This window comes from Heterodontus francisci, chromosome 22 (genome assembly GCF_036365525.1).
Source record: "Heterodontus francisci isolate sHetFra1 chromosome 22, sHetFra1.hap1, whole genome shotgun sequence".
In the NCBI taxonomy this organism is placed as follows: domain Eukaryota; kingdom Metazoa; phylum Chordata; class Chondrichthyes; order Heterodontiformes; family Heterodontidae; genus Heterodontus; species Heterodontus francisci.
Window position 1 is genome coordinate 82,949,257 of NC_090392.1, and position 72,089 is coordinate 83,021,345.

General features: G+C 42.7%; 2 protein-coding genes across 3 annotated transcripts in view; both read left to right on the forward strand.

Annotated features, from left to right (window-relative positions):
• The window catches only part of pou2f3 (POU class 2 homeobox 3), a 53,025-nt gene extending 48,722 nt beyond the window's left edge, over positions 1-4,303 (forward strand). Inside the window, exons 11-13 of one of the 2 annotated variants that reach the window (XM_068054404.1) lie at positions 563-629; positions 996-1,110; positions 1,955-4,303. In XM_068054404.1, the coding sequence (XP_067910505.1) occupies positions 563-629; positions 996-1,110; positions 1,955-1,994 (222 nt within the window). In that variant the 3' untranslated portion in view covers positions 1,995-4,303. The remainder of the gene's footprint in view (positions 1-562; positions 630-995; positions 1,111-1,954) is intronic. The other variant, XM_068054405.1, reaches the window with a different exon arrangement.
• Positions 4,304-7,532: 3,229 nt separating this feature from the next.
• On the forward strand, positions 7,533-38,657 carry tlcd5b (TLC domain containing 5b). Its single transcript, XM_068054406.1, has 3 exons — positions 7,533-7,581; positions 17,178-17,377; positions 34,842-38,657. Exons 1-3 carry the CDS (start codon positions 7,541-7,543, stop codon positions 35,381-35,383), a joined length of 783 nt encoding a protein of 260 aa, XP_067910507.1. The 5' UTR covers positions 7,533-7,540; the 3' UTR covers positions 35,384-38,657.
• The last annotated feature ends 33,432 nt before the right edge of the window (positions 38,658-72,089 follow it).

The following is a 72,089-nucleotide window of genomic DNA, read 5'->3' on the forward strand; positions in this document are numbered from 1 at the left end:
ACTGATCAAAGGACAGTGCCGACCGTGAGTTAGTTTGCTCTTGCCTGGTTAATCTGAGATTTTGTCTAGCAAGTTGCTGCAAGTGGGAGTTGGGAACTGCACAATGCCCTCTACATGGCAAGCAACTGTATCTCCTTAATCAATCAGATTGAAGGATTGTAAAATTAACAGTGCAAGCCCTGAACAAGAATGTTAAACTAAGTGAATTCAGTGGGAATGAGATTGGATTAAGATAAAGAAATCTCCCAATAATTGAAACCTGAAGGAATGAGACTCCACATTTGTAATGGTTAATTTTCAATGCTGGAGAGGCTGACTGGCAACAATTAACACATCACACCATAATTCCTATGACCCTACATGACATGTGACTCTGATCTGGTAAAATAGGAAATTTGGCTCCATGTTGCTCGTTCTGATACATTGAATGGGGCATTGTATATGCCAGGAACTCTATCCAATCCACTGTTGAATCAGTCTAATAAACCTGGCCACTCTTGTTACTTTTAGTGCACAAGACATTTAACCTGAGACCTAATTCATCTGGAACTTACTGTTGTAGGTTTCTGCATCGGGATCCCTCGACCCTCTGATTGTGACACAAGTGCACAGCAGTCTGAGTGCGACAGGTAAGAGCTGCCCCAATATCATCAGTTTATCAAATCTCAGGTCAGGAATTCACTGTGGAGGCATTGCAGATTTATATAGAAGAAAACGGAACTACATAAAATCAGAGTGAAGCATTTTATGTTGCAGTTGGATGAAGATTATGTGAAGGTGATAAGTATTTCTGGGTCAGCTGAGTGATGTACGTCATCAAAGTTTGGTTAACCAATTCACTTGTTGGCCTCCCTCCTGGGCAGATGAGTTACTTTTATTGTCTGGGGGTACAGATGCTGTGGGGTAACTATGGGGACTTTGCTCCCCCAGATTTGAGTGCTTAAATCAAGGGTGATTCTAAATGTTTTATTCCTTCTTTCCCTCCTTCCCTCCAGCAGTGTCTTCCTCCAGTATGTCCAGCAGCTCCAGGCCATCATCACCAATCACAACATCTGCTGGGAATGTCCACACCTCTCTGAGCAGCCAGTCTGGGCTCAGCACCACCCCAGGGTAAGGAGCACAGCAGAGGGAACAGTTAATTCTGACACAAAAACATAAATAAGAGCTGAAGTAGGGCATTTTGCCCTTTGAGCTTACTCTGCCATTCGATATGTTCATGGCTGATTTTCCACCTCAACTCTACCTTCCCACACTATCCTCATATCCCTTAATTCTCAAAAAATCTATTGACCTCTATCTTGAATATACTCAACATATGAACATCCACAACTCTGAGGTAGAGAATTTTAAAGATGCACAACCCTTTGAGTGAAGAAATTTCTCATCTCAGTCCTATATGGCTGACCACTTATTCTAAGATTGTAACACCTTGTTCTAGATTCCCCAGCTAGGAGAAACATCATTTCAGCATTTACCAGGTCAAACCCCTTAAGCATGTTATATGTTTCAATTACATCCCCCCTCATTCTTTTTAACTCCAGGCAATATAGGCCTAGTCTACTCAATATCTCCTCATAGAATTTTAATTCCAAAGAGGATTTGTGGGTGTACGTGCACAAGATGAACAGGAGTCGGAAGCAATGGTTTTAGAGATTTGTGCCAATTTTGTCAAGACATTCAGTGTGTGGTTTTTTAACACTGGGTTAGAAGCCCTGACACTTGGTGCTGTCACTCTAACCACACACAGACATGGTGTCTTCTAAGCTTTGTAGAGGTGTCAACCTTTGGCTGTCCCACCCATTCCAACACCTCAATTACACAAGACTATGGCAAGAGGAACAACTCCAACACAAATTTGTGGGTGACCTCTGCAGATACCTCCTTGCCTTCTGAATCTATAGCAATATGCACCAGAGTGCTGAGTCAGAAACAGGTTGTTTACTTTGTTTTGCAGCTCACGGTTCTGGTGGAATGGACCCTCGTTCCTGCACTGAGAATTTGATGTTCTGATGACTCCATTCTATGATCTTTATCTTCAGCCTTTCACACTCCTCAGTGTCCAAACATGTGATGAGGATGGACCATGCCAAACCTGCACACAACAATCAATGTTTTATACCAGAGTTTTATAATGAGTTTTGTAGAGAGAAGACAAACAAAATGATCAGCAACAATGCTCCAATGGTTTGATCAATGTGCTGTCTCTATTGCTAATCAAAGTTTAATGGATCATTAAAACCTCCACCTTCTGCTAGCATCTTTTAGATTATACCCAATGGATTGTCTGCTATGCCCTCTGTGTGTGAGATACAATAACGTTCCCACAAATCTTTCACTACGTTTGGGCCCTGATTTGCAGAACTGGTGTAATGTTAGGAAGTATTTTAAGGCACGTTACAGTTCATCTTATCTGAACATATTTTTACTCATTTACAATTGGAATTTGATATTGAACACATCACAGACTTTTTGAATTTGACTTCGTGTGATTGGTATAAACCCCACACTGGTAATGAAGGGCTAGTATTAGCAGTGAGGAGAGTGGTCACAAGACAAATGGATTAACAGTTGTGCCTAGGGATTTTGTGTGTTCTTCCGAATATTTGGCTCTTGATTCGACATAAAACCAATTCAATTAAAGGAGTCAATGCTAGGGTCATTGGGTCGGCACAGACTCGGTGGGCCAAAGGGCCTGTTTCAGTGCCGTATCACTAAACTAAACTATTTGGCCCATCCTTAATCAACCCTCGACCTTTCCGTTATCATGGCAAGAGCTGCAGCTCGCCCTCTGAAGCTGTAAACACAGCAGCAAATGTCCCGTCCCTGCTGTGTATGGCTCTGTCTCTCCTGCCCAGACAGCAATCTTGGAATTATCGCATGCCTGCTGCTCCCGATCCTCTAGATCAGTGTAAACAAATCTAGTAGCACCATAAGGATGGGTGACAATCCAAATCCTTTCAACAGTTTCTCTATCCTTACAAAATAAACCTCCACAGCATTTATCCTCACTTTGCTGACTTAGAAGATCCACTTTCTGAATCTATTCACCTTGTCCCAACATCATGTTCCCTTGAATATCCACTTTGCCTTTATTTCCACCAATTTCAATTTATATCCTCCAGTTCTAACTTCTCTGCTTTCTTTGGAGTAAATGCTAGATTTACCTGATCTATATCATAATATATTTCATAGAGATCCTCCAATATTCGTGCTGGAAGTGCATCCCAACATTCAGATTTTAAAAAACTGTATTGCTATGTTGCCCAACCAGTGAAAGTGATGACCATGATTACTGCTAAGCCTTTTTCTAAGGATTCAATTGATGCAGAGAAACTATTTTTCAACTAATCTGGAAAATTTTGCATTTAATTTGTAATTTCACTGAAAATTGAAGTTCAGTTGCTTTTAGGAAGAGAATAATTAAAGAATGGAATATGGCATTGTATCATGTACAAACAATAACCACTTCATTGCTATTTTTATGTTCTGTAGTTGAGGATAAGATGATTGAAAATAGACTAACTTGCTTAGGGAATTAATTATGCAGGCATCAGATCCTATACTAGTTGCGTACCATACCATCAGGAAGTACAATGTCCAAAACAGTTTGTTTCCTCAATCATTGGTTACTTCAGGGCACGTTTTCAGCTTTGGCTCTGTTACCACTGATCCCAGAGCTGCAACAGACTGTTCCTTGCTAGCCATAAAATGGCTGGAATGTTTAAAGCAGTGACAAGAATTTGTTTCTTCCAGTAAGTCTTACTCTGGCCTGTTCAGTCATGGCATTGCCACCAGTTCCAATTCACCCCCCACTAAGATGCTATGAACTGTTGGAAGAATGTGGAAATTAGGCCAGGGACCAGATTGGTTCTTTCAACAAAAGCAAACTGAAATGGTCTGGAACCATGACATGGAATTCAGTTGAATAAGCTGAAGGTTCAAAGAGATAAAACCTGACCCTGGTGCCTGACCATGTCCTTAAAGATAAATAGTTAATTTTAAAACTTCAAAGAGTGAAATAATCTGAGATTAGTGATTTGAGGTGAAGGAATCTGGGGCTAATAGAAATAGAGTGCAAGCTCTGTGATGGGGTAAAGCAGACTTGTTTTACATTTGTTTCTCTGATTGTGGTCAGTCATCAGGCAAGGGAGTGTTTGAGAACTTGCTGCAAGTAATCATGTACAGTTACAACAAATGATTGTTAATGGTTTCAAATGTTTTCTAATTCCTTCAATAATTTAATTTATTCTGTTAGGTGGGGTTTTGTGAATATTTATGAGACTCTGTCCCTGCCATTGGGACTCCTGCCTTCAATTTTGTATATTACAAAAATAAACTTTTTACTAAATCTGCCTAAATCCAGTTTGTAGCCTTGACTCTGGTTACTTGCAGCATTTCACTGCAAACAGTGCAGAGACTGGAATCCACGCATCTGCTACAGCCCAATGGCTGGGAGTCGGGGGCAGCCACCAACAGACCCCCGGCCCTCCGCCCCAACACCCACCTTCCCCCCCCCCCCCCCCCAAAACCCCCTCCTCCTCCTCCCCAACCCCCACCTCCCCTCCTCCCCCCACCCCAACCCCTCCTCCTCCTCCTCCTCCCCAACCCCTCCTCCTCCTCCTCCCCAACCCCTCCTCCTCCTCCTCCCCAACCCCTCCCCCTCCCCCTCCCCTCCGCCTCCTCCTCCTCCCCAACCCCTCCCCCTCCTCCTCCTCCCCAACCCCTCCGCCTCCTCCTCCTCCCCAACCCCTCCCCCTCCTCCTCCTCCCCAACCCCTCCCCCTCCTCCTCCTCCCCAACCCCTCCTCCTCCTCCTCCTCCCCAACCCCTCCTCCTCCTCCTCCTCCCCAACCCCTCCCCCTCCTCCCCAACCCCTCCCCCTCCTCCTCCTCCCCAACCCCTCCCCCTCCTCCTCCTCCCCAACCCCTCCCCCTCCTCCTCCTCCCCAACCCCTCCTCCTCCTCCTCCTCCCCAACCCCTCCTCCTCCTCCTCCTCCCAACCCCTCCTCCTCCTCCTCCTCCCCAACCCCCCCTCCTCCCCAACCCCCCCTCCTCCTCCTCCTCCTCCCCAACCCCCCCTCCTCCTCCTCCCCAACCCCCCCTCCTCCTCCTCCTCCTCCCCAACCCCCCCTCCTCCTCCTCCTCCTCCCCAACCCCCCCTCCTCCTCCTCCTCCTCCCCAACCCCCCCTCCTCCTCCTCCTCCTCCCCAACCCCCCCTCCTCCTCCTCCTCCTCCCCAACCCCCCCTCCTCCTCCTCCTCCTCCCCAACCCATCCTCCTCCTCCTCCCCAACCCCCCCTCCTCCTCCTCCTCCTCCCCAACCCATCCTCCTCCTCCTCCCCAACCAAACCCCTCCTCCTCCTCCTCCCCAACCCCTCCTCCTCCTCCCCAACCCCTCCTCCTCCTCCCCAACCCCCCCTCCTCCTCCTCCCCAACCCCCACCTCCCCTCCTCCCCTCCTCCCCCCAACCCCTCCTCCCCCCACCCCAACACCTCCTCCTCCTCCCCAACCCCTCCTCCTCCTCCCCAACCCCTCCTCCTCCTCCCCAACCCCTCCTCCTCCTCCCCAACCCCTCCTCCTCCTCACCAACCCCTCCTCCTCCTCCTCACCAACCCCTCCTCCTCCTCCTCCCCAACCCCTCCTCCTCCTCCTCCCCAACCCCTCCTCCTCCTCCTCCCCAACCCCCCCTCCTCCTCCTCCCCAACCCCCCCTCCTCCTCCTCCCCAACCCCCCCTCCTCCTCCTCCCCAACCCCCCCTCCTCCTCCTCCCCAACCCCCCCCCCTCCTCTCCCCAACCCCCCCCCCCCTCCTCCCCAACCCCCCCTCCTCCTCCTCCCCAACTCCTCCTCCTCCTCCTCCTCCCCAACTCCTCCTCCTCCTCCTCCTCCTCCCCAACTCCTCCTCCTCCTCCTCCTCCTCCCCAACTCCTCCTCCTCCTCCTCCTCCTCCCCAACTCCTCCTCCTCCTCCTCCTCCTCCCCAACTCCTCCTCCTCCCCAACTCCTCCTCCTCCTCCTCCTCCTCCCCAACTCCTCCTCCTCCTCCTCCTCCTCCCCAACTCCTCCTCCTCCCCAACTCCTCCTCCTCCTCCTCCTCCTCCCCAACTCCTCCTCCTCCTCCTCCTCCTCCCCAACTCCTCCTCCTCCTCCTCCTCCTCCCCAACTCCTCCTCCTCCTCCTCCTCCTCCCCAACTCCTCCTCCTCCTCCTCCTCCTCCCCAACTCCTCCTCCTCCTCCTCCCCAACTCCTCCTCCTCCTCCTCCTCCTCCCTAACTCCTCCTCCTCCTCCTCCCTAACTCCTCCTCCTCCTCCTCCCCAACTCCTCCTCCTCCTCCCCAACTCCTCCTCCTCCTCCTCCTCCTCCCCAACCCCTCCTCCTCCTCCTCCCCAACCCCTCCTCCTCCTCCTCCCCAACCCCTCCTCCTCCTCCTCCCCAACCCCTCCTCCTCCTCCTCCTCCCCAACCCCTCCTCCTCCTCCCCAACCCCTCCTCCTCCTCCTCCTCCCCAACCCCTCCTCCTCCTCCTCCTCCCCAACCCCTCCTCCTCCTCCTCCCCAACCCCTCCTCCTCGTCCTCCTCAACCCCTCCTCCTCCTCGTCCTCCTCAACCCCTCCTCCTCCTCCTCCTCCCCAACCCCTCCTCCTCCTCAACCCCTCCTCCTCCTCCTCCTCCCCAACCCCTCCTCCTCCTCCCCAACCCCTCCTCCTCCTCCTCCTCCCCAACCCCTCCTCCTCCTCCTCCTCCCCAACCCCTCCTCCTCCTCCTCCTCCCCAACCCCTCCTCCTCCTCCTCCTCCCCAACCCCTCCTCCTCCTCCTCCTCCCCAACCCCTCCTCCTCCCCAACCCCCCCTCCTCCTCCTCCTCCCCAACCCCTCCTCCTCCTCCCCAACCCCTCCTCCTCCTCCTCCTCCTCCCCAACCCCTCCTCCTCCTCCTCCTCCTCCCCAACCCCTCCTCCTCCTCCTCCTCCTCCCCAACCCCTCCTCCTCCTCCTCCCCCCCAACCCCTCCTTCCCCCCCCCCCCCCCCAACCCCCACCTCCCCCCCCCCAACCCCCACCTCCCCCCCCCCAACCCCCACCTCCCCCCCCCCCCCAACCCCACCTCCCCCCCCCCCCCCAACCCCCACCTCCCCCCCCCCAACCCCCCACCTCCCCCCCCCCCCCAACCCCCACCTCCCCCCCCCCCCCAACCCCCCACCTCCCCCCCCCCCCCAACCCCCCACCTCCCCCCCCCCCCAACCCCCCACCTCCCCCCCCCCCCAACCCCCACCTCCCCCCCCCCAACCCCCACCTCCCCCCCCCCCCCAACCCCCCACCTCCCCCCCCCCCCAACCCCCCACCTCCCCCCCCCCCCCAACCCCCACCTCCCCCCCCCCAACCCCCACCTCTCCCCTCCCTCCCTCCCTCCCTCCCTCCCCAAACCCCCACCCTTTCTCCCTTCTCCCCAAACCCCGCCCCTCTTTTCTCTCTCCCCTTCCCGCGGCGGCCTGCACTCGTTGCCGCTGCCCATTGATGGCGCTGCCGCCGGAGGTCGTGACCGCAAGATGTGGGCAGCAGGTCCCGGGAGCAGCGGCGGCGGTGGCGGGTGAGTCCGGACCGGGGGAGGAGATGCTGGGGGCGGGGCCTGGGCAAAGGGGCGGAGTCGGATGTATGTCAATCATTGGAAACGGGGCCTAATCTCAGTCTCTGTCCCTGCTCGAGTTACCCTGATCTTGGGGCCGGGTGTTGGTGCGCCGCGTCCGGCCTCTGACCCGCTGACATACCGAGTGAGGTTTCCTGAGCTGCTGGAAATTGACACCCCGGCCTCTCAGCTGCCCTGCTTTATCCCCGGGAAATAGCCCCGATCAGGCGGGATTGGAGTCAGGGAGGCGGGGCTTGAAAAGGGCGGGCGGGGCTAGAATAGGGGCGGGGCTAGAGACAGGGTGGGGGGCTAGAATGGGGGCGGGATTAGAGTCAGGGTGGGGGGCTAGAATGGGGGCGGGATTAGAGTCAGGGAGGTGGGGCTAGAATAGGGGCGGGATTAGAGTCAGGGTGGGGGGCTAGAATGGGGGCGGGATTAGAGTCAGGGAGGTGGGGCTAGAATAGGGGCGGGATTAGAGTCAGGGAGGTGGGGCTAGAATAGGGGCGGGGCTAGAGACAGGGTGGGGGGCTAGAATGGGGGCGGGATTAGAGTCAGGGTGGGGGGCTAGAATGGGGGCGGGATTAGAGTCAGGGAGGTGGGGCTAGAATAGGGGCGGGATTAGAGTCAGGGAGGTGGGGCTAGAATAGGGGCGGGGCTAGAGACAGGGTGGGGGGCTAGAATGGGGGCGGGATTAGAGTCAGGGTGGGGGGGATTAGGGACAGCGTTAGGATGGAGGTGGGGACCTCCACCACCTGCAAATTCCCCTCCAAGTCACACACCATCCTGTCTTGGAACTATATCGCCGTTCCTTCACTGTCACTGGGTTAAAATCCTGGAACTCCTTCCTAACAGCACTGTGGGTGTACCGACCCCACATGGTTCAAGAAAGCAGCTCACCGCCACCTTCTCAAGGGAAATTAGGGATGGGTAATAAATGCTGGCCTGGCCAGTGACGCCTAGAACAAAGAACAGTACAGCACAGGAACAGGCCATTCGGCCCTCCAAGCCTGCGCCGATCTTGATGCCTGCCTAAACTAACACCTTCTGCACTTCTGGGGACCGTATCCCTCTATTCCCATCCTATTCATGTATTTGTCAAGATGCCTCTTAAACGTCATTATCGTACCTGCTTCCACCGACTCCCCTGGCAGCAAGTTCCAGGCACTCACCACTCTCTGTGTAAAGAACTTAGCTCGCACATCCCCTCTAAACTTTGCCCCTCTCACCTTAAACCTATGTCCCCTAGTAACTGACTCTTCCACCCTGGGAAAAAGCTTCTGACTATCCACTCTGTCCATGCCGCTCATATCTTTGTAAACCTCTATCATGTCTCCCCTCCACTTCCGTCGTTCCAGTGAAAACAATCTGAGTTTTTCCAACCTCTCCTCATAGCTAATGCCCTCCAGACCAGGCAACATCCTGATAAACCTCTTCTGTACCCTCTCCAAAGCCTCCACGTCCTTCTGGTACTGTGGCGACCAGAATTGCACGCAATATTCTAAGTGTGGCCTAACTAAAGTTCTGTACAGCTGCAGCATGATTTGCCAATTTTTATACTCTATGCCCCGACCGATGAAGGCAAGCATGCCGTATGCCTTCTTGACTACCTTATCCACCTGCGTTGCCACTTTCAGTGACCTGTGGACCTGTACGCCCAGATCTCTCTGCCTGTAAATACTCCTAAGGGTTCTGCCATTTACTGTATACTTCCCACCTGCATTAGATCTTCCAAAATGCATTACTTCACATTTGTCCGGATTAAACTCCATCGCCATTTCTCCGCCCAAGTCTCCAACCGATCTCTATCCTGCTGTATCCTTTGACAATCATCATCATTATCCGCAACTCCACCAACCTTTGTGTCGTCCGCAAACTTACTAATCAGACCAGCTACATTTTCCTCCAAATCATTTATATGTACTACAAACAGCAAAGGTCCCAGCACTGATCCCTGCGGAACACCACTAGTCACATCCCTCCATTCAGAAAAGCGCCCTTCCGCTGCTACCCTCTGTCTTCTAAGACAAGCCAGTTCTCTATCAATCTTGACAGTTCACATCTGATCCTGTGTGACTTCACCTTTTGTACCAGTCTGCCATGAGGGACCTTGTCAATGGCTTTACTGAAGTCCATATAGATAACATCCACTGCCCTTCCTTCATCAATCATCTTTGTCACTTCCTCAAAAAACTCAATCAAATTAGTGAGACACGACCTCTCCTTTACACAACCATGCTGCCTCTCGCTAATAAGTTTGTTTGTTTCCAAATGGGAGTAAATCCTGTCCCAAAGAATCCTCTCTAATAATTTCCCTACCACTGATGTAAGACTCACCAGCCTATAATTTCCTGGATTATCCTTACTACCCTTCTTAAACAAAGGAAAAGCATTGGCTATTTTGCAGTCCTCTGGGACCTCACCTGTAGCCAATGAGGATGCAAAGATTTGTGTCAAGGCCCCAGCAATTTCTTCCCTTGCCTCCCTTAGTATTCTGGGGTAGATCCCATCAGGCCCTGGGGACTTATCTACCTTAATGCTTTGCAAGACACCAACACCACCTCCTTTTTGATAAAGAGATGACTGAGACTATCTACACTCCCTTCCCTAGGCTCATCATCCACCAAGTCCTTCTTTTTGGTGAATACTGATGCAAAGTACTCATTTAGTACCTCGCCCATTTCCTCTGGCTCCACACATAGATTCCCTTCTCTATCCTTGAGTGGGCCAACCCTTTCCCTGGTTACCCTCTTGCTCTTTATATATGTATAAAAAGCCTTGGGATTTTCCTTAATCCCGTTTGCCAATGACTTTTCATGACGCCTACATCCCATGAATGAATAAAGAAACACAGGGAGTTCGAACAAAGCTGGGGAATGATAGAGCAGCTAGCCTAATGTCAGTGATAGCATGATACTAGAATCTGACCTAAAGGAAGTCAGAGAAGAGCACCTAGAGACAGAAAACATAAAAAAAAGTCAGCATAGATACCAAAAGGCGAAGTCAAAGAACAAAGAACAAAGATAATTACAGCACAGGAACAGGCCCTTCGGCCCTCCAAGCCTGCGCCGATCCAGATCCTCTCTCTAAACATGTCGCCTATTTTCTAAGGTTCTGTATCTCTTTTCTTCCTGCCCATTCATGTATCTGTCTAGATACATCTTAAAAGACTCCATCGTGCCCGCATCTACCACCTCCGCTGGCAATGCGTTCCAGGTGCCCACCACCCTCTGCGTAAAGAACTTTCCACGCATATCCCCCCTAAACTTTTCCCCTTTCACTTTGAACTCGTGTCCTCTAGTAATTGAAACCCCCACTCTGGGAAAAAGCCTCTTGCTATCCACCCTGTCTATACCTCTCATGATTTTGTACACCTCAATCAGGTCCCCCCTCAACCTCCGTCTTTCTAATGAAAATAATCCTAATCTGCTCAACCTCTCTTCATAGCTAGCGCCCTCCATACCAGGCAACATCCTGGTGAACCTCCTCTGCACCCTCTCCAAAGCATCCACATCCTTTTGATAATGTGGCGACCAGAACTGTACGCAGTATTCCAAATGTGGCCGAACCAAAGTCCTATACAACTGTAACATGACCTGCCAACTCTTGTACTCAATGCCCCGTCCGATGAAGGAAAGCATGCCGTATGCCTTCTTGACCACTCTATTTACCTGCGTCGCCACCTTCAGGGAACAGTGGACCTGAACACCCAAATCTCTCTGGACATCAATTTTCCCCAGGACTTTTCCATTTACTGTATAGTTCACTCTTGAATTGGATCTTCCAAAATGCATCACCTCGCATTTGCCCTGATTGAACTCCATCTGCCATTTCTCTGCCCAACTCTCCAATCTATCTATATTCTGCTGTATTCTCTGACAGTCCCCTTCACTATCTGCTACTCCACCAATCTTAGTGTCGTCTGCAAATTTGCTAATCAGTCCACCTATACTTTCCTCCAAATCATTAATGTATATCACAAACAACAGTGGTCCCAGCACGGATCCCTGTGGAACACCACTGGTCACACGTCTCCATTTTGAGAAACTCCCTTCTACTGCTACTCTCTGTCTCCTGTTGCCCAGCCAGTTCTTTATCCATCTAGCTAGTACACCTTGGACCCCAAGCGCCTTCACTTTCTCCATCAGCCTGCCATGGGGAACCTTATCAAACGCCTTACTGAAGTCCATGTATATGACATCGACAGCCCTTCCCTCATCAATCAACTTTGTCACTTCCTCAAAGAATTCTATTAAGTTGGTAAGACATGACCTTCCCTGCACAAAACCATGTTGCCTATCACTGATGAGCCCATTTTCTTCCAAATGGGAATAGATCCTATCCCTCAGTATCTTCTCCAGCAGCTTCCCTACCACTGACGTCAGGCTCACCGGTCTATAATTACCTGGATTATCCCTGCTACCCTTCTTAAACAAGGGGACAACATTAGCAATTCTCCAGTCCTCCGGGACCTCACCCGTGTTTAAGGATGCTGCAAAGATATCTGTTAAGGCCCCAGCTATTTCCTCTCTCGCTTCCCTCAGTAACCTGGGATAGATCCCATCCGGACCTGGGGACTTGTCCACCTTAATGCCCTTTAGAATACCCAACACTTCCTCCCTCCTTATGCCGACTTGACCTAGAGTAATCAAACATCTGTTCCTAACCTCAACATCCGTCATGTCCCTCTCCTCGGTGAATACCGATGCAAAGTACTCGTTTAGAATCTCACCCATTTTCTCTGAGTCCAAGCATAACATTCCTCCTTTGTCCTTTAGTGGGCCAATCCTTTCTCTAGTTACCCTCTTTCTCCTTATATATGAATAAAAGGCTTTGGGATTTTCCTTAACCCTGTTTGCTAAAGATATTTCATGACCCCTTTTAGCCCTCTTAATTCCTCGTTTCAGATTGGTCCTACATTCCCGATATTCTTTCAAAGCTTCGTCTTTCATCAGCCGCCTAGACCTTATGTATGCTTCCTTTTTCCTCTTAGCTAGTCTCACAATTTCACCTGTCATCCATGGTTCCCTAATCTTGCCATTTCTATCCCTCATTTTCACAGGAACATGTCTCTCCTGCACGCTAATCAACCTCTCTTTAAAAGCCTCCCACATATCACATGTGGATTTACCTTCAAACAGCTGCTCCCAATCTACATTTCCCAGCTCCTGCCGAATTTTGGTGTAGTTGGCCTTCCCCCAATTTAGCACTCTCCCTTTTGGACCACTCTCGTCTTTGTCCATGAGTATTTTAAAGCTTACGGAATTGTGATCACTATTCCCAAAGTAGTCCCCTACTGAAACTTCAACAACCTGGCCGGGCTCATTCCCCAACACCAGGTCCAGTATGGCCCCTTCCCGAGTTGGACTATTTACATACTGCTCTAGAAAACCCTCCTGGATGCTCCTTACAAATTCTGCTCCATCTGGACCTCTAACACTAAGTGAATCCCAGTCAATGTTGGGAAAATTAAAATCTCCTATCACCACCACCCTGTTGCTCCTACATCTTTCCATAATCTGTTTACATATTTGTACCTCTATCTCACGCTCGCTGTTGGGAGGCCTGTAGTACAGCCCCAACATTGTTACCGCACCCTTCCTATTTCTGAGTTCTGTCCATATTGCCTCACTGCTCGAGTCCTCCATAGTGCCCTCCTTCAGCACAGCTGTGATATCCTCTTTGACCAGTAATGCAACTCCTCCACCCCTTTTACCTCCCTCTCTATCCCGCCTGAAGCATCGATATCCTGGGATATTTAGTTGCCAATCATGCCCTTCCCTCAACCAAGTCTCAGTAATAGCAATAACATCATACTCCCAGGTACTAATCCAAGCCCTAAGTTCATCTGCCTTACCTACTACACTTCTTGCATTAAAACAAATGCACCTCAGACCACCAGTCCCTTTATATTCATCATCTGCTCCCTGCCTGCTCTTCCCCTTAGTCACACTGACTTCATTATCTAGTTCCTTACAGGCTTGTCATGCTTAACTAATCTGAATGAAAAGGAACAGTAAGAGTAGACAAGGTTAATGTAGTAGATGTCATATACTTGGATTTTCAAAAGGCCTTTGATAAAGTACCACACAGTCAGTTTGTGACGAAGGCTAGGGCATGTGGAGTCAGGGCAAATTGCTGATTGGAAGAAAATTGGCTAAAAAAAAAGAAAGCAGAGAGTAGGGATAAGGGGTAGTTATTCAGATTGAAGTAAGGTAGTAATCAGTGTTTCAGAATGATCAGTGCTGGGGCCACTGTAATTCATAAGAATGTACATTTAGAATTTGGATTTAGGAATAAATAGTTCAATAAAATTTGTAGATGATACCAACTGAGAGATATAGCTAACACTGAGGAAAAATGCAGTGTGATACAAGAAGAGATTAGAAAACTTGCAGATTGAGCAGTTAAGTGGCATTTTGATAGGAAAACAGAAACATCACCTACACCTTAGAAAATAAGAAATTGAATAGGATCAAAGAGAAAAGGCACTGAGGGATACAGGTGAATAAATCATTGAAAGCAGCATTGCAGGGCAGCAAAGCAATTACAATGCTAACAAAACATGAGGAATTATTTCTAGGGGTGCAGTATTTTAAAAGGGCCCTGGTCAAGCCGCACTTAAAGTACTGTGCACGGTTCTAGGCTCCATACTATAAAAAGGACGCAGAAACACCAGAGAAAGAGCAAAAAACATTTATAAGGATGGTACAAGAACTAAGAGATTATAGCTATTCGGAAAGAGTCAACAGGTTTGGGTTTTTTTCCTTTAGAAAAGAGACTTAGAGGTGATCTGATAGAGATCTTTACAATGATGAAGGGGTTGGACAGGGTAGATGTGGAATTTTTCCACTTGTGAGAGAATCTAAAACTAGGGGCCATATATACAATAAAAACAGAAAGTGCTGGAAATACTCAGCAGGTCTGTCAGAATCTGTGGAGAGAGAAACAAAGTTAACGTTTCAGGTCTGTGACCTTTCATCAGATATCTTCCCTCAGTGGAATCGCCTGCTTCCCTCACCACCCTTAGGGTCCTGGACTCAGGGACAGAGACAGAGGCAGAGGTAGGTACTGAGGCAGGGACAAATGCCCTTCTAGCTTTCGTAAATCTGCTGCTGCTGATAAGCAGGATTGACCCAGTAATGTGTGTGAGCTACGAGCTTCTAATCTCAGCTGCAGAGACAGTGATTGCTAAAGTACTGAGTGCAGCAGATAAACAGGATTAACCCAAAGACCTAATTCACACCAAGCTGCAATTGGGCACTGGGCACAATGTCACCTCTTCAGTTACAGGATCACAGGACGCATGCACGATAGGTTGTATAGAATTCATTGTGTGCAGACAATGTATTAACAATAATATAGAAATGGGAGTTACTGGGGCAGACTACAGCCTCTCGTCTAATCGAGGGTTTCAACATCTCCGCTCAGTCCGCAAGCAGGACCCTGAGCTTCCGGTTGCTTGCCATTTCAACACTCCCCCCTGCTCTCATGCTCACATCTCTGTCCTGGGATTGCTGCAGTGTTCCAGTGAACATCAACGCAAGCTCGAGGAACAGCACCTCATCTACCGATTAGGCACACTACAGCCTGCCGGACTGAACATTGAGTTCAATAATTTCAGAGCATGACAGCCCCCATTTTACTTTCATTTTTAGTTATTTTTTCTTTTTTTCTTCTTTTTTACATTTTTTACAATCTTTTTTTTGCATTTATTTCATTTCATCTTAGTTTGTTCAGTTTGCTTACCCACTGTTTTTCTTCAGGTTTGCACTTGCTGATGTTCAATATTCAGTATATTCACACCTATTCTGTACTAATGCTTTGTCTTTCAACACACCATTAACATATTGTTTGCCTTTGCTCTGTGACCTTTTGGTCAGCTATGTGGCCTGGTCCAATCTGCACCTTCTCCTTTGTTATCTCTTGCCCCACCCCCACCTCACTTGTTTATAATCTGTGACTTTTCTAATATTTGTCAGTTCCGAAGAAGGGTCACTGACCCGAAACGTTAACTCTGCTTCTCTTTCCACAGATGCTGCCAGACCTGCTGAGTGGTTCCAGCATTTCTTGTTTTTATTTCAGATTTCCAGCATCCGCAGTATTTTGCTTTTATTTGAGGGTTTCAAGGTGTTTTCCTTCTCCCCAGATGTGCACAGAAACAGCAAAGAAAGCAAGACTCTGGAGCGAGTTGTTTTACAGACTTCTTGACAGCAGTGAGGCATAAATACAGATATAGAGATGATTATAGCAAAGGAAAAGCAGATATAATGGGAGATTTTAATTTTCGTATCGATGGAAAGATGCAGGCAAGTCAAGAGATAAAGGATATGAATTTCCAGAGTGTATCCAGGACAGTTTTAGAAAATGTTTCAGAACTGACAAGGGAACAGGGATTTAGTAACAATAATCTTAAAACTAGAGCTCGACCATTTAGGAGTGAAATCAGGAAGGACTTTTTCCACGGGTGGTAGTAGAAAATGGAGCTCTCTCCCACAAAGGCTGTGGATGCTGAGGGACAATTTAGTCTTTCAGGATTTAGATTGAAAGACTTTTGTTCGGTAAGGGTATAAGGGAACTAAATGGAGTTGAGGTGTAGATCAGCCATAATCTCACTGATTGGTGTAACAGACTGGAGGAGCTGAATGGCCTCCTCTTATCCCTCATGATCCGATATCACTCGGTACCCCAACTACCACAAGATGCACTGCAGCAACTTAGCGAGGCTCCTTCGACAGCACCTTCCAAACCTATGACCCCTACCACCTAGAAGAACAAGGGCAGCAGACGCTGGCAATATCACCACCGCAAGTTCTTCACTCCTGGAACTCCCTTCCTAACAGCACTGTGGGTGTACCTACACCACATGGACTGCGGCGGTTCAAGAAGGCAGCTCACCACCACCTTCTCAAGGGCACTTAGGGATGGGCAATAAATACTGGCCTGGCCAGCGACGCCCACATCCTGTGAATAAATATTAAAAAAAGAATAACAGATATCTGTGAGTGAGTTATAGGCTGGAGTCTAATTGAGGTGTTCGAATGCCAAAGCTAAAGTGTCTCTGTCTGTAATGGCCTGAGGGTTCCATTCACCCAGCACCAGGAGTTGGAGGATGCCAAGCAAACGTTTTGTTGTACTGTTACTGGAGCAGGTTTCTCTGACCTGAGGAAGAATGAGTTTTGAATCCTAATCTGAGAGGTTTGGCATCAATCTTCTCAGTAGCTGCTATACTGGGAACTGACTTCATGGTATTTGTGAATCTCTTCATGATTTATTGTCCAATCTGTTTGTACCCGGTGAGACAGGCAGTTTCTTATATTTCTCTGCCCTGTATGTCTTAGCCGACCCCTCACCCCTGACCCCTACCCTGGCATCAGGTCATTGCTGTGCTATAACTGGCTGCTGGAAGCTGTGGGTGACTCTTGCTGATGTGTTTATTGGTTTGATGTGTATGTCTTGTGAAGACATCTCTTTCTTCACAATCCTGCTGTGCCCCCACCCTGGATACTGGAGTATCTGATCATATCTATGTACATGTGTTTTAATGTTTTTATTCTTTCTAGTGGGATGGCTGCCTCTGTGCTCCTGGTAATCTGCAGTTTGATCTGTTGGGTGTCACTTTACATCTCCTTCTGTCAGCTCAACAGCCATCACCATTATGAGTGGAACTGTCGCCTGGTAACCCTCATACATGGAGTTCTCATTGTTTGTTTCTCTGCATACGTTGGATTTATCGATGGGCCCTGGCCTTTTACTCATCCAGGTGAGTTCTAGGATAAGCTGCAGTTAAGAGGAGATAGTTACAGGCATTCATTCTTAATCAAAAAGGTGGATGAGAAAGCAGGCCAGCATTAGCTGGCTCTGAGTTGCTGGGACGTTATCAGATTGGCAGAAATGAGGGGCATTTAACTATACACCATTTTGGTTGAGTTTGTGGGACTCCTGAACCCAGGATTGTAGTCACTGTCTGACTGGTTTGTTCAGTTCCAGGATCTGTGCTTAAAACTTCACTTAGCTGCATCTTATCTTCACATGCTGACCTGGCGAGTGAAGATTAGGTTACATGTAAATCCCTCACTATTGGAGTGATGACATGTTTTACACTTCCATTACTGAAGTAAACTCACCCAATGGATCACATTGTAATACATGTCAGTGAGTTTGTTCAGTCACAAATTAAGATTCTAAGTGAGTTCCTAACTGCCTGCTGCCATTCACTAATCTGTGCACAATAGGATTCATTTTTGCTTGAAGTGTTGGAATTCACACTGTGGGAAACCAACAGGCTGACAAGCAGCTTGGCCACCCTCCAATGTATAACCCATGTGCTTTTTCCTGAAGGTGCTTGCTGAGTTTAATACCATCAGCACAGATTCTGATCTTGCCCAAGAAACAAGAGTAGCAGGCCCTGAGCCCAGTGTGATGCGATAAACAGCTCCACCAGTGACAAAGCAATTCATCTTTCACACTGCCTCTCCACTGTTCATGTATATCACATCACATACTCGGCTGCCACATGTGCACTTATTTATTTCAGGGTGAGATTTCCTCTCGAACAGGAACTTTCTCCTGTTCCTCTCTTTTGTATGAGGGAATGGCCAAGGTCAGACGTCAGTCAGTAATTTGGGATGACGAGGTCAGGGTGTCTGGGAGCAGTGTAGGCTGAGGAGGTCAGATGTCTGGGAGCAGTCTGGGCTGAGGAGGACAGATGTCTGGGAGCAGTCTGGGGTGAGGAGGTCATGGTGTCTCGGAGCAGTCTGGGGTGAGGAGATCACAGTGTCTGGAAGCAGTCTGGGGTGAGGAGGTCACGGTGTCTGGGAGCAGTCTGGGCTGAGGAAGTCAGGATGTACGGGAGCAGTCTGGGGTGAGGAGGTCACAGTGTCTGGAAGCAATCTCGGGTGAGGAGGTCAGGGTTTACGGGAGCAGTCTGGGATGGGGCGGTCACAGTGTCTGGGAGCAGTCTGGGATGAGGAGGTCACGGTGTATGGGAGCAGTCTGGGGTGAAAAGGTCACGGTGTCTGGGAGCAGTCTGGGCTGAGGATGTCGGGGTGTACGGGAGCAGTCTGGGGTGAAGAGGTCACGGTGTCTGGGAGCAGTCTGGGGTGAAGAGGTCACGGTGTACGGGAGCAGTCTGGGGTGAGGAAGTGACGGTGTCTGAGAGCACTCTGGGGTGAAGAGGTCACGGTGTCTGGGAGCTGTCTGGGGTGAGGAGGTCACGGTGTACGGGAGCAGTCTGGGATGAAAAGTTCACGGTGTTTGGGAGCAGTCTGGGCTGAGGAGGTCAAGGTGCACGGGAGCAGTCTGGGGTGAAGAGGTCACGGTGTCTGGGAGCAGTCTTCGGTGAAGAGGTCATGGGGTCTGGGAGCAGTCTTGGGTGAGGAGGTCACAGTGCACGGGAGCAGGCTGGGGTGAGGAGGTCACGGTGTCAGGGTGCAGTCTGGGGTGAGGAAGTCACAGTGCACGGGAGCAGTCTGGTGTGAAGAGGTCACGGTGTACGGGAGCAGGCTGGGGTGAGGAGGTCACGGTGTCAGGAAGCAGTCTGGGGTGAGGAGGTCACGGTGTCTGGGAGCAGTCTGGGGTGAGGAGGTCACAGTGTACGGGAGCAGTCTGGGGTGAAGAGATCACGGCGTCTGCAAGCAGTCTGGGGTGTAGGGGTCACGGTGTCTGGGAGCAGTCTGGGGTGAAGAGGTCAGGGTGTACGGGGGCAGTCTGGGGTGAGGAGGTCACGGTGTCTGGGAGCAGTCTGGGGTGAAGAGGACACGGTGTCTGGGAGCAGTCTGGGGTGAGGAGGTCGCGGTGTACGGGAGCAGTCTGGGGTGATGAGGTCACGGTTTCTGAGAGCAGTCTGGGGTGAAGAGGTCACGGTGTACGGGAGCAGTCTGGGGTGAAGAGGTCACGGTGTCTGGGAGCAACTGGGGTGAGGAGGTCATGGTGTACGGGAGCAGTCTGGGGTGAAGAGGTCACGGTGTCTGGGAGCAGTCTGGGGTGAAGAGGTCACAGTGTACGGGAGCAGTCTGGGGTGAGGAGGTCAAGGTGCACGGGAGCAGTCTGGGGTGAAGAGGTCACGGTGTCTGGGAGCAGTCTTGGGTGAAGAGGTCACGGTGTACGGGAGCAGTCTGGGGTGAAGAGGTCACGGTGTCTGGGAGCAGTCTTGGGTGAGGAGGTCACGGTGTCTGGGAGCAGTCTGGGGTGAAGAGGTCACGGTGTCTGGGAGCAGTCTTGGGTGAGGAGGTCACGGTGTCTGGGAGCAGTCTGGGGTGAAGAGGTCACGGTGTACGGGAGCAGTCTGGGATGAGGAAGTGACGGTGTCTGAGAGCACTCTGGGGTGAAGAGGTCACGGTGTCTGGGAGCAGTCTGAGGTGAAGAGGTCACGGTGTCTGGAAGCAGTATGGGGTGAGGCGGTCACGGTGTACGGGAGCAGTCTGGGATGAGGAGCTCACGGTGTCTGGGAGCAGCCTGGGGTGAGGCGTCACGGTGTCTGGGAGCAGTCTGGGGTGAGGATGTCAAGGTGTCTGGGAGCAGTATGGGGTGAGGAGGTCACGGTGTACGGGAGCAGTCTGGGGTGAGGAGGTCATGGTGTACGGGAGCAGTCTGGGGTGAAGAGGTCACGGTGTCCGGGAGCAGCCTGGGGTGAGGCGTCACGGTGTCTGGGAGCAGTCTGGGGTGAGGATGTCAAGGTGTCTGGGAGCAGTATGGGGTGAGGAGGTCACGGTGTACGGGAGCAGTCTGGGGTGAGGAGGTCATGGTGTACGGGAGCAGTCTGGGGTGAGGAGGTCACAGTGTCTGGAAGCAGTCTGGGGTGAGGAGGTCACGGTGTACGGGAGCAGTCTGGGGTGAAGAGGTCACGGGGTCTGGGAGCAGTCTGGGATGAGGAGGTCACGGTGTCTGGGAGCAGTCTGGGGTGAAGACGTCACGGTGTACGGGAGCAGTCTGGGGTGAGGAGGTGACGGTGTCTGAGAGCACTCTGGGGTGAAGAGGTCACGGTGTCTGGGAGCTGTCTGGGGTGAGGAGGTCACGGTGTACGGGAGCAGTCTGGGATGAAAAGTTCACGGTGTTTGGGAGCAGTCTGGGCTGAGGAGGTCAAGGTGCACGGGAGCAGTCTGGGGTGAAGAGGTCACGGTGTCTGGGAGCAGTCTTCGGTGAAGAGGTCATGGGGTCTGGGAGCAGTCTTGGGTGAGGAGGTGACGGTGTCTGGGAGCTGTCTGGGGTGAGGAGGTGACGGTGTCTGAGAGCTGTCTGGGGTGAGGAGGTGACGGTGTCTGGGAGCTGTCTGGGGTGAGGAGGTGACGGTGTCTGAGAGCACTCTGGGGTGAAGAGGTCATGGTGTCTGGGAGCTGTCTGGGGTGAGGAGGTCACGGTGTACGGGAGCAGTCTGGGGTGAAGAGGTCGCGGGGTCTGGGAGCAGTCTGGGATGAGGAGGTCACGGTGTCTGGGAGCAGTCTGGGGTGAAGAGGTCACAGTGCACGGGAGCTGGCTGGGGTGAAGAGGTCACGGTGTCTGGGAGCAGTCTTGGGTGAGGTGGTCACAGTGCACGGGAGCTGGCTGGGGTGAGGAGGTCACGGTGTCAGGGTGCAGTCTGGGGTGAGGAGGTCACAGTGTGCGGGAGCAGTCTGGGGTGAAGAGGTCACGGTGTCTGGGAGCAGTCTTGGGTGAGGAGGTCACAGTGCACGGGAGCTGGCTGGGGTGAGGAGGTCACGGTGTCAGGGTGCAGTCTGGGGTGAGGAGGTCACAGTGCACGGGAGCAGTCTGGTGTGAAGAGGTCACGGTGTCTGGGAGCAGTCTGGGGTGAGGAGGTCACGGTGTACGGGAGCAGGCTGGAGTGAGGAGGTCACGGTGTCAGGGAGCAGTCTGGGGTGAGGAGGTCACGGTGTCTGGGCGCAGTCTGGGGTGAGAGGTCAGGGTGTACGGGGGCAGTCTGGGGTGAGGAGGTCACGGTGTCTGGGAGCAGTCTGGGGTGAAGAGGACACGGTGTCTGGGAGCAGTCTGGGGTGAGGAGGTCGCGGTGTACGGGAGCAGTCTGGGGTGAGGAGGTCACGGTTTCTGAGAGCAGTCTGGGGTGAGGAGGTCATGGTGTACGGGAGCAGTCTGGGGTGAAGAGGTCACGGTGTCTGGGAGCAGTCTGGGGTGAAGAGGTCACGGTGTACGGGAGCAGTCTGGGGTGAGGAAGTGACGGTGTACGGGAGCAGTCTGGGATGAATAGGTCACGGTGTTTGGGAGCAGTCTGGGCTGAGGAGGTCAAGGTGCACGGGAGCAGTCTTGGGTGAGGAGGTCACGGTGTACGGGAGCAGTCTGGGGTGAAGAGGTCACGGTGTCTGGGAGCAGTCTTGGGTGAGGAGGTCACGGTGTCTGGGAGCAGTCTGGGGTGCGGAGGTCATGGTGTACGGAGCAGTCTGGGGTGAAGAGGTCACGGTGTCTGGGAGCAGTCTGGGGTGAAGAGGTCACGGTGTACAGGAGCAGTCTGGGATGAGGAAGTGACGGTGTCTGAGAGCACTCTGGGGTGAAGAGGTCATGGTGTCTGGGAGCAGTCTGGTGTCCGAGGTCATGGTGTCCGGGAGCAGTCTGGGGTGAAGAGGTCACGGTGTCTGGGAGCAGTCTGAGGTGAAGAGGTCACGGTGTACGGGAGCAGTCTGGGATGAGGAAGTGACAGTGTCTGAGAGCACTCTGGTGTGAAGAGGTCACGGTGTCTGGAAGCAGTATGGGGTGAGGAGGTCACGGTGTACGGGAGCAGTCTGGGATGAGGAGCTCACGGTGTCTGGGAGCAGTCTGGGGTGAGGCGGTCACGGTGTCTGTGAGCAGTCTGGGGTGAGGATGTCAAGGTGTCTGGGAGCAGTCTGGGGTGAGGAGGTCATGGTGTACGGGAGCAGTCTGGGGTGAAGAGGTCACGGGGTCTGGGAGCAGTATGGGGTGAGGAGGTCACGGTGTACGGGAGCAGTCTGGGGTGAAGAGGTCACGGGGTCTGGGAGCAGTCTGGGGTGAGGAGGTCATGGTGTACGGGAGCAGTCTGGGGTAAGGAGGTCACAGTGTCTGGAAGCAGTCTGGGGTGAGGAGGTCACGGTGTACGGGAGCAGTCTGGGGTGAAGAGGTCACGGGGTCTGGGAGCAGTCTGGGGTGAAGAGGTCACGGTGTACGGGAGCAGTCTGGGGTGAGGAGGTGACGGTGTCTGAGAGCACTCTGGGGTGAAGAGGTCACGGTGTCTGGGAGCTGTCTGGGGTGAGGAGGTCACGGTGTACGGGAGCAGTCTGGGATGAAAAGTTCACGGTGTTTGGGAGCAGTCTGGGCTGAGGAGGTCAAGGTGCACGGGAGCAGTCTGGGGTGAAGAGGTCACGGTGTCTGGGAGCAGTCTTGGGTGAGGAGGTCACAGTGCACGGGAGCTGGCTGGGGTGAGGAGGTCACGGTGTCAGGGTGCAGTCTGGGGTGAGGAGGTCACAGTGCACGGGAGCAGTCTGGTGTGAAGAGGTCACGGTGTCTGGGAGCAGTCTGGGGTGAGGAGGTCACGGTGTACGGGAGCAGGCTGGGGTGAGGAGGTCACGGTGTCAGGGAGCAGTCTGGGGTGAGGAGGTCACGGTGTCTGGGAGCAGTCTGGGGTGAGGAGGTCACAGTGTACGGGAGCAGTCTGGGGTGAAGAGATCACGGCGTCTGCCATCAGTCTGGGGTGAAGAGGTCACGGTGTCTGGGAGCAGTCTGGGATGAGAGGTCAGGGTGTACGGGGGCAGTCTGGGGTGAGGAGGTCACGGTGTCTGGGAGCAGTCTGGGGTGAAGAGGACACGGTGTCTGGGAGCAGTCTGGGATGAGGAGGTCGCGGTGTACGGGAGCAGTCTGGGGTGAGGAGGTCACGGTGTCTGGGAGCAGTCTGGGGTGAATAGGTCACGGTGTTTGGGAGCAGTCTGGGCTGAGGAGGTCAAGGTGCACGGGAGCAGTCTTGGGTGAAGAGGTCACGGTGTCTGGGAGCAGTCTTGGGTGAAGAGGTCACGGTGTCTGGGAGCAGTCTTGGGTGAGGAGGTCACGGTGTACGGGAGCAGTCTGGGGTGAAGAGGTCACGGTGTCTGGGAGCAGTCTTGGGTGAGGAGGTCACGGTGTCTGGGAGCAGTCTGGGGTGCGGAGGTCATGGTGTACGGAGCAGTCTGGGGTGAAGAGGTCACGGTGTCTGGGAGCAGTCTGGGGTGCGGAGGTCATGGTGTACGGAGCAGTCTGGGGTGAAGAGCTCACGGTGTCTGGGAGCAGTCTGGGGTGCGGAGGTCATGGTGTACGGAGCACTCTGGGGTGAAGAGGTCATGGTGTCTGGGAGCAGTCTGGTGTCCGAGGTCATGGTGTCCGGGAGCAGTCTGGGGTGAGGAGGTCACGGTGTCTGGGAGCAGTCTGGGGTGAGGAGGTCACAGTGTACAGGAGCAGTCTGGGATGAGGAAGTGACGGTGTCTGAGAGCACTCTGGGGTGAAGAGGTCATGGTGTCTGGGAGCAGTCTGGTGTCCGAGGTCATGGTGTCCGGGAGCAGTCTGATGTGAAGAGGTCACGGTGTCTGGGAGCAGTCTGAGGTGAGGAGGTCACGGTGTACGGGAGCAGTCTGGGATGAGGAAGTGACAGTGTCTGAGAGCACTCTGGTGTGAAGAGGTCACGGTGTCTGGGAGCAGTCTGTGGTGAGGCGGTCACGGTGTCTGGGAGCAGTCTGGGGTGAGGATGTCAAGGTGTCTGGGAGCAGTCTGGGGTGAGGAGGTCACTGTGTACGGGAGCAGTCTGGGGTAAGGAGGTCACATTGTCTGGAAGCTGTCTGGGGTGAGGAGGTCACGGTGGACGGGAGCAGTCTGGGGTGAAGAGGTCACGGTGTCTGGGAGCAGTCTTCGGTGAAGAGGTCATGGGGTCTGGGAGCAGTCTTGGGTGAGGAGGTCACAGTGCACGGGAGCTGGCTGGGGTGAGGAGGTCACGGTGTCAGGGTGCAGTCTGGGGTGAGGAGGTCACAGTGCACGGGAGCAGTCTGGTGTGAAGAGGTCACGGTGTCTGGGAGCAGTCTGGGGTGAGGAGGTCACGGTGTACGGGAGCAGGCTGGGGTGAGGAGGTCACGGTGTCAGGGAGCAGTCTGGGGTGAGGAGGTCACGGTGTCTGGGAGCAGTCTGGGGTGAGGAGGTCACAGTGTACGGGAGCAGTCTGGGGTGAAGAGATCACGGGGTCTGCCAGCAGTCTGGGGTGTAGGGGTCACGGTGTCTGGGAGCAGTCTGGGGTGAGAGGTCAGGGTGTACGGGGCAGTCTGGGGTGAGGAGGTCACGGTGTCTGGGAGCAGTCTGGGGTGAAGAGGACACGGTGTCTGGGAGCAGTCTGGGGTGAGGAGGTCGCGGTGTACGGGAGCAGTCTGGGGTGAGGAGGTCACGGTTTCTGAGAGCAGTCTGGGGTGAAGAGGTCACGGTGTCTGGGAGCAACTGTGGTGAGGAGGTCAAGGTGCACGGGAGCAGTCTTGGGTGAGGAGGTCGCGGTGTACGGGAGCAGTCTGGGGTGAAGAGGTCACGGTGTCTGGGAGCAGTCTGAGGTGAAGAGGTCACGGTGTACGGGAGCAGTCTGGGATGAGGAGCTCACGGTGTCTGGGAGCAGTCTGGGGTGAGGCGGTCACGGTGTCTGGGAGCAGTCTGGGGTGAGGATGTCAAGGTGTCTGGGAGCAGTATGGGGTGAGGAGGTCACGGTGTACGGGAGCAGTCTGGGGTGAGGAGGTCATGGTGGACGGGAGCAGTCTGGGGTGAAGAGGTCACGGGGTCTGGGAGCAGTCTGGGGTGAAGAGGTCACGGTGTACGGGAGCAGTCTGGGGTGAGGAGGTGACGGTGTACGGGAGCAGTCTGGGGTGAGGAGGTGACGGTGTCTGAGAGCACTCTGGGGTGAAGAGGTCACGGTGTCTGGGAGCTGTCTGGGGTGAGGAGGTCACGGTGTACGGGAGCAGTCTGGGATGAAAAGTTCACGGTGTTTGGGAGCAGTCTGGGCTGAGGAGGTCAAGGTGCACGGGAGCAGTCTGGGGTGAAGAGGTCACGGTGTCTGGGAGCAGTCTTGGGTGAGGAGGTCACAGTGCACGGGAGCAGTTTGGGGTGAAGAGGTCACGGTGTCAGGGTGCAGTCTGGGGTGAGGAGGTCACAGTGCACGGGAGCAGTCTGGTGTGAAGAGGTCACGGTGTCTGGGAGCAGTCTGGGGTGAGGAGGTCACGGTGTACGGGAGCAGGCTGGGGTGAGGAGGTCACGGTGTCAGGGAGCAGTCTGGGGTGAGGAGGTCACGGTGTCTGGGAGCAGTCTGGGGTGAGGAGGTCACAGTGTACGGGAGCAGTCTGGGGTGAAGAGATCACGGGGTCTGCCAGCAGTCTGGGGTGTAGGGGTCACGGTGTCTGGGAGCAGTCTGGGGTGAGAGGTCAGGGTGTACGGGGGCAGTCTGGGGTGAGGAGGTCACGGTGACTGGGAGCAGTCTGGGGTGAAGAGGACACGGTGTCTGGGAGCAGTCTGGGGTGAGGAGGTCGCGGTGTACGGGAGCAGTCTGGGGTGAGGAGGTCACGGTTTCTGAGAGCAGTCTGGGGTGAAGAGGTCACGGTGTCTGGGAGCAACTGGGGTGAGGAGGTCATGGTGTACGGGAGCAGTCTGGGGTGAAGAGGTCACGGTGTCTGGGAGCAGTCTGGGATGAATAGGTCACGGTATTTGGGAGCAGTCTGGGCTGAGGAGGTCAAGGTGCACGGGAGCAGTCTTGGGTGAAGAGGTCACGGTGTCTGGGAGCAGTCTTGGGTGAAGAGGTCACGGTGTCTGGGAGCAGTCTTGGGTGAGGAGGTCACGGTGGACGGGAGCAGTCTGGGGTGAAGAGGTCACGGTGTCTGGGAGCAGTCTTGGGTGAGGAGGTCACGGTGTCTGGGAGCAGTCTGGGGTGCGGAGGTCATGGTGTACGGAGCAGTCTGGGGTGAAGAGGTCACGGTGTCTGGGAGCAGTCTGGGGTGAAGAGGTCACGGTGTACAGGAGCAGTCTGGGATGAGGAAGTGACGGTGTCTGAGAGCACTCTGGGGTGAAGAGGTCATGGTGTCTGGGAGCAGTCTGGTGTCCGAGGTCATGGTGTCCGGGAGCAGTCTGAGGTGAAGAGGTCACGGTGTCTGGAAGCAGTATGGGGTGAGGAGGTCACGGTGTACGGGAGCAGTCTGGGATGAGGAGCTGACGGTGTCTGGGAGCAGTCTGGGGTGAGGCGGTCACGGTGTCTGGGAGCAGTATGGGGTGAGGAGGTCACGGTGTACGGGAGCAGTCTGGGGTAAGGAGGTCACATTGTCTGGAAGCTGTCTGGGGTGAGGAGGTCACGGTGTTCGGGAGCAGTCTGGGGTGAAGAGGTCACGGGGTCTGGGAGCAGTCTGGGATGAGGAGGTCACGGTGTCTGGGAGCAGTCTGGGGTGAAGAGGTCATGGTGTACGGGAGCAGTCTGGGGTGAGGAGGTGACGGTGTCTGAGAGCACTCTGGGGTGAAGAGGTCACGGTGTCTGGGAGCTGTCTGGGGTGAGGAGGTCACGGTGTACGGGAGCAGTCTGGGGTGAAGAGGTCATGGTGTCTGGGAGCAGTCTGGGCTGAGGAGGTCAAGGTGCACGGGAGCAGTCTGGGGTGAAGAGGTCATGGTGTCTGGGAGCAGTCTTCGGTGAAGAGGTCATGGGGTCTGGGAGCAGTCTTGGGTGAGGAGGTCACAGTGCACGGGAGCAGGCTGGGGTGAGGAGGTCACGGTGTCAGGGTGCAGTCTGGGGTGAGGAAGTCACAGTGCACGGGAGCAGTCTGGTGTGAAGAGGTCACGGTGTCTGGGAGCAGTCTTGGGTGAGAGGTGACGGTTTACGGGAGCAGTCTGGGGTGAAGAGGTCACGGTGTCTGGGAGCAGTCTTGGGTGAAGAGGTCACAGTGCACGGGAGCAGGCTGGGGTGAGGAGGTCACGGTGTCAGGGTGCAGTCTGGGGTGAGGAAGTCACAGTGCACGGGAGCAGTCTGGTGTGAAGAGGTCACGGTGTCTGGGAGCTGTCTGGGGTGAGGAGGTCACGGTGTACGGGAGCAGGCTGGGGTGAGGAGGTCACGGTGTCAGGGAGCAGTCTGGGGTGAGGAGGTCACGGTGTCTGGGAGCAGTCTGGGGTGAGGAGGTCAGGGTGTACGGGAGCAGTCTGGGGTGAAGAGATCACGGGGTCTGGGAGCAGTTTGGGGTGTAGGGGTCACGGTGTCTGGGAGCAGTCTGGGGTGAAGAGGTCAGTATGTACGGGGGCAGTCTGGGGTGAGGAGGTCACGGTGTCTGGGAGCAGTCTGGGGTGAAGAGGACACGGTGTCTGGGAGCAGTCTGGGGTGAGGAGGTCGCGGTGTACGGGAGCAGTCTGGGGTGAGGAGGTCACGGTTTCTGAGAGCAGTCTGGGGTGAAGAGGTCACGGTGTCTGGGAGCAACTGGGGTGAAGAGGTCACGGTGTCTGGGAGCAGTATGGGGTGAGGAGGTCACGGTGTACGGGAGCAGTCTGGGGTGAGGAGGTCATGGTGTACGGGAGCAGTCTGGGGTAAGGAGGTCACAGTGTCTGGAAGCAGTCTGGGGTGAGGAGGTCATGGTGTACGGGAGCAGTCTGGGGTGAAGAGGTCACGGTGTCTGGGAGCAGTCTGGGGTGTGGAGGTCACAGTGTCTGGAAGCAGTCTGGGGTGAGGAGGTCACGGTGTCTGGGAGCAGTCTGGGGTGTGGAGGTCACAGTGTCTGGAAGCAGTCTGGGGTGAGGAGGTCACGGTGTCTGGGAGCAGTCTTGGGTGAAGAGGTCACGGTGTCTGGGAGCAGTCTTGGGTGAGGAGGTCACGGTGTCCGGGAGCAGTCTGGGATGAAGAGGTCACGGTGTTTGGAGCAGTCTCGGGTGCGGAGGTCATGGTGTACGGGAGCAGTCTGGGGTGAGGAAGTGACGGTGTCTGAGAGCACTCTGGGTTGAAGAGGTCACGGTGTCTGGGAGTAGTCTGGGGTGAGGAGGTCACGGTGTACGGGAGCAGTCTGGGATGAAGAGGTCACGGTGTTTGGGAGCAGTCTGGGCTGAGGAGGTCAAGGTGCACGGGAGCAGTCTGGGGTGAAGAGGTCACGGTGTCTGGGAGCAGTCTTGGGTGAAGAGGTCACGGTGTACGGGAGAAGTCTGGGGTGAGGAGGTCACAGTGTCTGGGAGCAGTCTGGGATGAAGAGGTCACGGTGTACGGGAGCAGGCTGGGGTGAGGAGGTCACGGTGTCAGGGAGCAGTCTGGGGTGAGGAGGTCACGGTGTCTGGGAGCAGTCTGGGGTGAGGAGGTCACAGTGTACGGGGGCAGTCTGGGGTGAAGAGATCACGGGGTCTGGGAGCAGTCTGGGGTGTAGGGGTCACGGTGTCTGGGAGCAGTCTGGGGTGAAGAGGTCAGTATGTACGGGGGCAGTCTGGGGTGAGGAGGTCACGGTGTCTGGGAGCAGTCTGGGGTGAAGAGGACACGGTGTCTGGGAGCAGTCTGGGGTGAGGAGGTCACGGTGTACGGGAGCAGGCTGGGGTGAGGAGGTCACGGTGTCAGGGAGCAGTCTGGGGTGAGGAGGTCACGGTGTCTGGGAGCAGTCTGGGGTGAGGAGGTCAGGGTGTACGGGAGCAGTCTGGGGTGAAGAGATCACGGGGTCTGGGAGCAGTTTGGGGTGTAGGGGTCACGGTGTCTGGGAGCAGTCTGGGGTGAAGAGGTCAGTATGTACGGGGGCAGTCTGGGGTGAGGAGGTCACGGTGTCTGGGAGCAGTCTGGGGTGAAGAGGACACGGTGTCTGGGAGCAGTCTGGGGTGAGGAGGTCGCGGTGTACGGGAGCAGTCTGGGGTGAGGAGGTCACGGTTTCTGAGAGCAGTCTGGGGTGAAGAGGTCACGGTGTCTGGGAGCAACTGGGGTGAAGAGGTCACGGTGTCTGGGAGCAGTATGGGGTGAGGAGGTCACGGTGTACGGGAGCAGTCTGGGGTGAGGAGGTCATGGTGTACGGGAGCAGTCTGGGGTAAGGAGGTCACAGTGTCTGGAAGCAGTCTGGGGTGAGGAGGTCATGGTGTACGGGAGCAGTCTGGGGTGAAGAGGTCACGGTGTCTGGGAGCAGTCTGGGGTGTGGAGGTCACAGTGTCTGGAAGCAGTCTGGGGTGAGGAGGTCACGGTGTCTGGGAGCAGTCTGGGGTGTGGAGGTCACAGTGTCTGGAAGCAGTCTGGGGTGAGGAGGTCACGGTGTCTGGGAGCAGTCTTGGGTGAAGAGGTCACGGTGTCTGGGAGCAGTCTTGGGTGAGGAGGTCACGGTGTCCGGGAGCAGTCTGGGATGAAGAGGTCACGGTGTTTGGAGCAGTCTCGGGTGCGGAGGTCATGGTGTACGGGAGCAGTCTGGGGTGAGGAAGTGACGGTGTCTGAGAGCACTCTGGGTTGAAGAGGTCACGGTGTCTGGGAGTAGTCTGGGGTGAGGAGGTCACGGTGTACGGGAGCAGTCTGGGATGAAGAGGTCACGGTGTTTGGGAGCAGTCTGGGCTGAGGAGGTCAAGGTGCACGGGAGCAGTCTGGGGTGAAGAGGTCACGGTGTCTGGGAGCAGTCTTGGGTGAAGAGGTCACGGTGTACGGGAGAAGTCTGGGGTGAGGAGGTCACAGTGTCTGGGAGCAGTCTGGGATGAAGAGGTCACGGTGTACGGGAGCAGGCTGGGGTGAGGAGGTCACGGTGTCAGGGAGCAGTCTGGGGTGAGGAGGTCACGGTGTCTGGGAGCAGTCTGGGGTGAGGAGGTCACAGTGTACGGGGGCAGTCTGGGGTGAAGAGATCACGGGGTCTGGGAGCAGTCTGGGGTGTAGGGGTCACGGTGTCTGGGAGCAGTCTGGGGTGAAGAGGTCAGTATGTACGGGGGCAGTCTGGGGTGAGGAGGTCACGGTGTCTGGGAGCAGTCTGGGGTGAAGAGGACACGGTGTCTGGGAGCAGTCTGGGGTGAGGAGGTCATGGTGTACGGGAGCAGTCTGGGGTGAAGAGGTCACGGTGTACGGGAGCAGTCTGGGGTGTGGAGGTCACAGTGTCTGGAAGCAGTCTGGGGTGAGGAGGTCACGGTGTCTGGGAGCATTCTGGGGTGAGGAGGTCACGGTTTCTGAGAGCAGTCTGGGGTGAAGAGGTCACGGTGTCTGGGAGCAGTATGGGGTGAGGAGGTCACGGTGTACGGGAGCAGTCTGGGGTAAGGAGGTCACAGTGTCTGGAAGCAGTCTGGGGTGAGGAGGTCACGGTGTACGGGAGCAGTCTGGGGTGAAGAGGTCACGGTGTCTGGGAGCAGTCTGGGGTGTGGAGGTCACAGTGTCTGGAAGCAGTCTGGGGTGAGGAGGTCACGGTGTCTGGGAGCAGTCTGGGGTGTGGAGGTCACAGTGTCTGGAAGCAGTCTGGGGTGAGGAGGTCACGGTGTCTGGGAGCAGTCTTGGGTGAAGAGGTCACGGTGTCTGGGAGCAGTCTTGGGTGAGGAGGTCACGGTGTCCGGGAGCAGTCTGGGATGAAGAGGTCACGGTGTTTGGAGCAGTCTCGGGTGCGGAGGTCATGGTGTACGGGAGCAGTCTGGGGTGAGGAAGTGACGGTGTCTGAGAGCACTCTGGGTTGAAGAGGTCACGGTGTCTGGGAGCAGTCTTGGGTGAGGAGGTCACGGTGTACGGGAGCAGTCTGGGGTGAGGAGGTCACGGTGTACGGGAGCAGTATGGGGTGAAGAGGTCACGGTGTCTGGGAGCAGTCTTGGGTGAGGAGGTCACGGTGTACGGGAGCAGTCTGGGGTGAAGAGGTCACGGTGTCCGGGAGCAGTCTGGGGTGAGGAGGTCACGGTGTCTGGGAGAAGTCTGGGGTGCGGAGGTCATGGTGTTCGGGACCAGTCTGGGGTGAGGCGGTCACGGTGTCTGGGAGCAGTCTGGGGTGAGGAGGTCAAGGTGTCTGGGAGCAGTCTTGGGTGAGGAGGTCACGGTGTACGGGAGCAGTCTGGGGTGAAGAGGTCAGGGTGTAAGGGAGCAGTCTGGGATGAGGAGGTCACGGTGTCTGAGAGCAGTCTGGGGTGAACAGGTCACTCTGTCTGGGAGCAGTCTGGGGTGAGGAGAACATGGTGTACGGGAGCAGTCTGAGATTAGGAGGTCACGGTGTACGGGAGCAGTCTGGGTTGAAGAGGTCACAGTGTCTGGAAGCAGTCTGGGGTGAGGAGGTCACAGTGTCTGGAAGCAATCTGGGGTGAGGAGGTCAGGGTTTACGGGAGCAGTCTAGGATGGGGCGGTCACAGTGTCTGGGAGCAGTCTGGGATGAGGAGGTCACGGTTTATGGGAGCAGTCTGGGCTGAGGAAGTCGGGGTGTACGGGAGCAGTCTGGGGTGAAGAGGTCACGGTGTCTGGGAGCAGTCTGGGGTGAGGAGGTCATGGTGTACGGGAGCAGTCTGGGGTAAGGAGGTCACAGTGTCTGGAAGCAGTCTGGGGTGAGGAGGTCACGGTGTACGGGAGCAGTCTGGGGTGAAGAGGTCACGGGGTCTGGGAGCAGTCTGGGGTGTGGAGGTCACAGTGTCTGGGAGCAGTCTGGGGTGAGGAGGTCACGGTGTCTGGGAGCAGTCTTGGGTGAAGAGGTCACGGTGTCTGGGAGCAGTCTTGGGTGAGGAGGTCACGGTGTACGGGAGCAGTCTGGGATGAAGAGGTCACGGTATTTGGAGCAGTCTCGGGTGCGGAGGTCATGGTGTACGGGTGCAGTCTGGGGTGAGGAAGTGACGGTGTCTGAGAGCACTCTGGGGTGAAGAGGTCACGGTGTCTGGGAGCAGTCTGGGGTGAGGAGGTCACGGTGTACGGGAGCAGTCTGGGATGAAGAGGTCACGGTGTTTGGGAGCAGTCTGGGCTGAGGAGGTCAAGGTGCACGGGAGCAGTCTGGGGTGAAGAGGTCACGGTGTCTGGGAGCAGTCTTGGGTGAAGAGGTCACGGTGTACGGGAGCAGTCTGGGGTGAAGAGGTGACGGTGTCTGGGAGCAGTCTTGGGTGAGGAGGTCACGGTGTACGGGAGCAGTCTGGGATGAAGAGGTCACGTTGTTTGGGAGCAGTCTGGGGTGCGGAGGTCATGGTGTACGGGAGCAGGCTGGGGTGAAGAGGTCACAGTGTCTGGGAGCAGTCTGGGGTGAAGAGGTCATGGTGTACGGGAGCAGTCTGGGGTGAGGAGGTGACGGTGTCTGAGAGCACTCTGGGGTGAAGAGTTCACGGTGTCTGGGAGCAGTCTGGGGTGAGGAGGTCAAGGTGCACGGGAGCAGTCTGGGGTGAAGAGGTCACGGTGTCTGGGAGCAGTCTTCGGTGAAGAGGTCACGGGGTCTGGGTGCAGTCTGGAGTGAGGAGGTCACGGTGTCCGGGAGCAGGCTGGGGTGAGGAGGTCACGGTGTCTGGGAGCAGTCTAGAGTGAGGAGGTCACGGTGTCCGGGAGCAGGCTGGGGTGAGGAGGTCACAGTGTCATGGTGAAGTCTGGGGTGAGGAGGTCACAGTGCACGGGAGCAGTCTGGTGTGAAGAGGTCACGGTGTCAGGGAGCAGTCTGGGGTGAGGAGGTCACGGTGTCTGGGAGCAGTCTGGGGTGAGGAGGTCACAGTGTTCGGGAGCAGTCTGGGGTGAAGAGGTCACGGGGTCTGCCAGCAGCCTTCGGTGAGGAGGTCACGGTGTCTGGGAGCACTCTGGGGTGAGGAGGTCATGGTGTACGGGAGCAGTCTGGGGTGAGGAGGTCACGGTGTCTGGGAGCAGTCTGGGGTGAGGAGGTCACGGTGTCTGGGAGCACTCTGGGGTGAAGAGGTCACGGTGTACGGGAGCAGTCTGGGGTGAGGAGGTCACCGTGTCTGGGAGCAGTCTGGGGTGAGGAGGTCACCGTGTCTGGGAGCAGTCTGGGGTGAGGAGGTCACGGTGTCTGGGAGCACTCTGGGGTGAGGAGGTCATGGTGTACGGGAGCAGTCTGGGGTGAGGAGGTCACGGTGTACGGGAGCAGTCTGGGCTGAGGAGGTCACAGTGTCTGGGAGCAGTCTGGGGTGAGGAGGTCACTGTCTGGAAGCAGTCTGGGGTGAGGAGGTCAGGATGTACGGGAGCAGTCTGGGGTGAGGAGGTCATGGTGTCTGGGAGCAGTCTGGGTTGAAGTGGTCAGGGTGTTTGGGAACAGTCTGGGGTGAGGAGGTCACGGTGTCTGGGAGCAGTCTGGGGAGAGGAGGTCACGGTGTCTGGGAGCAGTCTGGGGTGAGGAGGTCACGGTGTACGGGAGCAGTCTGGGGAGAGGAGGTCACGGTGTCTGGGAGCAGTCTGGGGTGAGGAGGTCACGGTGTCTGGGAGCAGTCTGGGGTGAGGAGATCAGGGTGTATGGGAGCAGTCTGGGGTGAAGAGGTCACAGTGTCTTGGAGCAGTCTGGGTTGAGCAGGTCAGGGTGTATGGGAGCAGTCTGGGTTGAGCAGGTCAGGGTGTCTGGGAGCAGTCTGGGGTGAGGAGGTCACGGTGTCTGGGAGCAGTCTGGGGTGAGGAGGTCACGGTGTCTGGGAGCAGTCTGGGGTGAGGAGATCAGGGTGTATGGGAGCAGTCTGGGGTGAAGAGGTCACAGTGTCTTGGAGCAGTCTGGGTTGAGCAGGTCAGGGTGTATGGGAGCAGTCTGGGTTGAGCAGGTCAGGGTGTCTGGGAGCAGTCTGGGTTTAGCAGGTCAGGGTGTATGGGAGCAGTCTGGAGTAACTCTCCTTCTTATTTTCCCTTCTTGCTATGGGGTTCATCTGGGCTTTGCTGATGTGTCATTGCGTGGTTGGGGTACCTGACATTATTACTGCTGGTTATGTGTTGCTCTTCACAAAGCAGCTACTGCAGACAGGATCTCCAGTTGATTTGCAAAGAAGTTAATTGGTCCTTTATTGCACCTTGCTGTTGGACTCGGTAATTTTAGTTATGTTGCTTTCGAAGCTTCCTCAGTTCTCAAAGGGTTCTGTGTTGGATTTGCGGGTATTTCTCAGTCGGTCCAAACAGTTCTGATGAAAGGTCATCGACCTGAAATGTTAACTCGGTTTCTGTCTCCACAGTTGCTGTCTGACCTGCTGAGTATTTCTGGGACTTTCTGTTTTCATTCGGATTGCCAACATCTGCAGTATTTTGATTTTTATATTCTATTTTTAACTTGCTCTCAAATAGTTTAATACAAAGTAAATTAAATAACTGTGATGATGTCGCTGTGACTTGAGCAGGAAAGAGAGTTGTTGAGTGGAAATGTGTGGTTTCAAAGCTGCAGGAGTTAAATGCAATTTGTCTTTGTATTTTGCAGGTGCTCCAAACACTGTGCTCCAGACCCAGGTGCTGTGCTTGTCGTTGGGTTATTTTATATTTGATATGAGCTGGTGTATCTATTTCCAAACGGAGGGTCTGGTGATGCTGTCTCACCACAGTCTCAGTATCCTGGGCATTGTCATGGTGCTGGTTTTGGAATACTCAGCTACTGAAGTCAATGCTGTCATCTTTGGCAGTGAGGTGACCAATCCGCTCCTCCAGATACGCTGGTTCCTTCGAGAATCTGGCTATTACCACTCCTTGCTGGGGGATGCTGTTGACTTGCTGTTTGTGCTGCTGTTTTGCAGTGTCCGGATTGGGGTTGGGGGCCGTCTGCTCTACTGTGAGTTATTTTCCCCTGTGCCCCTGCCTGTTGTGAAGCTGGGAGGAGTCGCCATGTATGCAGTGTCCTGGGTGTTCATGCTGAGCATTGCCAGGTTTGCCTGGAGGAAGAGTAATCACAAATACAAGACATGGAGAGAGCAGAGCAGGCAACCTTTACACCCACACACCAATGGACACGCAAAGAAAGCTTGCTAACCTGTGGCAGTGAAGGGCAGTGCTGAGAGACACCCAGGCACAGTCAGTGATATGACTCGACTTCCATCATCTCCTCGGTCATCCTCTGTAATTACTCTGCTTTCAAACCAGTTTTTCCCATCAAGATTCTTGGCCACCCTCATCAGGGGGAATCCATGTCTCAGTAAAGCACATATTACAGGCATCTCCTCCCAGTTACTGTGAGCTTGAAAGCTCTCCTAGACTCTGGTATCACTGATATTCTCAAAGATGTCTGAAATCACAGTGTCTCTGCATCATGTATAATATTGATCTTGTTCCCTGGCGATGTTACATGTGGAACAAGCTTTAGTTGAATTTTGACTGATGACCTGGAACTGTCTTCTTGCCCTGAGTTTAAGTCACTCTCTTGAAGGGGCTGATTCACCCTGCAATGCAGTTCCATTATAATGGTGATGTCAGGCAAGTGCCTGGAACAGTGAATATTGACAGGACAGGGGTCACTGGACAGTGATCAAGAACAGAAACCCTGGCCGATTTCCCCCTCTCTCACTAACCAAGGGGTCACTGGACAGTGATCAGGAGCAGAAACCCTGGCTGATTTCCCCCTCTCTCTCGAACCAAGGGGTCACTGGACAGTGATCAGGAGCAGAAACCCTGGCCGATTTCCCCCCCTCTCTCTAACCCAGGGGTCACTGGACAGTGATCAGTAGCAGGAATCCTGGCCGATTTCCCCCTCTCTCTCTAACCCAGGGATCACTGGACAGTGATCAGGAGCAGAAACCCTGGCCGATTTCCCCCTCTCTCTAACCTAGGGGTCACTGGACAGTGATCAGGAGCAGGAACCCGGGCCGATTTGCCCCTCTCTCTCTAACCCAGGGGTCACTAGACAGTGATCAGGAGCAGAAACCCTGGCCGATTTCTCCCTCTCTCTCTAACCCAGGGGTCAGTGGACAGTGATCAGGAGCAGGAATCCTGGCCAATTTTCCCCTCTCTCTCTAACCCAGGGATCACTGGACAGTGATCAGGAGCAGAAACCCTGGCCGATTTCCCCCTCTCTCTAACCCAGGGGTCACGAGACAGTGATCAGGAGCAGAAACCCTGGCCGATTTCCCCCTCTCTCTCTAACCCAGGGGTCACTGGACAGTGATCAGGAGCAGGAAACCTGGCAAATTTCCCCCTCTCTCTCTAACCCAGGGGTCACTGGACAGTGATCAGGAGCAGAAACCCTGGCCGATTTCCCCCTCTCTCTAACCCAGGGGTCACTGGACAGTGATCAGGAGCAGGAACCCTGACTGATTTCCCCCTCTCTCTAACCCAGAGGTCACTGGACAGTGATCAGGAGCAGAAAGCCTGGCCGATTTCCCCCTCTCTCTAACCCAGGGGTCACTGGACAGTGATCAGGAGCAGGAATCCTGGCCGATTTCCCCCTCTCTCTCTAACCCAGGGGTCACTGGACAGTGATCAGGAGCAGGAATCCTGGCCGATTTCCCCCTCTCTCTCTAACCCAGGGGTCACTGGACAGTGTTCAGGAGCAGGAATCCTGGCCGATTTCCCCCTCTCTCTCTAACCCAGGGGTCACTGGACAGTGATCAAGAGCAGAAACCCTGGCCGATTTCCCCCTCTCTCTCTAACCCAGGGGTCACTGGACAGTGATCAGGAGCAGGAACCCTGGCTGATTTCCCCCTCTCTCTAACCCAGAGTTCACTGGACAGTGATCAGGAGCAGAAACCCTGGCTGATTTCCCCCTCTCTCTAACTCAGGGTTCACTGGACAGTGATCAGGAGCAGAAACCCTGGCTGATTTCCCCTCTCTCTCCAACCCAGGGGTCATTGGACAGGGATCAGGAGCAGGAACCCTGGCCGATTTCCCTCTATCTCTCTAACCCAGGGGTCTCTGGACAGTGATCAGGAGCAGGAACCCGGGCCGATTTGCCCCTCTCTCTCTAACCCAGGGGTCACTAGACAGTGATCAGGAGCAGAAACCCTGGCCGATTTCCCCCTCTCTCTCTAACCCAGGGGTCAGTGGACAGTGATCAGGAGCAGAAACCCTGGCCGATTTCCCCCTCTCTCTAACCCAGGGGTCACTGGACAGTGATCAGGAGCAGGAACCCTGACTGATTTCCCCCTCTCTCTAACCCAGAGGTCACTGGACAGTGATCAGGAGCAGGAACCCTGGCCGATTTCCCCCTCTCTCTAACCCAGGGGTCACTGGACAGTGATCAGGAGCAGGAATCCTGGCCGATTTCCCCCTCTCTCTCTAACCCAGGGGTCACTGGACAGTGATCAGGAGCAGGAATCCTGGCCGATTTCCCCCTCTCTCTCTAACCCAGGGGTCACTGGACAGTGATCAAGAGCAGAAACCCTGGCCGATTTCCCCCTCTCTCTCTAACCCAGGGGTCACTGGACAGTGATCAGGAGCAGGAATCCTGGCCGATTTCCCCTTCTCTCTCTAACCCAGGGATCACTGGACTGTGATCAGGAGCAGGAACCCTGGCTGATTTCCCCCTCTCTCTAACCCAGGGTTCACTGGACAGTGATCAGGAGCAGAAACCCTGGCTGATTTCCCCTCTCTCTCTAACCCAGGGGTCATTGGACAGGGATCAGGAGCAGGAACCCTGGCCGATTTCCCTCTATCTCTCTAACCCAGGGGTCTCTGGACAGTGATCAGGAGCAGGAACCCTGGATGATTTTTTAAACTTTTCTACCCTAAGAATGGTTTCGGCCAGTTTTCTTGTACCTGGTGCCACCACAGCTTAGAGCAGCTAACTCAGCAAGGTCGAGGATGGAACTCTGATGTATCTGATCGGTGAATTCAGCCACTGGCAGACTGAACTTACTGAGCCATTGAGCAGCCATCCATTGGGTTTCCTGGATTATCATTGGCTGTAGGGGAGATTCTCAAACCTTCCCTGCATCTGCTCAGCTCTATGGGGAAGTGGAATAACTTGAGTCACTGATGGTATAATTTGTGAGTGGTTTATCAGAAGGAGAGGCTTTATTCCATACTGAACATTCTGACAAGTAACATCTATCCAACTGAGGTTCGCTTGGATATAAGGAAAAGGGATGTGGGAACAGACCAGGTAGATGTGATTGAGACTGTTTGCCTGCGTGGAGGATAAAGGCTGACAGGGACTGGATGGGCCGAATGACCTCTTCCTGTGTTGTGTATAATTCCTGCTTCAGTTCAGTTTGAGGACTTGTTGTTGAGCAAGTGAGGCATTTTGCCATCACACCTGTGCTGATACTAGTTCCACCATTTCAGCTAATGCCATTTTCCTGCCCTGCCTGCATTCTCCTCAACATTTTTCTTTAAGTGTTTATCTAATTCTCCTGTGAATGTCACAAGTGATCAGCCTTAGTTTCCAGCTGTGGTAAAACATTCCATATCTAATAACCATTTGCATTATAAAGATTTCCCTGCCCTCACTCTTAAACTCTTCTTCTTCCATGCTTACTGACCAGAAGCAAACCATTTCTTCCACCGCTTTTCCATCCAGCAGATTATTCTCTGGGTTCTTTCCATAATATATGGCAGGTGTTTAGCCTGACTCAGAAATTCTACTCGGGAAACTGGCTCGATATATGGTGGGATGGGGGTGGGGGGGTCAGGAGTCACCCCAGTGTGAGGACCCCGCTGGATATCAACCCAGTTTTATGATGCTAGAATTTTAGCTTATTGCACTGATCCTAACTTCCTATTCCCGTGTTCCTGATTCACCCAATAGTGGAAATAATCTATCATTATTTACTCTTGCAAACCCTCTCATCACTTTAAGCACTTCTATTAGATATTCTCATAAATCTCTCACCCTAAACAAAGCCTCCTATCTCTGGAAGCACTTCGTGAACCTTTGCTGCATCTGTTACAGGAGGAGGCCATTCTGCCCCTCAAACCTATTTTATGCCTTTCACATCCTTTCTTTAATCAAGTTCTCAAAACTGCATTCATTACTGTATCTAGCCACGTTCTGGCCAGATTCCTCATCACATCCTTGCCTTTGTATTCAGTGCCCTGTATATAAAACCCACAATCCATTTTTTCCCTTTTATGTCTGTGTTCTCCTCCAGTGCCGCTTTGCGATGCTTGTATCTGCACTCCTCGCTCGTACTTTTCTTGAACTTTATTGAGAAGTTTTATTGTGTTGGATTTAATTCTGTTCTCTGTTCTTTCCCCCAAGATATACCACTCCACACTTATCTATAGTGAAATATCTTTGCATCAAAACTGCCTCTTCTAACTGTAATCTGCAGTGACCTGCTATTCCTCCATATGTGGTGTTATCAGCAACTTTTGATATTATTCCCTTTATGCCCATGCGCAGATCATTGGAGAACAAAACAGATCCCTAGACTGACACTAGGGCACAGTAGTAGTCTTACCAAACACAGAAGCATCCATTTACTCCCAGTCTTCATTTCATCCTTTAGCCATTGTTCTATCTGTGCAGCTACTCTACCTGAAACAGCATCAGTCTTTATCTTTGCACAAAGTAACTTATGTTGCAATTTATCAAATGCTTTTTAAATGTTCAAATATAGATTCCCTTTGTCTAAACCTCAACGATTTCTTCAGGAAGTTAATTTAATTCCTGCCCCTGTGTGGGGCTCTGTAGCACAGTCTGTGCAATGAACACTGGCAGATGTTGACTTGGGAGCCAGTGCTGCAGTTTGAGCAAATTCCAGCAGGTGGCAACATGTTCCCAGCTGGAGCTTCAGATCCGCAGCCACTGTTTCTGGTGAGATTCCCGCATGGATATTGGGAATCTCTGGTGAGATTCCCGCATGGATATTGGGAATCTCTGGTGAGATTCCCGCATGGATATTGGGAGTTCACAGTCTGAGAGATTAACAGAAAATTAAAACCACAACAATGTTCTGAAGTCGCTTTCATATTCATGTACAATTACACCTTCTATCCAAAGGGGTAGCACAGAGATCCAGTAGCATAGTGGCTATGTTACTGGACTGGTTCAAATCGCACTATGGCAACTGCGGTATTTAAATTTAATTAATAAATCTGGAATAAAAAACTGGTCTTAGTGATGGGGACCATGAAACTATTGGATTGTCATAAAGAAACAGCTGGTTCACTAATGTCTTTTAGGGAAGGAAATAGGAGCATAGGAGCAGGAGTAGGCCATTCAGCCCATCAAGCCTACCCCGCCATTCAATACGATCATGGCTGATCATCCACTTCAATGCCTTTTTCCCCACCCTATCCCCATATCCCTTTGTCATTGGTATTTAGAAATCTGTCAATCTCTACTTTAAACATACTCAATGACTGAGCTTCCACAGCCCTCTGGGGTAGAGAATTCCAAAGATTCACAACCCTCTGAGTAAAGAAATTTCTCCTCATCTCTGTCCTAAGTGGCTTCCCCCTTATTTTGAAATTGCGTCCCCTGGTTCTAGCCTCTTCAACTAGGGCAAACATCTTAGCTGCATCTACCCTGTCTATCCCTTTAAGTATTTTGTAGGTTTCAATGAGATCACCTCTCATTCTTCAAAACTCTAGAGAATACAGGCCCAGTTTCCCCAATCTCTCTTCATAGGACAGTCCCACCATCCCAGGAACAATGGAGTTCTGTATAGGGTGAGGGGCTCACAGTAGAGTTCTGAATAGGATGAGGGACTCACGGTGGAGTTCTGTATAGGGTGAGGGGCTCACGATAGAGCTCTGAATAGGGTGAGGGACTCACGGTGGAGCTCTGTATAGGGTGAGCGGCTCACGGTGCAGCTCTGTATAGTGTGAGTGGCTCACGGTGGAGCTCTGTATAGGGTGAGCGGCTCACGGTCCAGCTCTGCATAGGGTGAGGGACTCACGGTGGAGCTCTGTATAGGGTGAGGGGCTCACGTTGGAGCTCAGTATAGAGTGATGGGCTCACGGTGGAGCTCTGTATAGGGTGAGGGGCTCACGGTGGAGCTCTGTATAGGGTGAGGGGCTCACAGTGGTGCTCTGTATAGGGTGAGGGGCTCACAATGGAGTTCTGTATAGGATGAGGGGCTCACGGTGGAGTTCTGTATTGGGTGAGGGGCTCACGGTGGAGGTCTGTATAGGGTGAGGGGCTCATGGTTGAGTTCTGTATTGGGCGAGGGGCTCATGGTGGAGGTCTGTATAGGGTGAGGGGGTCACAGTGGTGCTCTGTATAGGGTGAGCGCCTCACGGTGGAGCTCTGTATAGGGTGAGGGGGTCATAGTGGTGCTCTGTATAGGGTGAGGGGCTCGCAATGGAGCTCTGTATAGGGTGAGGGGCTCACGTTGGAGCTCAGTATAGAGTGATGGGCTCACGGTGGAGCTCTGTATAGGGTGAGGGGCTCACGGTGGAGCTCTGTATAGGGTGAGGGGCTCACAGTGGTGCTCTGTATAGGGTGAGGGGCTCACAATGGAGTTCTGTATAGGATGAGGGGCTCACGGTGGAGTTCTGTATTGGGTGAGGGGCTCACGGTGGAGGTCTGTATAGGGTGAGGGGCTCATGGTTGAGTTCTGTATTGGGCGAGGGGCTCATGGTGGAGGTCTGTATAGGGTGAGGGGGTCACAGTGGTGCTCTGTATAGGGTGAGCGCCTCACGTTGGAGCTCTGTATAGGGTGAGGGGGTCATAGTGGTGCTCTGTATAGGGTGAGGGGCTCGCAATGGAGTTCTGTATAGGGTGAGGGGCTCACGTTGGAGTTCTGTATTGGGTGAGGGGCTCACGGTGGAGGTCTGTATAGGGTGAGGGGCTCATGGTTGAGTTCTGTATTGGGTGAGGGGCTCACGGTAGAGTTCTGTATTGGATGAGGGGCTCACAGTGGTGCTCTGTATAGGGTAAGGGGCTCATGGTGGAGTTCTGTATTGGGTGAGGGGCTCACGGTGGAGCTCTGTATAGGGTGAGGGGCTCACAGTGGTGCTCTGTATAGGGTAAGGGGCTCATGGTGGAGCTCTGTATAGGGTGAGGGGCTCACGGTGGAGCTCTGTATAGGGTGAGGGGCTCATGGTGGAGCTCTGTATAGGGTAACTTGATGGTGCTGCCTATGGAATTTCAAAGAAATATTTCTGGAGAAAGGAGGCTTCAGTGTTTTCTGATAGTTTATTCTCTCAGTCCTGGTATCATCCTTTTGAATCTTTTTAATGCTTTCTCCAATGCCTCTATATCCTTTGTGTAATGCTGAGTCTTTCCTTTTAGTGCAGTGAATGTTTGCTAACTCTCAGGTCAGATAAAAGTTTATATTATGTACCTCAGTCAGGTGTAGCCACTAGGGGGAAATGATAGACAATCTCCATCAAATATGGATAGAAATATGCCAACAGACAACAACAGGACATGAGCCCATCCAAATCTGCTGGATGTGAAAAGCAGTGGAAAAAATGGTTTGTTCCAGGTCAGTAAGCATGGAAGAGGCAGAGATTAAGAGGGAGGGCAGGGAAATTTTTATAATGCAAATGGTTATTAGATATGCAATGTTTTAGCTGGAGACTAGGGCTGAATCACTTGTGACATTCACAGGAGAATTAGATAAACACTTAAAGAAAAACATTAAGGAGAATGGGATGGAGCAAACTGATCTGAAGCAGGAATTATACACAACATGGAAATAGTCCATTGGACCTGTCCAATCCATGTCAGCATTTACCCTCCACATGGGCAAACAGTTCTATCACGTTTCCCCACCCTGTTCCCAACATCCCTTCAAACCGCACCCCCCCCCCCCCCCTCCAATCTAACCTCAAATGTTGACAGTCTCTACCTCAAATACTAACCCTGGGAGTGATTCCCACAGCCTCACAGCTCTCTCTGTGAAGAAGTTTCTCATTGTTCTAAGTCTCTTACAATTAATCTCGTTCTTGAACCCTCAACTGCGAGAAGCTTGACATAAGGATTGATTTTTTTTTTACGTGTAGCAGATTGAAAGTTGTTCAGTGTGAATGCCCCAGTGTGCTGGTGCTGAGCTCTTGGACCACAGTGACCCTTAGGGGCCTAAGGAGAATGGAGATCCTCTGTCTTAAACCCCATCAGAATTCAATTTTTTGAAAAGTGACATCCTGTTGGTAAGTAGCTGGTAGCTTTCCCCCTCTTCAGTCCTCCCCCTCCCCTCCCCTCTCCCCATATTACATAGGAACAGGAGTAGGCTATTCATCCAATCAAGCCTGCTCTGCCATTCCCCTCCCCCTCCACTTCCCCCCAGCCCTCTGACTCCCTCCCCTCCTCACCTCTTTCCCCCTCCCCCTCCCCCTCCCCCCACTCACCTCACCCCTCTGCCCTCTATAATACATGAATGGAACAAAAAAGGAGTCTAATATTTTGGAATTATTGGACTTCAGACTTTGGATGTGAAGCCAGACAGATCTGATTTGAAGATTGAGATTCAGCCACAGTCCAATCCTCACTGAGAGAGTGGGCCCAATTTTAACTCTGTGTCAATGAATGGGTTTTGAGTGAGTTAAAATCGGCCCTTGTGACTGAGTTCAATCCTCACTGACTCTGTAACAAGTTTAAACTCAGACTTTCCTGTTGACATGGGGAGATTATAAGATGATTCCAGCCAGTACACAAAATTGATCAATTTATTAACTGTGAGATAATTGGACTGTTCATTGGTAAGGTGACACAAACCCAGGGCAATTGCTGTGGATCTTAGTGGAAGTTACTAGGAGGTGCATTTAGATGCAGTCAACGTGTTGTAAAGCACATTAGAAGCAGAATTTAATACCTTATCATTCACACTTTAAAATCTGACAGATATTTTCTGCGGTTATGAATATAATACACAGATGTGAGCACTTGATATGGAATTCAATAGTTTTTAAGATTATTAAACAACTGCCACTTATTCTAATTTATAACTGTTCTGAAGGATAGTCAGAGCTGGAGCAACATCTGGAGTGACTACTGGAGTAACATCTGGAGTGACTGATGAAATAACAGCTGGAGTAACATCTGGAATTGCTTTTGATTTTTCACAGTTTACTTGATAACAGGGAGGCCCATTTGTACTTGAAAGGATACTTGGGCTCTCGGATTCGGACGCAGCTCCCTCAATGCATAGATTGAATGTTGCATTCACAACAACAACAAAAAAGGGACAGCATACAGAAATTATGCAAATGTCCTCACTGAAAAATTATGAATTATATTCTGTTTCTATTTAGTAAAGTGAGAAAAGTACAATTATATACACGCGTGTTTTCATTATTTTATTATATACATGCGTGTTTTCATTATTTTATTATATACACGCGTGTTTTCATTATTTTATTATATACACGCGTGTTTTCATTATTTTATTATATACACGCGTCTTTTCATTATTTTATTAGCGATGCGTCTTTTCATTATTTTATTATATAGACGCGTGTTTTCATTATTTTATTATATACACGCGTCTTTTCATTATTTTATTATATACACGTGTTCTCATTATTTTATTATATACACGCGTGTTTTCATTATTTTATTATATACACGCGTGTTTTCATTATTTTATTATATACACTCGTGTTTAAATTATTTTATTATATACACGCGTCTTTTCATTATTTTATACACACTCGTGTTTTCATTATTTTATTATATACACTCGTGTTTAAATTATTTTATTATATACACGCGTCTTTTCATTATTTTATACACACTCGTGTTTTCATTATTTTATTATATACACGCATCTTTTCATTATTTTATTATCTACACTCGTGTTTTCATTATTTTATTATATACACGCGTGTTTTCATTATTTTATTATATACACTCGTGTTTAAATTATTTTATTATATACACGCGTCTTTTCATTATTTTATACACACTCGTGTTTTCATTATTTTATTATATACACGCATCTTTTCATTATTTTATTATCTACACTCGTGTTTTCATTATTTTATTATATACACTCGTGTTTAAATTATTTTATTATATACACGCGTCTTTTCATTATTTTATTACATACACGCGTTTTCATTATTTAATTACATACGCGTCTTTTCATTATTTTATTATATACACACGTTTTCATTATTTTATTCTAAACAAGCGTCTTTTCATTATTTTATTATTTTATTAAATACACGTCTTTTTATAATTTTATTACATACGCGTCTTTTCATTATTTTATTAAATACACGCGTTTTCATTATTTTATTATATACGCGTCTTTTCATTATTTTATGATATACACGCGTTTTCATTATTTTATTATATACACGTCTTTTCATTATTTTATTAGCGATGCTTCTTTTCATTATTTTATTATATACACGCGTCTCTTCATTATTTTATTATATACACGCGTTTTCATTATTTTATTATATACACGTCTTTTCATTATTTTATTAGCGATGCTTCTTTTCATTATTTTATTAAATACACGCGTTTTCATTATTTTATTATATACGCGTCTTTTCATTATTTTATTATATACACGCGTTTTCATTATTTTATTATAAACACGCGTTTTCATTATTTTATTATATACGTGTCTTTTCATTATCTGATTATATACACGCGTTTTCATTATTTTATTATATACACGCGTTTTCATTATTTTATTATATACGTGTCTTTTCATTATTTGATTATATACACGCGTTTTCATTATTTTATTATATACACGCGTTTTCATTATTTTATTATATACGTGTCTTTTCATTATTTGATTATATACACGCGTTTTCATTATTTTATTATATACACGCGTTTTCATTATTTTATTATAAACACGCGTTTTCATTATTTTAGTATATACGTGTCTTTTCATTATCTGATTATATACACGCATTTTCATTATTTTATTATATACGCGTATTTTCATTATTTGATTATATACACGCGTTTTCATTATTTTATTATATACGCGTCTTTTCATTATTTTATTATATACACGCGTTTTCATTATTTTATTATAAACACGCGTTTTCATTATTTTATTATATACGCGTCTTTTCATTATTTTATTACATACACGCGTTTTCATTATTTTATTACAAACACGCGTTTTCATTATTTTATTATATACGCGTCTTTTCATTATTTTATTATATACGCGTCTTTTCATTATTTTATTATATACACGCGTTTTCATTATTTTATTATAAACACGCGTTTTCATTATTTTATTATATACGCGTCTTTTCATTATTTTATTATAAACACGCGTCTTTTCATTATTTTATTATTTTATTAAATACACGTCTTTTTATTATTTTATTATATACGTGTCTTTTCATTATTTTATTAAATACACGCGTTTTCATTATTTTATTATAAACGCGTCTTTTCATTATTTTATTATATACACACGTCTTTTCATTATTTTATTATTTTATTAAATACACGCGTTTTCATTATTTTATTATAAACGCGTCTTTTCATTATTTTATTATTTTATTAAATACACGCGTTTTCATTATTTTATTATAAACGCGTCTTTTCATTATTTTATTATATACACACGTCTTTTCATTATTTTATTAGCGATGCTTCTTTTCATTATTTGATTATATACACGCGTCTTTTCATTATTTGATTGTAAACACGCGTCTTTTCATTATTTTATTAAATACACGTCTTTTCATTATTTGATTATATATGCGTCTTTTCATTATTTTATTAAATACACGCGTTTTCATTATTTTATTATATACGCGTCTTTTCATTATTTTATTATATACACATGTTTTCATTATTTTATTATATACACACGTTTTCATTATTTGATTGTAAACACGCGTCTTTTCATTATTTTATTAAATACACGTCTTTTCATTATTTTATTATATACGCGTCTTTTCATTATTTTATTAAATACACGTCTTTTCATTATTTTATTATATACGCGTCTTTTCATTTTATTAAATACACGCGTTTTCATTATTTGATTATATACACACGTCTTTTGATTATTTTATTATATACACGTGTTTTCATTATTTTATTATATACACGTGTCTTTTCATTATTTTATTATATACACGTGTTTTCATTATTTTATTATATACGCGCGTCTTTTCATTATTTTATTATATACACGCGTCTTTTCATTATTTTCTTTTATACACTTGTTTTCATTATTTTATTATATACACGCATCTTTTCATTATTTTATTATATACATGCGTCTTTTCATTATTTTATTATATCCACGCGTCTTTTCATTATTTTATTAGCAATGCGTCTTTTCATTATTTTATTATATACACGCGTCTTTTCATTATTTTATTATATACGCGCGTCTTTTCATTATTTCATTATATACACACGTCTTTTCATTATTTTATTAGCGATGCGTCTTTTCATTATTTTATTAGCGATGCTTCTTTTCATTATTTTATTATATACACGCGTCTTTTCATTATTTTATTAGCGATGCTTTTCATTATTTTATTATATCCACACGTCTTTTCATTATTTTATTAGCGATGCTTCTTTTCATTATTTTATTATATATACGCGTCTTTTCATTATTTTATTAGCGATGCTTCTTTTCATTATTTTATTATATACATGCGTCTTTTCACTATTTTATTATATCCACACGTCTTTTCATTATTTGATTATATACACGCGTCTTTTCATTATTTTATTAGCGATGCTTTTCATTATTTGATTATATACACGCGTCTTTTCATTATTTTATTAGAGATGCTTCTTTTCATTATTTTATTCTATACACGCGTCTTTTCATTATTTTATTCGCGATGCTTCTTTTCATTATTTGATTATATACACGCGTCTTTTCATTATTTTATTAGCGATGCGTCTTTTCATTATTTTATTATATACACGCGTCTTTTCATTATTTTATTATATACACGCGTCTTTTCATTATTTTATTAGCGATGCGTCTTTTCATTATTTTATTATATCCACACGTCTTTTCATTATTTTATTACATACACGCGTCTTTTCATTATTTTATTAGCGATGCGTCTTTTCATTATTTTATTATATACACGCGTCTTTTCATTATTTTATTAGTGATGCTTCTTTTCATTATTTTATTATATACACGCGTCTTTTCATTATTTTATTAGCGATGCTTCTTTTCATTATTTTATTATATACACGCGTCTTTTCATTATTTTATTATATACACGCGTTTTCATTATTTTATTATAAACACGCGTTTTCATTATTTTATTATATACGCGTCTTTTCATTATTTGATTATATACACGCGTTTTCATTATTTTATTATATACACGCGTTTTCATTATTTTATTATAAACACGCGTTTTCATTATTTTATTATATACGTGTCTTTTCATTATCTGATTATATACACGCGTTTTCATTATTTTATTATATACGCGTATTTTCATTATTTGATTATATACACGCGTTTTCATTATTTTATTATATACGCGTCTTTTCATTATTTTATTATATACGCGTCTTTTCATTATTTTATTATATACACGCGTCTTTTCATTATTTTATTATATACACACGTCTTTTCATTATTTTATTATATACACGCGTTTTCATTATTTTATTATAAACACGCGTTTTCATTATTTTATTATATACGCGTCATTTCATTATTTGATTATATACACGCGTTTTCATTATTTTATTATATACACGCGTTTTCATTATTTTATTATAAACACGCGTTTTCATTATTTTATTATATACGTGTCTTTTCATTATCTGATTATATACACGCGTTTTCATTATTTTATTATATACGCGTATTTTCATTATTTGATTATATACACGCGTTTTCATTATTTTATTATATACGCGTCTTTTCATTATTTTATTATATACACGCGTTTTCATTATTTTATTATAAACACGCGTTTTCATTATTTTATTATATACGCGTCTTTTCATTATTTTATTACATACACGCGTTTTCATTATTTTATTACAAACACGCGTTTTCATTATTTTATTATATACGCGTCTTTTCATTATTTTATTATATACGCGTCTTTTCATTATTTTATTATATACACGCGTTTTCATTATTTTATTATAAACACGCGTTTTCATTATTTTATTATATACGCGTCTTTTCATTATTTGATTATATACACGCGTTTTCATTATTTTATTATAAACACGCGTTTTCATTATTTTATTATATACGCGTCTTTTCATTATTTTATTATAAACACGCGTCTTTTCATTATTTTATTATTTTATTAAATACACGTCTTTTTATTATTTTATTATATACGTGTCTTTTCATTATTTTATTAAATACACGCGTTTTCATTATTTTATTATAAACGCGTCTTTTCATTATTTTATTATATACACACGTCTTTTCATTATTTTATTAGCGATGCTTCTTTTCATTATTTGATTATATACACGCGTCTTTTCATTATTTGATTGTAAACACGCGTCTTTTCATTATTTTATTAAATACACGTCTTTTCATTATATGATTATATATGCGTCTTTTCATTATTTTATTAAATACACGCGTTTTCATTATTTTATTATATACGCGTCTTTTCATTATTTTATTATATACACGTGTTTTCATTATTTTATTATATACACACGTTTTCATTATTTGATTGTAAACACGCGTCTTTTCATTATTTTATTAAATACACGTCTTTTCATTATTTTATTATATACGCGTCTTTTCATTATTTTATTAAATACACGTCTTTTCATTATTTTATTATATACGCGTCTTTTCATTTTATTAAATACACGCGTTTTCATTATTTGATTATATACACACGTCTTTTGATTATTTTATTATATACACGTGTTTTCATTATTTTATTATATACACGTGTCTTTTCATTATTTTATTATATACACGTGTTTTCATTATTTTATTATATACGCGCGTCTTTTCATTATTTTATTATATACACGCGTCTTTTCATTATTTTCTTTTATACACTTGTTTTCATTATTTTATTATATACACGCGTCTTTTCATTATTTTATTATATACATGCGTATTTTCATTATTTTATTATATCCACGCGTCTTTTCATTATTTTATTAGCAATGCGTCTTTTCATTATTTTATTATATACACGCGTCTTTTCATTATTTTATTATATACGCGCGTCTTTTCATTATTTCATTATATACACACGTCTTTTCATTATTTTATTAGCGATGCGTCTTTTCATTATTTTATTAGCGATGCTTCTTTTCATTATTTTATTATATACACGCGTCTTTTCATTATTTTATTAGCGATGCTTCTTTTCATTATTTTATTATATCCACACGTCTTTTCATTATTTTATTAGCGATGCTTCTTTTCATTATTTTATTACATATACGCGTCTTTTCATTATTTTATTAGCGATGCTTCTTTTCATTATTTCATTATATACATGCGTCTTTTCACTATTTTATTATATCCACACGTCTTTTCATTATTTGATTATATACACGCGTCTTTTCATTATTTTATTAGCGATGCTTCTTTTCATTATTTGATTATATACACGCGTCTTTTCATTATTTTATTAGCGATGCGTCTTTTCATTATTTTATTATATACACGCGTCTTTTCATTATTTTATTATATACACGCGTCTTTTCATTATTTTATTAGCGATGCGTCTTTTCATTATTTTATTATATCCACACGTCTTTTCATTATTTTATTACATACACGCGTCTTTTCATTATTTTATTAGCGATGCGTCTTTTCATTATTTTATTATATACACGCGTCTTTTCATTATTTTATTAGCGATGCTTCTTTTCATTATTTTATTATATACACGCGTCTTTTCATTATTTTATTATATACACACGTCTTTTCATTATTTTATTATATACACGCGTTTTCATTATTTTATTATAAACACGCGTTTTTATTATTTTATTATATACGCGTCTTTTCATTATTTGATTATATACACGCGTTTTCATTATTTTATTATATACACGCGTTTTCATTATTTTATTATAAACACGCGTTTTCATTATTTTATTATATACGTGTCTTTTCATTATCTGATTATATACACGCGTTTTCATTATTTTATTATATACGCGTATTTTCATTATTTGATTATATACACGCGTTTTCATTATTTTATTATATACGCGTCTTTTCATTATTTTATTATATACGCCTCTTTTCATTATTTTATTATATACGCGTATTTTCATTATTTGATTATATACACGCGTTTTCATTATTTTATTATAAACACGCGTTTTCATTATTTTATTATATACGCGTCTTTTCATTATTTTATTACATACACGCGTTTTCATTATTTTATTACAAACACGCGTTTTCATTATTTTATTATATACGCGTCTTTTCATTATTTTATTATATACGCGTCTTTTCATTATTTTATTATATACACGCGTTTTCATTATTTTATTATAAACACGCGTTTTCATTATTTTATTATATACGCGTCTTTTCATTATTTGATTATATACACGCGTTTTCATTATTTTATTATAAACACGCGTTTTCATTATTTTATTATATACGCGTCTTTTCATTATTTTATTATAAACACGCGTCTTTTCATTATTTTATTATTTTATTAAATACACGTCTTTTTATTATTTTATTATATACGTGTCTTTTCATTATTTTATTAAATACACGCGTTTTCATTATTTTATTATAAACGCGTCTTTTCATTATTTTATTATATACACGTCTTTTCATTATTTGATTATATATGCGTCTTTTCATTATTTTATTAAATACACGCGTTTTCATTATTTTATTATATACGCGTCTTTTCATTATTTTATTATATACACGTGTTTTCATTATTTTATTATATACACACGTTTTCATTATTTGATTGTAAACACGCGTCTTTTCATTATTTTATTAAATACACGTCTTTTCATTATTTTATTATATACGCGTCTTTTCATTATTTTATTAAATACACGTCTTTTCATTATTTTATTATATACGCGTCTTTTCATTTTATTAAATACACGCGTTTTCATTATTTGATTATATACACACGTCTTTTGATTATTTTATTATATACACGTGTTTTCATTATTTTATTATATACACGTGTCTTTTCATTATTTTATTATATACACGTGTTTTCATTATTTTATTATATACGCGCGTCTTTTCATTATTTTATTATATACACGCGTCTTTTCATTATTTTCTTTTATACACTTGTTTTCATTATTTTATTATATACACGCGTCTTTTCATTATTTTATTATATCCACGCGTCTTTTCATTATTTTATTAGCAATGCGTCTTTTCATTATTTTATTATATACACGCGTCTTTTCATTATTTTATTATATACGCGCGTCTTTTCATTATTTTATTATATACACACGTCTTTTCATTATTTTATTAGCGATGCGTCTTTTCATTATTTTATTAGCGATGCTTCTTTTCATTATTTTATTATATACACGCGTCTTTTCATTATTTTATTAGCGATGCTTCTTTTCATTATTTTATTATATCCACACGTCTTTTCATTATTTTATTAGCGATGCTTCTTTTCATTTTTTTATTATATATACGCGTCTTTTCATTATTTTATTAGCGATGCTTCTTTTCATTATTTTATTATATACATGCGTCTTTTCATTATTTTATTATATCCACACGTCTTTTCATTATTTGATTATATACACGCGTCTTTTCATTATTTTATTAGCGATGCTTTTCATTATTTGATTATATACACGCGTCTTTTCATTATTTTATTAGCGATGCGTCTTTTCATTATTTTATTATATACACGCGTCTTTTCATTATTTTATTATATACACGCGTCTTTTCATTATTTTATTAGCGATGCGTCTTTTCATTATTTTATTATATCCACACGTCTTTTCATTATTTTATTACATACACGCGTCTTTTCATTATTTTATTAGCGATGCGTCTTTTCATTATTTTATTATATACACGCGTCTTTTCATTATTTTATTAGTGATGCTTCTTTTCATTATTTTATTATATACACGCGTCTTTTCATTATTTTATTAGCGATGCTTCTTTTCATTATTTTATTATATACACGCGTCTTTTCATTATTTTATTATATACACACGTCTTTTCATTATTTTATTATATCCACACGTCTTTTCATTATTTTATTATATACACGCGTCTTTTCATTATTTTATTCTATACACGCGTCTTTTCATTATTTTATTAGCGATGCGTCTTTTCATTATTTTATTATATACACGCGTCTTTTCATTATTTTATTATATACACACGTCTTTTCATTATTTTATTGGCGATGCTTCTTTTCATTATTTTATTATATACACGCGTCTTTTCATTATTTTATTAGCGATGCGTCTTTTCATTATTTTATTATATACACGCGTCTTTTCATTATTTTATTAGCGATGCGTCTTTTCATTATTTTATTATATACACGCGTCTTTTCATTATTTTATTATATACACGCGTTTTTTCATTATTTTATTCGCGATGCTTCTTTTCATTATTTTATTATATACGCGCGTTTTCATTATTTTATTGTATACACGCGTCTTTTCATTATTTTATTATATACACGCGTCTTTTCATTATTTTATTAGCGATGCGTCTTATCATTATTTTATTCTATACACGCGTCTTTTCATTATTTTATTAGCGATGCTTCTTTTCATTATTTTATTCTATACACGCGTCTTTTCATTATTTTATTAGCGATGCGTCTTTTCATTATTTTATTATATACACGCGTCTTTTCATTATTTTATTATATACACGCGTCTTTTCATTATTTTATTAGCGATGCTTCTTTTCATTATTTTATTATATACGCGCGTTTTCATTATTTTATTGTATACACGCGTCTTTTCATTATTTTATTATATACACGCGTTTTCATTATTTTATTATATACACGCGTGTTTTCATTATTTTATTAGCGATGCGTCTTATCATTATTTTATTCTATACACGCGTCTTTTCATTATTTTATTAGCGATGCTTCTTTTCATTATTTTATTCTATACACGCGTCTTTTCATTATTTTATTAGCGATGCGTCTTTTCATTATTTTATTATATACACGCGTCTTTTCATTATTTTATTATATACACGCGTCTTTTCATTATTTTATTAGCGATGCGTCTTTTCATTATTTTATTATATCCACACGTCTTTTCATTATTTTATTATATACACGCGTTTTCATTATTTTATTCTATACACGCGTCTTTTCATTATTTTATTATATACACTCGTGTTTAAATTATTTTATTATATACACGCGTCTTTTCATTATTTTATACACACTCGTGTTTTCATTATTTTATTATATACACGCATCTTTTCATTATTTTATTATCTACACTCGTGTTTTCATTATTTTATTATATACACGCGTGTTTTCATTATTTTATTATATACACTCGTGTTTAAATTATTTTATTATATACACGCGTCTTTTCATTATTTTATACACACTCGTGTTTTCATTATTTTATTATATACACGCATCTTTTCATTATTTTATTATCTACACTTGTGTTTTCATTATTTTATTATATACACTCGTGTTTAAATTATTTTATTATATACACGCGTCTTTTCATTATTTTATTACATACACGCGTTTTCATTATTTAATTACATACGCGTCTTTTCATTATTTTATTATTTACACACGTTTTCATTATTTTATTCTAAACAAGCGTCTTTTCATTATTTTATTATTTTATTAAATACACGTCTTTTTATAATTTTATTACATACGCGTCTTTTCATTATTTTATTAAATACACGCGTTTTCATTATTCTATTATATACGCGTCTTTTCATTATTTTATTATATACACGCGTTTTCATTATTTTATTATATACACGTCTTTTCATTATTTTATTAGCGATGCTTCTTTTCATTATTTTATTATATACACGCGTCTTTTCATTATTTTATTATATACACGCGTTTTCATTATTTTATTATATACGCGTCTTTTCATTATTTTATTATATACACGCGTTTTCATTATTTTATTATAAACACGTGTTTTCATTATTTTATTATATACGCGTCTTTTCATTATTTGATTATATACACGCGTTTTCATTATTTTATTATAAACACGCGTTTTCATTATTTTATTATATACGTGTCTTTTCATTATCTGATTATATACACGCGTTTTCATTATTTTATTATATACGCGTATTTTCATTATTTGATTATATACACGCGTTTTCATTATTTTATTATATACGCGTCTTTTCATTATTTTATTATATACGCGTCTTTTCATTATTTTATTATATACACGCGTTTTCATTATTTTATTATAAACACGCGTTTTCATTATTTTATTATATACGCGTCTTTTCATTATTTTATTACATACACGCGTTTTCATTATTTTATTACAAACACGCGTTTTCATTATTTTATTATATACGCGTCTTTTCATTATTTTATTATATACGCGTCTTTTCATTATTTTATTATATACACGCGTTTTCATTATTTTATTATAAACACGCGTTTTCATTATTTTATTATATACGCGTCTTTTCATTATTTGATTATTCTTTCTTTTGGGCCTCCTTATCTCGAGAGACAATGGATACGCGCCTGGAGGTGGTCAGTGGTTTGTGAAGCAGCGCCTGGAGTGGCTATAAAGGCCAATTCTGGAGTGACAGGCTCTTCCACAGGTGCTGCAGAGAAATTTGTTTGTTGGGGCTGTTGCACAGTTGGCTCTCCCCTTTCGCCTCTGTCTTTTTTCCTGCCAACTACTAAGTCTCTTCGACTCGCCACAATTTAGCCCTGTCTTTATGGCTGCCCGCCAGCTCTGGCGAATGCTGGCAACTGACTCCCACGACTTGTGATCAATGTCACACGATTTCATGTCGCGTTTGCAGACGTCTTTATAACGGAGACATGGACGGCCGGTGGGTCTGATACCAGTGGCGAGCTCGCTGTACAATGTGTCTTTGGGGATCCTGCCATCTTCCATGCGGCTCACATGGCCAAGCCATCTCAAGCGCCGCTGACTCAGTAGTGTGTATAAGCTGGGGATGTTGGCCGCTTCAAGGACTTCTGTGTTGGAGATATAGTCCTGCCACCTGATGCCAAGTATTCTCCGAAGGCAGCGAAGATGGAATGAATTGAGACGTCGCTCTTGGCTGGCATACGTTGTCCAGGCCTCGCTGCCGTAGAGCAAGGTACTGAGGACACAGGCCTGATACACTCGGACTTTTGTGTTCCGTGTCAGTGCGCCATTTTCCCACACTCTCTTGGCCAGTCTGAACATAGCAGTGGAAGCCTTACCCATGCGCTTGTTGATTTCTGCATCTAGAGACAGGTTACTGGTGATAGTTGAGCCTAGGTAGGTGAACTCTTGAACCACTTCCAGAGCGTGGTCGCCAATATTGATGGATGGAGCATTTCTGACATCCTGCCCCATGATGTTCGTTTTCTTGAGGCTGATGGTTAGGCCAAATTCATTGCAGGCAGACGCAAACCTGTCGATGAGACTCTGCAGGCATTCTTCAGTGTGAGATGTTAAAGCAGCATCGTCAGCAAAGAGGAGTTCTCTGATGAGGACTTTCCGTACTTTGGACTTCGCTCTTAGACGGGCAAGGTTGAACAACCTGCCCCCTGATCTTGTGTGGAGGAAAATTCCTTCTTCAGAGGATTTGAACGCATGTGAAAGCAGCAGGGAGAAGAAAATCCCAAAAAGTGTGGGTGCGAGAACACAGCCCTGTTTCACACCACTCAGGATAGGAAAGGGCTCTGATGAGGAGCCACCATGTTGAATTGTGCCTTTCATATTGTCATGGAATGAGGTGATGATACTTAGTAGCTTTGGTGGACATCCGATCTTTTCTAGTAGTCTGAAGAGACCACGTCTGCTGACGAGGTCAAAGGCTTTGGTGAGATCATTGATCTCACCATTTGATTATATACACGCGTTTTCATTATTTTATTATAAACACGCGTTTTCATTATTTTATTATATACGCGTCTTTTCATTATTTTATTATAAACACGCGTCTTTTCATTATTTTATTATTTTATTAAATACACGTCTTTTTATTATTTTATTATATACGTGTCTTTTCATTATTTTATTAAATACACGCGTTTTCATTATTTTATTATAAACGCGTCTTTTCATTATTTTATTATATACACACGTCTTTTCATTATTTTATTAGCGATGCTTCTTTTCATTATTTGATTATATACACGCGTCTTTTCATTATTTGATTGTAAACACGCGTCTTTTCATTATTTTATTAAATACACGTCTTTTCATTATTTGATTATATATGCGTCTTTTCATTATTTTATTAAATACACGCGTTTTCATTATTTTATTATATACGCGTCTTTTCATTATTTTATTATATACACGTGTTTTCATTATTTTATTATATACACACGTTTTCATTATTTGATTGTAAACACGCGTCTTTTCATTATTTTATTAAATACACGTCTTTTCATTATTTTATTATATACGCGTCTTTTCATTATTTTATTAAATACACGTCTTTTCATTATTTTATTATATACGCGTCTTTTCATTTTATTAAATACACGCGTTTTCATTATTTGATTATATACACACGTCTTTTGATTATTTTATTATATACACGTGTCTTTTCATTATTTTATTATATACACGTGTTTTCATTATTTTATTATATACATGCGTCTTTTCATTATTTTATTATATCCACGCGTCTTTTCATTATTTTATTAGCAATGCGTCTTTTCATTATTTTATTATATACACGCGTCTTTTCATTATTTTATTATATACGCGCGTCTTTTCATTATTTCATTATATACACACGTCTTTTCATTATTTTATTAGCGATGCGTCTTTTCATTATTTTATTAGCGATGCTTCTTTTCATTATTTTATTATATACACGCGTCTTTTCATTATTTTATTAGCGATGCTTCTTTTCATTATTTTATTATATCCACACGTCTTTTCATTATTTTATTAGCGATGCTTCTTTTCATTATTTTATTATATATACGCGTCTTTTCATTATTTTATTAGCGATGCTTCTTTTCATTATTTTATTATATACATGCGTCTTTTCATTATTTTATTATATCCACACGTCTTTTCATTATTTGATTATATACACGCGTCTTTTCATTATTTTATTAGCGATGCTTCTTTTCATTATTTGATTATATACACGCGTCTTTTCATTATTTTATTAGCGATGCGTCTTTTCATTATTTTATTATATACACGCGTCTTTTCATTATTTTATTATATACACGCGTCTTTTCATTATTTTATTAGCGATGCGTCTTTTCATTATTTTATTCTATACACGCGTCTTTTCATTATTTTATTAGCGATGCTTCTTTTCATTATTTTATTCTATACACGCGTCTTTTCATTATTTTATTAGCGATGCTTCTTTTCATTATTTTATTCTATACACGCGTCTTTTCATTATTTTATTAGCGATGCGTCTTTTCATTATTTTATTCTATACACGCGTCTTTTCATTATTTTATTAGCGATGCTTCTTTTCATTATTTTATTCTATACACGTGTCTTTTCATTATTTTATTAGCGATGCGTCTTTTCATTATTTGATTATATACACGCGTCTTTTCATTATTTTATTAGCGATGCTTCTTTTCATTATTTTATTATATAGACGCGTCTTTTCATTATTTTATTAGCGATGCGTCTTTTCATTATTTTATTATATACACGCGTCTTTTCATTATTTTATTCTATACACGCGTCTTTTCATTATTTTATTAGCGATGCGTCTTTTCATTATTTTATTATATACACGCGTTTTTTCATTATTTTATTCGCGATGCTTCTTTTCATTATTTTATTATATACGCGCGTTTTCATTATTTTATTGTATACACGCGTCTTTTCATTATTTTATTATATACACGCGTTTTCATTATTTTATTATATACACGCGTCTTTTCATTATTTTATTAGCGATGCGTCTTTTCATTATTTTATTATATACACGCGTCTTTTCATTATTTTATTCTATACACGCGTCTTTTCATTATTTTATTAGCGATGCGTCTTTTCATTATTTTATTATATCCACACGTCTTTTCATTATTTTATTATATACACGCGTCTTTTCATAATTTTATTAGAGATGCTTCTTTTCATTATTTTATTATATCCACGCGTCTTTTCATTATTTTATTAGCGATGCTTCTTTTCATTATTTTATTAGCGATGCGTCTTTTCATTATTTTATTATATACACGCGTCTTTTCATAATTTTATTAGAGATGCTTCTTTTCATTATTTTATTATATCCACGCGTCTTTTCATTATTTTATTAGCGATGCTTCTTTTCATTATTTTATTATATACACGCGTCTTTTCATAATTTTATTAGAGATGCTTCTTTTCATTATTTTATTATATCCACGCGTCTTTTCATTATTTTATTAGCGATGCTTCTTTTCATTATTTTATTAGCGATGCGTCTTTTCATTATTTTATTATTTACACGCGTCTTTTCATTATTTTATTAGCGATGCTTCTTTTCATTATTTTATTATATACACGCGTCTTTTCATTATTTTATTCTATACACGTCTTTTCATTATTTTATTATATACGCGTCTTTTCATTTTATTAAATACACGCGTTTTCATTATTTGATTATATACACACGTCTTTTGATTATTTTATTATATACACGTGTCTTTTCATTATTTTATTATATACACGTGTTTTCATTATTTTATTATATACATGCGTCTTTTCATTATTTTATTATATCCACGCGTCTTTTCATTATTTTATTAGCAATGCGTCTTTTCATTATTTTATTATATACACGCGTCTTTTCATTATTTTATTATATACGCGCGTCTTTTCATTATTTCATTATATACACACGTCTTTTCATTATTTTATTAGCGATGCGTCTTTTCATTATTTTATTAGCGATGCTTCTTTTCATTATTTTATTATATACACGCGTCTTTTCATTATTTTATTAGCGATGCTTCTTTTCATTATTTTATTATATCCACACGTCTTTTCATTATTTTATTAGCGATGCTTCTTTTCATTATTTTATTATATATACGCGTCTTTTCATTATTTTATTAGCGATGCTTCTTTTCATTATTTTATTATATACATGCGTCTTTTCATTATTTTATTATATCCACACGTCTTTTCATTATTTGATTATATACACGCGTCTTTTCATTATTTTATTAGCGATGCTTCTTTTCATTATTTGATTATATACACGCGTCTTTTCATTATTTTATTAGCGATGCGTCTTTTCATTATTTGATTATATACATGCGTCTTTTCATTATTTTATTATATACACGCGTCTTTTCATTATTTTATTAGCGATGCGTCTTTTCATTATTTTATTCTATACACGCGTCTTTTCATTATTTTATTAGCGATGCTTCTTTTCATTATTTTATTCTATACACGCGTCTTTTCATTATTTTATTAGCGATGCTTCTTTTCATTATTTTATTCTATACACGCGTCTTTTCATTATTTTATTAGCGATGCGTCTTTTCATTATTTTATTCTATACACGCGTCTTTTCATTATTTTATTAGCGATGCTTCTTTTCATTATTTTATTCTATACACGTGTCTTTTCATTATTTTATTAGCGATGCGTCTTTTCATTATTTGATTATATACACGCGTCTTTTCATTATTTTATTAGCGATGCTTCTTTTCATTATTTTATTATATAGACGCGTCTTTTCATTATTTTATTAGCGATGCGTCTTTTCATTATTTTATTATATACACGCGTCTTTTCATTATTTTATTCTATACACGCGTCTTTTCATTATTTTATTAGCGATGCGTCTTTTCATTATTTTATTATAAACACGCGTTTTTTCATTATTTTATTCGCGATGCTTCTTTTCATTATTTTATTATATACGCGCGTTTTCATTATTTTATTGTATACACGCGTCTTTTCATTATTTTATTATATACACGCGTTTTCATTATTTTATTATATACACGCGTCTTTTCATTATTTTATTAGCGATGCGTCTTTTCATTATTTTATTATATACACGCGTCTTTTCATTATTTTATTCTATACACGCGTCTTTTCATTATTTTATTAGCGATGCGTCTTTTCATTATTTTATTATATCCACACGTCTTTTCATTATTTTATTATATACACGCGTCTTTTCATAATTTTATTAGAGATGCTTCTTTTCATTATTTTATTATATCCACGCGTCTTTTCATTATTTTATTAGCGATGCTTCTTTTCATTATTTTATTAGCGATGCGTCTTTTCATTATTTTATTATATACACGCGTCTTTTCATAATTTTATTAGAGATGCTTCTTTTCATTATTTTATTATATCCACGCGTCTTTTCATTATTTTATTAGCGATGCTTCTTTTCATTATTTTATTATATACACGCGTCTTTTCATAATTTTATTAGAGATGCTTCTTTTCATTATTTTATTATATCCACGCGTCTTTTCATTATTTTATTAGCGATGCTTCTTTTCATTATTTTATTAGCGATGCGTCTTTTCATTATTTTATTATTTACACGCGTCTTTTCATTATTTTATTAGCGATGCTTCTTTTCATTATTTTATTATACACACGCGTCTTTTCATTATTTTATTCTATACACGCGTCTTTTCATTATTTTATTATATACACGCGTCTTTTCATTATTTTATTATATCCACACGTCTTTTCATTATTTGATTATATACACGCGTCTTTTCATTATTTTATTCTATACACGCGTCTTTTCATTATTTTATTATATACACGCGTCTTTTCATTATTTTATTAGCGATGCGTCTTTTCATTATTTTATTATATACACGCGTTTTTTCATTATTTTATTCGCGATGCTTCTTTTCATTATTTTATTGTATACACGCGTTTTCATTATTCTATTATATACGCGTCTTTTCATTATTTTATTATATACACGCGTTTTCATTATTTTATTATATACACGTCTTTTCATTATTTTATTAGCGATGCTTCTTTTCATTATTTTATTATATACACGCGTCTTTTCATTATTTTATTATATACACGCGTTTTCATTATTTTATTATATACACGTCTTTTCATTATTTTATTAGCGATGCTTCTTTTCATTATTTTATTATATACACGCGTCTTTTCATTATTTTATTACATACACGCGTTTTCATTATTTTATTACAAACACGCGTTTTCATTATTTTATTATATACGCGTCTTTTCATTATTTTATTATATACGCGTCTTTTCATTATTTTATTATATACACGCGTTTTCATTATTTTATTATAAACACGCGTTTTCATTATTTTATTATATACGCGTCTTTTCATTATTTGATTATATACACGCGTTTTCATTATTTTATTATAAACACGCGTTTTCATTATTTTATTATATACGCGTCTTTTCATTATTTTATTATAAACACGCGTCTTTTCATTATTTTATTATTTTATTAAATACACGTCTTTTTATTATTTTATTATATACGTGTCTTTTCATTATTTTATTAAATACACGCGTTTTCATTATTTTATTATAAACGCGTCTTTTCATTATTTTATTATATACACACGTCTTTTCATTATTTTATTAGCGATGCTTCTTTTCATTATTTGATTATATACACGCGTCTTTTCATTATTTGATTGTAAACACGCGTCTTTTCATTATTTTATTAAATACACGTCTTTTCATTATTTGATTATATATGCGTCTTTTCATTATTTTATTAAATACACGCGTTTTCATTATTTTATTATATACGCGTCTTTTCATTATTTTATTATATACACGTGTTTTCATTATTTTATTATATACACACTTTTTCATTATTTGATTGTAAACACGCGTCTTTTCATTATTTTATTAAATACACGTCTTTTCATTATTTTATTATATACGCGTCTTTTCATTATTTTATTAAATACACGTCTTTTCATTATTTCATTATATACGCGTCTTTTCATTTTATTAAATACACGCGTTTTCATTATTTGATTATATACACACGTCGTTTGATTATTTTATTATATACACGTGTCTTTTCATTATTTTATTATATACACGTGTTTTCATTATTTTATTATATACATGCGTCTTTTCATTATTTTATTATATCCACGCGTCTTTTCATTATTTTATTAGCAATGCGTCTTTTCATTATTTTATTATATACACGCGTCTTTTCATTATTTTATTATATACGCGCGTCTTTTCATTATTTCATTATATACACACGTCTTTTCATTATTTTATTAGCGATGCTTCTTTTCATTATTTTATTATATACATGCGTCTTTTCATTATTTTATTAGCGATGCTTCTTTTCATTATTTTATTATATCCACACGTCTTTTCATTATTTTATTAGCGATGCTTCTTTTCATTATTTTATTATATATACACGTCTTTTCATTATTTTATTAGCGATGCTTCTTTTCATTATTTTATTATATCCATGCGTCTTTTCATTATTTTATTATATCCACACGTCTTTTCATTATTTGATTATATACACGCGTCTTTTCATTATTTTATTAGCGATGCTTCTTTTCATTATTTGATTATATACACGCGTCTTTTCATTATTTTATTAGCGATGCGTCTTTTCATTATTTTATTATATACACGCGTCTTTTCATTATTTTATTATATACACGCGTCTTTTCATTATTTTATTAGCGATGCGTCTTTTCATTATTTTATTATATCCACACGTCTTTTCATTATTTTATTACATACACGCGTCTTTTCATTATTTTATTAGCGATGCGTCTTTTCATTATTTTATTATATACACGCGTCTTTTCATTATTTTATTAGTGATGCTTCTTTTCATTATTTTATTATATACACGCGTCTTTTCATTATTTTATTAGCGATGCTTCTTTTCATTATTTGATTATATACACGCGTCTTTTCATTATTTTATTATATACACACGTCTTTTCATTATTTTATTATATCCACACGTCTTTTCATTATTTTATTCTATACACGCGTCTTTTCATTATTTTATTAGCGATGCGTCTTTTCATTATTTTATTATATACACGCGTCTTTTCATTATTTTATTATATACACGCGTCTTTTCATTATTTTATTGGCGATGCTTCTTTTCATTATTTTATTATATCCACGCGTCTTTTCATTATTTTATTAGCGATGCGTCTTTTCATTATTTTATTGCATACACGCGTCTTTTCATTATTTTATTAGCGATGCGTCTTTTCATTATTTTATTATATACACGCGTCTTTTCATTATTTTATTAGCGATGCGTCTTTTCATTATTTTATTATATACACGCGTTTTTTCATTATTTTATTCACGATGCTTCTTTTCATTATTTTATTATATACGCGCGTTTTCATTATTTTATTGTATACACGCGTCTTTTCATTATTTTATTATATACACGCGTTTTCATTATTTTATTATATACACGCGTCTTTTCATTATTTTATTAGCGATGCGTCTTTTCATTATTTTATTCTATACACGCGTCTTTTCATTATTTTATTAGCGATGCTTCTTTTCATTATTTTATTCTATACACGCGTCTTTTCATTATTTTATTAGCGATGCGTCTTTTCATTATTTTATTATATACACGCGTCTTTTCATTATTTTATTATATACACGCGTCTTTTCATTATTTTATTAGCGATGCGTCTTTTCATTATTTTATTATATACACGCGTCTTTTCATTATTTTATTATATACGCGTCTTTTCATTATTTTATTATATACGCGTCTTTTCATTATTTTATTATAAACACGCGTTTTCATTATTTTATTATATACGCGTCTTTTCATTATTTGATTATATACACGCGTTTTCATTATTTTATTATAAACACGCGTTTTCATTATTTTATTATATACGCGTCTTTTCATTATTTTATTATAAACACGCGTCTTTTCATTATTTTATTATTTTATTAAATACACGTCTTTTTATTATTTTATTATATACGTGTCTTTTCATTATTTTATTAAATACACGCGTTTTCATTATTTTATTATAAACGCGTCTTTTCATTATTTTATTATATACACACGTCTTTTCATTATTTTATTAGCGATGCTTCTTTTCATTATTTGATTATATACACGCGTCTTTTCATTATTTGATTGTAAACACGCGTCTTTTCATTATTTTATTAAATACACGTCTTTTCATTATTTGATTATATATGCGTCTTTTCATTATTTTATTAAATACACGCGTTTTCATTATTTTATTATATACGCGTCTTTTCATTATTTTATTAAATACACGTCTTTTCATTATTTTATTATATACACACGTTTTCATTATTTGATTGTAAACACGCGTCTTTTCATTATTTTATTAAATACACGTCTTTTCATTATTTTATTATATACGCGTCTTTTCATTATTTTATTAAATACACGTCTTTTCATTATTTCATTATATACGCGTCTTTTCATTTTATTAAATACACGCGTTTTCATTATTTGATTATATACACACGTCGTTTGATTATTTTATTATATACACGTGTCTTTTCATTATTTTATTATATACACGTGTTTTCATTATTTTATTATATACATGCGTCTTTTCATTATTTTATTATATCCACGCGTCTTTTCATTATTTTATTAGCAATGCGTCTTTTCATTATTTTATTATATACACGCGTCTTTTCATTATTTTATTATATACGCGCGTCTTTTCATTATTTCATTATATACACACGTCTTTTCATTATTTTATTAGCGATGCGTCTTTTCATTATTTTATTAGCGATGCTTCTTTTCATTATTTTATTATATACACGCGTCTTTTCATTATTTTATTAGCGATGCTTCTTTTCATTATTTTATTATATCCACACGTCTTTTCATTATTTTATTAGCGATGCTTCTTTTCATTATTTTATTATATATACGCGTCTTTTCATTATTTTATTAGCGATGCTTCTTTTCATTATTTTATTATATACATGCGTCTTTTCATTATTTGATTATATCCACACGTCTTTTCATTATTTGATTATATACACGCGTCTTTTCATTATTTTATTAGCGATGCTTCTTTTCATTATTTGATTATATACACGCGTCTTTTCATTATTTTATTAGCGATGCGTCTTTTCATTATTTTATTATATACACGCGTCTTTTCATTATTTTATTATATACACGCGTCTTTTCATTATTTTATTAGCGATGCGTCTTTTCATTATTTTATTATATCCACACGTCTTTTCATTATTTTATTGCATACACGCGTCTTTTCATTATTTTATTAGCGATGCGTCTTTTCATTATTTTATTATATACACGCGTCTTTTCATTATTTTATTAGTGATGCTTCTTTTCATTATTTTATTATATACACGCGTCTTTTCATTATTTTATTAGCGATGCTTCTTTTCATTATTTGATTATATACACGCGTCTTTTCATTATTTTATTATATACACACGTCTTTTCATTATTTTATTATATCCACACGTCTTTTCATTATTTGATTATATACACGCGTCTTTTCATTATTTTATTCTATACACGCGTCTTTTCATTATTTTATTAGCGATGTGTCTTTTCATTATTTTATTATATACACGCGTCTTTTCATTATTTTATTATATACACGCGTCTTTTCATTATTTTATTGGCGATGCTTCTTTTCATTATTTTATTATATCCACGCGTCTTTTCATTATTTTATTAGCGATGCGTCTTTTCATTATTTTATTGTATACACGCGTCTTTTCATTATTTTATTAGCGATGCGTCTTTTCATTATTTTATTATATACACGCGTCTTTTCATTATTTTATTAGCGATGCGTCTTTTCATTATTTTATTATATACACGCGTTTTTTCATTATTTTATTCACGATGCTTCTTTTCATTATTTTATTATATACGCGCGTTTTCATTATTTTATTGTATACACGCGTCTTTTCATTATTTTATTATATACACGCGTTTTCATTATTTTATTATATACACGCGTCTTTTCATTATTTTATTAGCGATGCGTCTTTTCATTATTTTATTCTATACACGCGTCTTTTCATTATTTTATTAGCGATGCTTCTTTTCATTATTTTATTCTATACACGCGTCTTTTCATTATTTTATTAGCGATGCGTCTTTTCATTATTTTATTATATACACGCGTCTTTTCATTATTTTATTATATACACGCGTCTTTTCATTATTTTATTAGCGATGCGTCTTTTCATTATTTTATTATATCCACACGTCTTTTCATTATTTTATTATATACACGCGTTTTCATTATTTTATTCTATACACGCGTCTTTTCATTATTTTATTAGCGATGCGTCTTTTCATTATTTTATTCTATACACGCGTCTTTTCATTATTTTATTAGCGATGCTTCTTTTCATTATTTTATTCTATACACGCGTCTTTTCATTATTTTATTATATACACGCGTCTTTTCATTATTTTATTAGCGATGCGTCTTTTCATTATTTTATTATATCCACACGTCTTTTCATTATTTTATTATATACACGCGTTTTCATTATTTTATTCTCTACACGCGTCTTTTCATTATTTTATTAGCGATGCATCTTTTCATTATTTTATTATATCCACACGTCTTTTCATTATTTTATTATATACACGCGTTTTCATTATTTTATTCCATACACGCGTCTTTTCATTATTTTATTAGCGATGCGTCTTTTCATTATTTTATTATATCCACACGTCTTTTCATTATTTTATTATATACACGCGTTTTCATTATTTTATTCTATACACGCGTCTTTTCATTATTTTATTAGCGATGCGTCTTTTCATTATTTTATTATATACACGCGTTTTCATTATTTTATTCTATACACGCGTCTTTTCATTATTTTATTAGCGATGCTTCTTTTCATTATTTTATTCTATACACGCGTCTTTTCATTATTTTATTAGCGATGCGTCTTTTCATTATTTTATTCTATACACGCGTCTTTTCATTATTTTATTAGCGATGCTTCTTTTCATTATTTTATTCTATACACGTGTCTTTTCATTATTTTATTAGCGATGCTTCTTTTCATTATTTGATTATATACACGCGTCTTTTCATTATTTTATTAGCGATGCTTCTTTTCATTATTTTATTATATACACGCGTCTTTTCATTATTTTATTAGCGATGCGTCTTTTCATTATTTTATTATATACACACGTCTTTTCATTATTTTATTATATACACGCGTCTTTTCATTATTTTATTCTATACACGCGTCTTTTCATTATTTTATTAGCTATGCGTCTTTTCATTATTTTATTATATACATGCGTTTTTTCATTATTTTATTCGCGATGCTTCTTTTCATTATTTTATTATATACGCGCGTTTTCATTATTTTATTGTATACACGCGTCTTTTCATTATTTTATTATATACACGCGTTTTCATTATTTTATTATATACACGCGTCTTTTCATTATTTTATTAGCGATGCGTCTTTTCATTATTTTATTATATGCACGCGTCTTTTCATTATTTTATTCTATACACGCGTCTTTTCATTATTTTATTAGCGATGCGTCTTTTCATTATTTTATTATATCCACACGTCTTTTCATTATTTCATTATATACACGCGTCTTTTCATAATTTTATTAGAGATGCTTCTTTTCATTATTTTATTGTATCCACGCGTCTTTTCATTATTTTATTAGCGATGCTTCTTTTCATTATTTTATTAGCGATGCGTCTTTTCATTATTTTATTATATACACGCGTCTTTTCATAATTTTATTAGAGATGCTTCTTTTCATTATTTTATTATATCCACGCGTCTTTTCATTATTTTATTAGCGATGCTTCTTTTCATTATTTTATTATATACACGCGTCTTTTCATAATTTTATTAGAGATGCTTCTTTTCATTATTTTATTATATCCACGCGTCTTTTCATTATTTTATTAGCGATGCTTCTTTTCATTATTTTATTAGCTATGCGTCTTTTCATTATTTTATTATATACACGCGTCTTTTCATTATTTTATTAGCGATGCTTCTTTTCATTATTTTATTATATACACGCGTCTTTTCATTATTTTATTCTATACACGCGTCTTTTCATTATTTTATTATATACACGCGTCTTTTCATTATTTTATTATATCCACACGTCTATTCATTATTTGATTATATACACGCGTCTTTTCATTATTTTATTCTATACACGCGTCTTTTCATTATTTTATTATATACACGCGTCTTTTCATTATATTATTAGCGATGCGTCTTTTCATTATTTTATTATATCCACGCGTTTTTTCATTATTTTATTCGCGATGCTTCTTTTCATTATTTTATTATATACGCGCGTTTTCATTATTTTATTATATACACGCGTCTTTTCATTATTTTATTAGCGATGCGTCTTTTCATTATTTTATTGTATACATGCGTCTTTTCATTATTTTATTATATACACGCGTTTTCATTATTTTATTATATACACGCGTCTTTTCATTATTTTATTAGCGATGCGTCTTTTCATTATTTTATTATATACACGCGTCTTTTCATTATTTTATTAGCGATGCTTCTTTTCATTATTTTATTATATACACGCGTCTTTTCATTATTTTATTAGCGATGCTTCTTTTCATTATTTTATTATATACTCGCGTCTTTTCATTATTTTATTCACGATGCTTCTTTTCATTATTTTATTATATACGAGCGTTTTCATTATTTTATTGTATACACGCGTCTTTTCATTATTTTATTAGCGATGCTTCTTTTCATTATTTTATTATATCCACACGTCTTTTCATTATTTTATTCACGATCCTTCTTTTCATTATTTTATTATATACGAGCGTTTTCATTATTTTATTGTATACACGCGTCTTTTCATTATTTTATTAGCGATGCTTCTTTTCATTATTTTATTATATACACGCGTCTTTTCATTATTTTATTCACGATGCTTCTTTTCATTATTTTATTATATACGAGCGTTTTCATTATTTTATTGTATACACGCGTCTTTTCATTATTTTATTAGCGATGCTTCTTTTCATTATTTTATTATATACACGCGTCTTTTCATTATTTTATTCACGATGCTTCTTTTCATTATTTTATTATATACGAGCGTTTTCATTATTTTATTATATACACGCGTCTTTTCATTATTTTATTAGCGATGCGTCTTTTCATTATTTTATTATATACACGTGTTTTCATTATTTTATTATATACACGCGTTTTCATTATTTGATTGTAAACACGTGTCTTTTCATTATTTTATTAAATACACGTCTTTTCATTATTTTATTATATACGCGTCTTTTCATTATTTTATTAAATACACGCGTTTTCATTATTTGATTATATACACACGTCTTTTGATTATTTTATTATATACACGTGTTTTCATTATTTTCTTATATACACGTGTCTTTTCATTATTTTATTATATACACGTGTTTTCATTATTTTATTATGTACGCGCGTCTTTTCATTATTTTATTATATACACGCGTCTTTTCATTATTTTCTTTTATACACTTGTTTTCATTATTTTATTATATACACGCGTCTTTTCATTATTTTATTATATACATGCGTCTTTTCATTATTTTATTATATCCACGCGTCTTTTCATTATTTTATTCACGATGCTTCTTTTCATTATTTTATTATATACGAGCGTTTTCATTATTTTATTGTATACACGCGTCATTTCATTATTTTATTAGCGATGCTTCTTTTCATTATTTTATTATATACACGCGTCTTTTCATTATTTTATTCACGATGCTTCTTTTCATTATTTTATTATATACGAGCGTTTTCATTATTTTATTAGCGATGCGTCTTTTCATTATTTTATTATATACACGCGTTTTCATTATTTGATTGTAAACACGCGTCTTTTCATTATTTTATTAAATACACGTCTTTTCATTATTTTATTATATACGCGTCTTTTCATTATTTTATTATATACACGTGTTTTCATTATTTTATTATATACGCGCGTCTTTTCATTATTTTATTATATACACGCGTCTTTTCATTATTTTCTTTTATACACTTGTTTTCATTATTTTATTATATACACGCGTCTTTTCATTATTTTATTATATACATGCGTCTTTTCATTATTTTATTATATCCACGTGTCTTTTCATTATTTTATTAGCAATGCGTCTTTTCATTATTTTATTATATACACGCGTCTTTTCATTATTTTATTATATACACGTGTTTTCATTATTTTATTATATACGCGCGTCTTTTCATTATTTTATTATATACACGCGTCTTTTCATTATTTTCTTTTATACACTTGTTTTCATTATTTTATTATATACACGCGTCTTTTCATTATTTTACGATATACGCGCGTCTTTTCATTATTTCATTATATACACACGTCTTTTCATTATTTTATTAGCGATGCGTCTTTTCATTATTTTATTAACGATGCTTCTTTTCATTATTTTATGATATACACGCGTCTTTTCATTATTTTATTATATCCACACGTCTTTTCATTATTTTATTAGCGATGCTTCTTTTCATTATTTTATTATATCCACACGTCTTTTCATTATTTTATTAGCGATGCTTCTTTTCATTATTTTATTATATACATGCGTCTTTTCATTATTTTATTATATCCACACGTCTTTTCATTATTTGATTATATTCTTTTGGGCCTCCTTATCTCGAGAGACAATGGATACGCGCCTGGAGGTGGTCAGTCTTTTCATTATT

Excerpts from the sequence above, each read along its gene's own strand:
- tlcd5b (XM_068054406.1), top strand. The coding sequence starts at position 7,541 with ATGTGGGCAGCAGGTCCCGGGAGCAGCGGCGGCGGTGGCGG. Across the intron at positions 7,582-17,177 it reads AGCAGCGGCGGCGGTGGCGG|TGGGATGGCTGCCTCTGTGC; the intron begins GTGAGTCCGGAC and ends TATTCTTTCTAG. Across the intron at positions 17,378-34,841 it reads CTGGCCTTTTACTCATCCAG|GTGCTCCAAACACTGTGCTC; the intron begins GTGAGTTCTAGG and ends TGTATTTTGCAG.